At 41.6% G+C, this 51626-nt stretch overlaps 1 protein-coding gene across 1 annotated transcript; it reads left to right on the forward strand.

The window, feature by feature from the left end:
- The first annotated feature begins 2805 nt into the window (after positions 1-2805).
- On the forward strand, positions 2806-28912 carry BEND4 (BEN domain containing 4). Its single transcript, XM_060091408.1, has 5 exons — positions 2806-3289; positions 10696-11262; positions 19767-19858; positions 24839-25079; positions 28695-28912. The coding sequence occupies exons 1-5, from the start codon at positions 2806-2808 to the stop codon at positions 28910-28912; spliced, it is 1602 nt and encodes a 533-aa protein (XP_059947391.1).
- The last annotated feature ends 22714 nt before the right edge of the window (positions 28913-51626 follow it).

Below are 51626 nucleotides of genomic sequence, written 5' to 3' on the forward strand. Positions count from 1 at the left end.
ATTTACAGCAAGATGCTTACAAAGTGCCGCCAATGATTTTATAAACACTTCAATACACTACATTTATGTACAATACTCAACTAAGTACAACCCCAGCCAGGGTATAGTGGTCAGTTACAATTTTAAAATTGAGTTCAATTCCACACTTGGAGTAAATGCCCATTTTATTTTCTAAAGAGTGAATATTAAGCACTTCATTTTGCTATGGACCCAGACATAGGTGACTGCTAGCGTAAGGATCTAAAAGCTGGTCATTTAAAAAATTCTAATATTTTTCCTCTAGGACCTCTTTTTTTTTTTTTTAGCCAAATCACTAATTTTACCATTCTGTTTTATAGAAACATCCATCTTTGACATACAGGATGGCCAGGTCCTTTTCATTGGTAAAATATAAAACAGAAGTATTGTTCCAGGTCTCTTAAGGTGCTTAAGTGGTGAGGATGATACAAATTAAAAATACATAAGCAGAAGAGAAAGCTCCCAGGTATAGGAAATTACTTCTTCAGTAGAAGGACTGAAGAATTTCTCCCCTCTAACCCCTTCCCCCTCACCACACACACACACACACACTGCCACCACCCAATTTCTTTTCAAAAGCCAGGATTTATTGACAAATTATCTGGGAGTAAAGTGGGAGGGAAACATTTCAATGCAAAATTCAGAACTGCTTTATAGAAAGAAAAGTGTGGGGAGGTTTGTTATCATTTATTTCCTCCAGTATATCATTCAATTTCAGCTGTCTCAGGTCTCAGAAGCTTCCCCATTTCTCACCCATGTGCCTAAGAAACATCTCCCTGGCATCTCATTCTATCCCTGTCTCTCACCAGCATTTCATTATTTCTTAACTGTCCCTCTCATGCTTGTCTCCCTTTTTCTTAGTGATCCACGTGTCCTCATTTAGCAGTTTTCAGAAGCCAGGGAGAAACGTTGCAAATAATGTTAAATATGATTAATATCTTGAATTCCTTGAAATATGACATGCATGAGTTACAATGAAACCTCTTTTATTTCCCCATGAAATGTTTTTGCATAATGAGAAAGAAAATGTCCTCTATGCCCTAATCAGCCCTGACAGTTCCTGGACTCCCAAATACTTTTATTTATGGCATTATTTATTTCATCTCTAATAAATGGAGAGGGGGGGAAACCACAGCATGATCTGAGGAGGCTACAGAGAGGGAGACTATCTAGGGTGGAGAACACAGAAGCTGATCCTGCAAAGAGAGAGAAGGCTTCCAAAGGAAGGGAGATCTGGCAAATGAGAGGCCAAGGTCCTGAACCCTCAGAAGAAGAAAATAGGTCACCTTCCCAAGTCTAAAAGGAAAGCTCTGAAAAGGAACCTAACTTCAGAGTGGAGAGATGACGGTCACACATCCAGGAGGAGATGTACCCAGAATTCTAACCTCGAGAGTGAAGACTGAACGCTGAAAAGCAAACCAGGGAAGGGAGTATGCTGGTATTGGAGCTGACCTAGGGGAGGGGTGATTTGCTCCCAAAAGTGCCTGGGAGAAGCCACGACAGTCCTCTAGATCTGAAGACATCTCTAGCTCATGGGATCCTCCTCCAAACCACAGAGGCTCTTCCCTCATTCAAACAACTACTGAAATTGTGTGTCCTCCAGAAACCCTGGCCGTGTGACCCTAGGTGCAGTGAGGAGCTGCCTGGGCAACGCAGGGAGCAAGAGCTTTCGGCCCATCTTGATGCTACAAGCACTTACAAATATATATATACCAAATGACATTGTTGAGAGTATCTAATCACCATCCCAAAAGGAGGTATCAGGTCATATTTTTTTCCCTCAATTGCACAGAGTCTACGTGCTACAAGAAATGTGAATTTGAATATCTGAGTACATCTGTGCAACTCAGCCACACACTCTTGAGTGTCTGACTTTGGGTAATTTCCTCCAAGAGCCTTGGTTTTCTCATCTGTGGAATGGGGACACCGATTCTGTTACGCCCTCTCAGGGGCCTTGGAGGGAACTAACTGAAATAACGTGAAAGCCCGATGCTTTGTGCGCTCTTAGGACACCATAAGCTCGAAGGCCAGGAGCTGGGTATAGGCAGAAACCCCCGGGCGCGCAAACAACTCGCAGCGACCTAGGTCAAGACCTTCTGAAGATGTTCCTTTCAGAAGGCTAGGGGAGCAATTACCCATCGGCAGAAGAACGGGTTGTAATATCTTCCCAAGGCGCACACGCACTCTAGCTACCGCCCCGCCCCTACTACTACCAGCCCCTCAGGGCAACCCCGAGAGTTCGGGGTCAAGCAGGCGGCACCAAGAGCTCTTTCCTAAAACTGAACCCCGCCCACAGCAGCAGGAGCCTCAAGTGCAAGTCTGGGGCTCCGAGGTCTCGTCCCGGCCGGAACCTCGCGCTGTTACCAGGGGGCCCTCCGGGTCCCGGCTCATTCCTTCCCTTCTCCGTCGGAGGCGCACACCCGGCTGGGCGACCACGCGGGCGGCAGCGGCGGCGGCAGCGGCGGCGCCAGGCCCCGCCCCCGCCCCCATTATCATTAGCAGATATAACCCTAAACACTTGTTCTTTACCTCCTTTCTCCCTCCAGGCATTGGTGAGGCAGCCTGTCAATCAGCGCTCGGGCGGCAGCCCCCCGCGCAGGGGCTCGGCGATGCCAGCCTTCGCGACAGGCGGCAGTGGCGGCGGCGACGGCGGCCACGGCACAGACAGCCACCCTTCCACGCGCGCGCACTCGGGCAGAGCCGTTCGGCGGGCGGCAGAGGCACCCTCGGAGCCCGGCGCCGGGCGCGGAAGGGGCGTGCGACCCGGGACCTGCCCAGAGGCGCAGAATGGAGGAGGAGATGCAGCCGGCGGAAGAGGGGCCCAGCGTCCCCAAAATCTACAAGCAGCGCGGCCCCTACAGCGTCCTCAAGACATTCCCCAGCAAGAGACCGGCGCTGGCCAAGCGCTACGAGCGACCCACCCTGGTGGAGCTGCCGCACGTGCGGCCGCCCCCGCCGGCCTTCGCGCCGCAAGCCGCGGTCTCCATCAGCAGCAGCGAGCCGCCGCCGCCACCGCAGCAGTTCCAGGCGCAGAGCTCTTACCCACCCGGGCCCGGCCGGGCCGCCGCCGCCGCCTCGTCGTCGTCTCCGTCCTGCACTCCCGCCGCGTCCCAGGGCCACCTGAGGACCCCAGCGCCGCCGCCCGCGGCCCCCGCCGCGTCGTCGTCCTCATCTTTCGCCGCCGTCGTCAGGTACGGCTCGGGCCCGGCGGCAGCCGCCGCGGGCAGCAGCAGCGCGGGCGGCAACGGCGCCAGCCTGGAGCTCAGCGCAGGTACCAACTCTCGGGAGCAACTTTCCGTCCCGCCACGGGTTGGGGGAGGGGTGGGACCCGGGAAGGAGAAACCGGGGAACGAGGAGAGCCTCCCGCGCGCCCAGCCCAGCGGGGGGGTGGGTGGGAGGGGAGAGCGGGAGGCGCCCAGAGCCGGCTGAGGGAGCATCGGGACGTCCGAGCGCACCCCCGAGGCCTCTACGCGCCGGCAGCAACTTCTGGAGGGAGGTTCACCGCCGCCGCGTCCGGGGCTTCCGATGGAGCGCGCGCCTCTTAACAGGTGGCTCCGCCGCTCGCGTCCCGCTCGGCGCCTGGGGAGCGCGGCAGGGGCGATCGGCGGGGCGGGGGCGGCGCGCGGGCGGGGAGTGGGGGCGGGACACCGTGGGGTGACAGCGGCGGTGGCGCGGGGAGAAGCGGGCGCTACTCTGGCGGTTCTCGGGGACGCCCTCCCTTTCCCCTCCGCTGCTTCACTTTCTCCTTCTGCTTCTTCCCTTTATCTGCCTCTCTCCGTTTGTTCTTCCTTCCCTTCTCATTTGCCCTTTGGTCCTCTTCTTCTCGCTCACTCTGTCGCGGTCACGCGGCTGGCCCTAGGGCTGCTTTCCTGCTTTTTTCCGGGCGAGCGCGCGCTGTCTCTGCCTCTCCCTGCCCCCCTTCCCCCTGCCACCCCAGAGTCCCCGCCGGTGTGTGCAGGACGCGGGGCTCCTCTGCAGCAGCCACGCGGGTGGAACTGGCGCTCGCCCCGGCGGCCGCAACTTCAGGGACGGAGACCTCCCGCCCCTCCCCCCAGCCCCGAGAACCCCGGGCGCTCTGGGCCCCGCCGGGTGGGCGCTGCTGCACCGCGGGGTCCCGGGCCCCGCAGAAATGACTGCCTTTCGGGGAGCACCCACCCCAAGGTACGCGACTGCTGAGGAAAGCCGGCTCTCCAGCCCGGCGGCGGGGAGGGCGACGGGCTGGTGGAGAGGTCACAGCCTGGGGCCTGCGCCCAAGTGTGCTCTCTGCTACCCGAGGACGCGCAGCCCCGTGTATCCCGCCGCTCAGAACGAAAAGTTCCTGCTCAGGCCTTTACGGCACTTTGGAGCCCCCCAAATCCTGCATATCAGTGAATCCACGGCTTCCTTTTTTCCTAATGAAAATAGGAGCATTGTCTTGAAATGCGTTATAGATGCCTAAGCTCATGTTCTGTTGTTTGTCAATATTTTGACACAAGAAAGATTGGTTTTGAGAAAGAAAATCTAATTACAGGTTATAGTGAAGACTTGCTCTGTCACATCCCTCACTGGCTGGGAGATGTTGGCGAGGTTTTTATGTGGATATCCTTATTGTTTGTGAGGTGTGGTTTATTTCCTGTATTTTAATTCCGTTGTGCTTTATGTTCATTGTGAGGCTAGCCTAGTTTCACTTTCCTCGTTTTTCTTCTGTTTTCCCCCCTTCTTAGTGAGGTTTGTGTGCTTTCTGGGCTTGGGGTCTGGTTTTCTTATATACTACTTGTTGTTTACTCCTTGTTTATTTCCCGGCTCTGCTTTATCTTCCTTTATCTTTACATTGTTCAGAAGTTTGGGTCCTTTTTCCACATTCTATATTTTGCTTACTCCTTTGCACAGCCTCAGTGCCACCATGTTCATTGGGGTTTTCCCCCTCTTTATCTGCCCAGTTCAGTCTTTAATCTCATCCTGCTTTCTCCTTTCAGTCTTTGCTGACTGTCTTTCTTTCTGTCTTTTACTTTGATTAATACAGTATAAATCTGCCCCTTCTCATTTCCATTTTCATCCATAGTTTTAACCTTGCTTTTTCCCTACTATTTTTCCTGTATTTCTTTTTTCTGCACCAGTCACTTGCTATCCTTTCCATGGTGCCTTCTACTCTGGCAGTTTCCCCACTCTTTTATCCATAAGGAGTTTTTGTTGTTGTTTCCTTCTTACCTTGTTGTGAATGTCCTCTTTCAGTGTTTCTTCTAACATCCTGTTTAGTTTGTCTCTGTCCCCAGGTGCAAATCATATCACTGAATTTAAGGAGTGGAAAGGGGCTTTTTTTTTTTTTTTTTTTTTTTTTTTTTTTTTTGCTGTACGCGGGCCTCTCACTGCTGCGGCCTCTCCCGCTGCGGAGCACAGGCTCCGGACACACAGGCTCCGCGGCCATGGCTCGCGGGCCCAGCCGCTCCGCGGCATGTGGGACACTCCGGGATCGGGGCACGAACCCGCGTCCCCTGCATCGGCAGGCGGACTCCCAACCACTGCGCCACCAGGGAAGCCCGGAAAGGGGCTTTTTGATGTCCCTCCAACTCCCTATGTTTCTTATTTCCTTTTATTTTCAGTGCTGCTGCTGTTTTTGTTTTTTTTTTTTAAGAGAGGTCATAGAGAGGTAGGCTAGATAGCCCCAAGAACAGGATGCCATGTGCTTGTTGGAAAGATGGGAATTGAATGGTAGGTTTCTGCCATGCAGTGAGGAAAATGGTCAGGGGCAAAAAAAAAAGACCATAGTACTAGACATCATGAATTGTGGTCATACTATTAATCATTGGGGGACAAAGCCATCTCTTAACAGGCACAGTGATGTGAGTGGCCATCAGAGGGACAGTCACCTGAAGAGCTGATTGGCTCTTTGAGGAACTAGTGGTTCCACTTTGAACCAATAAGCATGTGTGTACAGTCATCCTAGCACACTGGGTGGGGTAGGGGTAGGGGTGGATTTGCTTGTTGCACCCTCACAACAGTGGTACTGCAGGGTCTCAGGCTACCTCATAAACTGAAAATAGTCAAAATGTCGATGAGATGAAATGAGTCAAGGATGGAAGAGAGATAACTGAGTGTCCAGAGAAAATGCAGTGAAAAGATGAAAGGGTTGAAGTGAACCTTATTTGCCATTAAGGACCATAAACCATTGAGAGGAGAAATACATGATTAAAATAGATTTTTCAACATTCTTATAAAATCTCCTGAAGAGTATAATTTTCCTTAAAAGCGGTAATATGCCATGGTTCTAAAAGCATATTTTTCCTCTGTGGGAGGCTTAGAGTTAAAACCCACGTAGATCTTGATATGCAGCCTAAATTTGGCATCAGGAAATGGGAAATTGCATCTTTAAGCAGAGTACAATCAAAAATGAATTACAATAAATCCTATATAATTGCATAGGTCATTCTCTTTAATGAGATTTTATTAACCTGACTGTCAAGCTTTTGAGTCAGGCAGATATTTTATCTTCTTCAACTGATAAAAGTGTCAGCTATAAACCACCATATAAATATTCATAAATCTACACATCTGTGGCAGCCTATCAGCATCATTCTTTTGGACATTAAAAGCATTCTAATTACTTTCTGTCTAGCAGAGCTGAAATGCTGCCTGTTATAGTATGTGCTTGGCAGGCATGATTGCTTTTGTTTGCCATCACAAATAGCAGCATCCTATTTTATATACCGATGGTCCAGAAAATATTCAGGGATTGACTGAGCAGGATGAATATTAGGAAGCACCATCTGGTTTTGATAGCACTGAGTATATTAACTCATCTGTTAATTTTTGACACATCATTGATTTATTTATTTAGAAAAATTGCATCCTGTTTTGCTGTGTTGATATTTGCCATTAGGAAAAAAATTGGATGGCATTTTTTTGAAAGACATACAGTAGTTCATTGATTTAAGACAGGGGTGATGCTTCCAAAGATGCTTTCATTTTCTAACTTCTATTTTCTATGCCACGAAGTCCTCTCATAAAAAGAAGTTATATTAATGTTTTAAGGAAATTATCTATTTTGAACTAGTTGCAAATCCTTTGATAGATGTAATATATGGATACATGGTAGTATAGGTCACAAAAAATTTTTTTCTGCTTCTGCATTTTTAATATTAATATATTTCACCCTTTGTGGGCTAAAATCAAAAGATTACCACTAATCTTGACTACTGTGATCTCCTTCATAGAAACAGAATACTCTTGGGGATCTGCTGTGATGGGCAAATTCCATTCAAGGCTTTACTTACAAAGAAGGATGTTAAAGTAGGGAGCCTGTGTTTCATTGCTGAGTTCCCATCCCTCTTCTTCACTTATCAGATTTAGGATGGATTAAACCACTTAAAATCTGAAGAAATTCTAGAAATGAATTTTTTAATTACAAAAATAACATGGGTTCGGATTCTGGAATCAGACTAGGCACAATTTGCAACATGATATTAGATCCCAACAGATTGCACAATAAAGCAAAATAAATTAGAGAGATGTGGTCATTTTAGAGTGCTTTGTGATTGTGATTTATTAACATTTTACGGTGTTTAATTTTAAAGAAGTTAGGAATAAACTAGGTCGTTTTAAAGCCTCTCTATAAACTGTTGACTTTGTACTTCCTTGCCATCACTTGACTGGAACATTCTGTGCCTAGCGGGGGAAGAGTTTAAAAATTTCAAAATACATGTTCACACTTTGCTCAGTTAAGAATCGTGGATCATTGGCCATTCAATCGTGTTCATATGAAAACAGAACTTTTCTCCATTTCTTAGCAATAATGGACATCACACAGTACTTGTGTTCTAATTATATTCTGTATGGAAAGCTGAAGCATTGCTGGCTGCAATATGTGTTAAGTGTAAAGATTTGCCATTTCCCACCAAGTATAATAGTAATATTTTTCATCATACTCTTCAGTGTATTGACATAAAATACTATTCAAATATAAGGTAGTGAAAAGAAGAGAATTCAGCTTTAGGGCTACAGTTGGCATTTTTACGTATATCAGTTCTGAGAACAAATTCAGAATGAAGCATTTGAAAAAACTGCAGGCAAGAACAGTTTTATGATTGTAACTATTCTCTGATATTCTGAGTGCACTTTAATACATTATCTTCATAATGTAGTATATTACATAATGATTTTTTTCTCAGCATGTTACGAGTTTATCCTTCAGTTAAGAAAACAAATCATGCTTGTCTCTACATCAGATTTTTTTTTCCCTTAAAATCTATACCCTAACGTGATTTATCAATATGATTAAAACAACTGAGCTCCTTAGGACATTGGACAAATACATTCGAGCAGTTCTTTCTAGGCAATTCTGTTTTAGCCTTTCCTTTCATATTTTGTTCCTTTCATCAAGGTTATGTTATAGGTGTATAGGCTGTAAATCAATTGGGACTATTCTGATTAAAATGCAAACAGTAAATACAACTTTAGATCTAGAATAGGATTATAGGATTAAATGAATGAAAACTGCTAGTGTGCTAGAATTGAGAATCCCCAATCAATATCATCCTTTGATTTTACTAATAAAAGAACAAAAAGCCAGGAGTAAAGAAATGAGAATGCAGCATCCTAAACCTCCCCACTTGTATGGTTCAACTGTTTATTTTCTTGTTTATTCGGTTTTGGTCATTGTAAGATATAATACCCAATTATTTGAAGTCTTTCTCTATTAAGTTTTGGTTCAAATCATGAGCTCAATTATTCCTTTCCACCTGGCTGGGGGCAGAGTCATCATCACTTCCAGTGTTCGGTGTGCGAAATATCCTTCCCATATCCACATCCCTTTTTCTCCAAGGCAGCAAGCCGACTTTATCTTGGCTGCTACTTCAGCCAAGTTTCCAGCCCATCAATCAGCTCTAGCCTAAAACTGTACCTGGCATCTTGTTCTTTCTTTAGTACTCAAAATAATCATGTAAAAAATAGGCCTGTGCCTAATACTTGTGGGATTCAGGGTAAGGGTACAAATGCTGTAAACTAAGATACTCTATTTATTTATAAGAGTCCCCACATGTATTCAGTAAATATTTCTTGAGATTCTGTGCTGGCCCTCAAACCCCTGTCCACTCATGGAATATACAGTCTATAAATCTCTCCTGAACTGAAAAGAACTGGCCTCTGTGTTCTGACTTGTCATTTTTCCTGAGAGATTTAGGAATGGGAGCATTTTATAGATTTGGGAGATATGAGAGGTGCTTCCTATATGCTCTGGGCTTTATGTATATTCTTATTAAATAAGTGAAATAGGAGACTTGTACCCCCTTCCCCTGATATCTTAGTTACTTCAGGAAGAATAGTAAGAAAAAACAAAGTAGAGGATGAAGTACCACCTGGAGGTTTCTGAAGGTTGGTTTCACTGGTCATCATCCTGGGTTTTCTAGAGAAATCAATTTCTTAATCACAGCTATTTAGTTTGTTGTCCCCATAGAAGCCCTCAAGCATCTCACCACTTTTCACTTTTCAAGGTTTTTTTTTTTCTCTCAGAAAAAAATACAGCTAGTCAACATTTCCAGAGACAGCAAGTGACTAGCTACATTTCTATCATAAACAACGGATATCGGCATCTAGAATCTACAATATTTTGTTTGTTTCCATTACTCCGCGTAGGGTGGGAGAGGAAATGAGAGGTACCCTGATAGCTCTATATAAGCCCTAAAAAAGTTATCTCTCTCTCTGTGGGTATTTATTGATATAAATAGCGCATTCTGGGTGGTGGTCCAGAAAGAAGACAATATTCTTGTGACGTTTACATTTAGGGTGAATTTTCAAGCCCCTTAGACTGACAACATTAAATCACATTTTCACGACATTGGATTTTTTCTTTCTTTCTTTTTGAAGTGAACTGATTGTTTTCTGTTTGCTTTTTGCTTTCCACTGATTGACAGTTAATGTGCTTTAGAATACATTTGTGGAAACTAACTGGCACTCTCGGCACATACCATTTAAAAGATTTGGTGGGAGAAGCCCTGAGAAGAGGCACTGTTGCTTTTCAGATGCTGCTGCTATAGATCAAGCTAAACACTGGCCTTGACAAGAAATCTAAGTTAGCAGATAAAGTAAAAGAATGGTGAACACAGATGTTGGATGACACAGTCTTGCTTCGGGGCTCCTCATCATTTGCCTTGTAGGCCCACTCTTTATTTTACCGTAGACGTTTAGTGAGCTCTTCAAAAAGACTTATCGTTCTTCTCCATTTTGCATCTGGGAGCAACGTACTCTCAGCAGGGATTGTATCAGCTGATTAATAGCAAGGGCATGAGGGCACTCCAGAAATAGACGTAATGATTGCTGTAAGCCCTCCTGTCAATGAGGAGTTGAGTCTGCAGGGCTGGCTCGATTCATTAGAGTGAGGATATTAATGAAGCCAAAGGTGTTAGTTCAGACCTGTGCAGGCCGGTTAATGCCACGGAGAGGGAGTCTCCATCCGGTGCCCCAGTCTCGCAGTCCAGCCATTTCCCAGAGTCAAGTTAGGGGTAGCTCATCAGGCACCCCACCAGTCACAGAGCAGCCGGAAGCTATGCATCCTATTAGAAGTGGATTCACCATGTCACCTGTGTGTGTAGCAGAGAGTAGAAGTCCATGTTTTTGACATTTTTTAATGTTAAACTCTAGATCGAGGACCTTACTTGTCCCTTGTCTTGGCTGTCAGTCTCTGATGTGTCTTCTCTTGTATTTCAGAGAGTCGTATGATCTTGGACGCCTTTGCTCAACAATGCAGCCGAGTCCTTAGCCTCTTAAATTGTGGAGGAAAGCTTCTGGACTCCAGCCATTCTCAGTCCATGATTTCTTGCGTAAAGCAGGAAGGCTCAAGTTACACTGAAAGACAGGAGCAGTGCCCTGTTGGCAAAGGGGTCCACAGTCAGACCTCAGACAATGTAGACATAGAGATGCAATATATGCAAAGGAAACAACAGACTTCTGCCTTCTTGAGGGTTTTCACTGACTCCCTACAAAATTACCTGCTCTCTGGGAGCTTTCCGACTGCAAACACCTCCTCAGTCAGTGAGTATGGCCACCTGGCGGATGTGGATCCTCTAGCAACGTCCCCCGTGCACACACTAGGTGGCTGGACCTCCCCGGCGACATCCGAATCCCACGGTCACCCATCCTCTTCTACACTGCCTGAGGAAGAAGAAGAGGAGGAAGAGGAGGGCTACTGTCCTCGATGCCAAGAGCTGGAGCAGGAGGTGGTTTCACTGCAACAAGAAAATGAAGAGCTCAGAAGAAAGTTAGAGAGCATCCCAGGTACCCTGCCCTGTTACTTGCAACCCACCTGTAACTCATTCCTTTCCAGTGTCCCATCTGCATGTATGTATTCATGCGTGCATGTATGTGTGGCTTTTTGTTGTTGTTTGGGCCGGCGATGTAGAAAAGTTAGAAAAACGGGCGTGCACAGTTTTAGCCTACCAGTGCCAAACAGAAATTTCAAGATGAGCCACTAGCCTTGTCCTGTGTTTAAGCCACAGTCTTCTGGGGTGTAGGCCTGAAAACTATGGTCCAATTAAAAGATGTCTCCACGGATACAAAAGTGATTCCTAGATGTAGTGCCATGAGATTGAAATAGGCCAGGTGCTGTGAGCTTGAATTTTCTGCAAAAAGTGACCCTGGTCCTTTAAAATGGCTTTTGTATTTTTAAAGACTTTGATATATGTGTTTTATTAGTCCATGATAGAAATTAAAATGAAATGATACCTACAGAGGCAGGGCTCAGAGAACAAATGGTCTCTTCTATTCCACTAATTTCTCCCGTCTTGTTAAGTTTCAACAGGCATGGTCTCTTTATAGCATGCAAACTCCCCCTTAAAGTTAATATGCAACTGTAAACTAAAAGGAATAGCTCAAAAACAGACCAGTTATTAAGCTTGTCACAAACTAGTTGTGCTCCTGGCTAAACACGAGGCATTTTACCGCCTCGCAGAGACACTAGATCTGCAGAGTAGTAAAGTCATCTTTATGGCAAGATCTTCTCTGGGTTGCAAAGCCATTTTTTTCCCTATTTGGAAAGCTCCTGATTTTGCCTATATCTTTGAGGTCATTCCTGCATGTCTGTGGCTTATAAAAGACATTAAGACCTTTATAATCATGCAGCCCCTTGATAAAAATTTTTGAGCATGTATCTACCAATGTACACATTCATTGGTTATTTACATACATATACTTACATACTAATATGTTCAAAATAAAGCATACATAACATATTTAAAAATTTTAAGGCTGATCCATAAATAGAAATAGAAATTATGTTCTTTTCCTAACTCAATGTCTTTGTACCACCCAATTTGGCAGCTGATGTAAAAAGAAGGAAGTGTTGAAGAAAGTTACCCATTTGCTTATTAGAATTGCCAAATCAGAAATTTATTTTCCTTCTGTCCTTTCATTTAAGAGAATTGCCCAAATAGAGCTGAGGTTTGGCTCAGAATGTTTTGGAATTAGATTGAGTGCAGTTGTGGGAGAGAAGCAGGAGGTGAAGTAAATCCATTCTCTGTTGTTACGTTTGAGCCCTGGGGTTAGATGCAGAGTCTTGGCATTTTCCCTGCCAGGCAGGATCTGACTGCAGCAGAGACTGGCAGGACCCAGAAGAATGCAGTGGAACCAGAGCACTACTGGTTTCTCCAAGTCAAAGAGATATGGGTGCAGCTAACACACTGGGATTTTACAACTTTCACAGTTTCATAAATCATGTTAACTATTGGTTTTACCCCCAAAAGGGTATGTTGCATCTTACTCCCCACTCCTCCTCTTTCATTAGGGGAGAACATAGTGTCCTGGAGATCAGCCAACTGCAGATCCTTACATCAGCCATTCAGAACTCTGGGGAAGAGTTTCAGAGTGCAAGGACAGGTGACACAAATGTCCAGAGTATTATTGCCTAATTCCTAACCGTAAATATTTGGTGAGCCGTCTGTCCTTGGTAAACTTACCAAGCGAATTTGGGGTTCACTCCACCTCTTGTTTCCTAAATCTGTACAGATGAAATGTCTGTGTCAGGGATAACTCATTGCTGGCCTGCCACTAATCATTGTCCTTCTCTGCTTCCCAGAAAGACGAAAATCCTGCAATTTCTTGAGTCCTCTTGATGGTCAGACATTGAATGACAGTTGTTGAAATTAAGCTAATGATCACCACTGTTACTGTAAACATTCCACCACTGTTACTGTAAAGAGTCCCCTCCATGAACTTGAACCAATTCTACGTGGAGAGTCATGATTGCTTTAAATAATTCATACTGAAATTCAACTATATAGAGGAAAATCAGTTTGTCAATTATGAATAGAAAAAAAATAGTGTGAAATGCAGGAAAGATTAGCTATTTGTGATTACTTAACTCATGGATTCATTACCTAGGAATACCTTAGTATTGGGTGTCAGGTTGAAAGTGCCCCTCGAGATGAAAAACTTGAATCAAAGAGAGACATAACTGCCCTCTTACCCTCCTCACCTCCCAACCTCCATCTTTGGCTAAACAACAAACCAGACTGTGGGTGATCACCCAAGAATCCACTTTGGCATTCTACAAGCTATGCCTTTGGTGTGGGCAGGGCCAGGGGGAATCTGTTACTTTTATCCATATGAAGAAAAGTACAGCAATAATACTCTAGTTTTGCACATAACAACAATATTTTGCAAGCAGTAACTTTCCTGTGAGATTTGGGATCGATTTTCCCTAAGCAGTATCCGTGCTTCCCAATGATCCCAGTAGGCCTCTGTTATCCTAGAGGCCGTACATTTCCATAGAAGGACCTGGGGCTTTCTTCCTGTAGAATCTGCCCGTATGTTGTACGATCACTCTTCTTACAGCCAAGCAGGATAGATGAGTACAAAGGGGAGAGGAGCGTGCAGCAGTTAGCAGAGGAAATAAGGTGAACAAGATGATGGGGGCACCTGCAGTGGGTCAATTCAGGGGCAGTGTTCCTCAGGCACTTTCCTCTCTCTCCAGAGTCAGGCTGTTGAACAACTCTGAGATTCCAGTTTCTTTCTTTTTCTTTTTTCCCCTGAAATAAAGCATTTATATCTGGGAGCAGTTCTTGAACTGAGAGTTCAAAAGAAATGAGCCTATTATATTAGTCTACAGAAAAAAATGCTTTCACTTGGGCAGCTGTAAAAGGGGGAAAAGAAAGGACAGCCCTCACCGAAAGGAGAGACTGGGGAGGGGTATTCTTTCTGGCACCACCCGAGAGGGCCCTTGTTTATTGTATTATTTGTGAAACATTCAACAAAGTCTTATTGATTATCAACTACATGCAAACAAGCCCCTTCTAGAAAATGCTGTCTAACTTACTTTCCAGAGTTACCTGCAGATATAGGCAATTAAATATTTTATCCCAGGAAATAGCATTAGCACATTTTCTTTTGCATTAGATTATCACACTAGAAAATAGAAAGTCTGTTTAAAAGTTTAAATTTTTTAAAAGAAAGTGAAAATAGGTTAAAAGAAAAAAAAGTCACAAAAGGAAGACATTTGGATCAGGAATACAAAGAACTGAGAGGTTATTAAAAGAAGAATGGTGGGGCTTCCCTGGTGGCACAGTGGTTGAGAGTCCGCCTGCCGATGCAGAGGACACGGGTTCGTGCCCCAGTCCAGGAAGATCCCACATGCCACGGAGGCCCGCGTACCGAAAAAAAAAAAAAGAATGGTGATGGGCAAACTTCTCTATGGAGAAGATGTCAGGTTAGAGTAGTCACATTTATTCAGAAAGCTTACAGTCAGCACTGGGTGAAGAGAACTCATAAGGGAGGGTGGATATAAAATACCATATTTCATCTAATTTAAGCCCCCATTGAATGTAAGACACACCAATACTTGATGTTCCACTAAGGAAGAAGAAAACACTGCAAATCGTAATTGCACATTATAATTATTCTTTGAACACCAAGTTCAGAGATTTAAAAATATGATAAAATGTGGATGTTAGGAATATAAAATACTGTATGGTAATTTTAAAAATCACTTCCACACTACTATATATAAAATAGATAATCAGCGAGGACCTACTGTGTAGCACAGGGAACTGTACTCAATATTTTGTAATAAGCTATAAGGGAAAAGAATCTGAAAAAAAAATATATATATATATATATAAACTGAATCACTGTGCTGTACACCTGAAACTAAGACAACATTGTAAATCAACTATACTTCAATAAAATTTTAAAAATAACTTCCAAAGTAAAATAATTATGACACATTAAAAATACCTTGAAGTTTTCTAAGTGCCAAATATAGAAAAGATATACTTATTGTTGATATTAGTAAAGAACTTTCTAAAAAGTACATTTATGGTCATCTCAATTTATCTTCATAACTCCAAACACAAATTAATATTCCCATTTTACAGACAAAGAGGTTGCAACCTGGACAGGTAAAGTCTGTGGCAGACCTCAGATTAGAATCGAAGCCTCTTGACTCCAGAGCTAGTTTATTACCCTCTTCCACCCACAAAATGTAGTCGATTCTCATTATTCGCAGTCGTTCTATTCTGTAAAGTCACTGTGAGCACTGAATCAGCAAGGCATTACTCTGAGGGGAAATACAGCCCTCGGTTCCCGAGAGCCTCTGGTTGCAACATTTTCATCAGCCAATCACAAAACCTCGTTTTAAGTATGTTTTTGTTTAACGAGCCCTTATTTAATATATAGTATTAGTTGGTTAACATTGAATTCACAGCCAGCAACGCTGTGACTCAAGCCTGAACAAAGCTTATCTAACACGCATTTTCCCCTTGAAGCACATCACACAGCCTTATGCTCAGGAACACTTAGACACCACTTCAACTCTCCGTTTGGGACTCCATTTTTTTATTTTTTTTTTTTTTGCGGTATGCGGGCCTCTCACTGCTGTGGCCTCTCCCGTTTCAGAGCACAGGCTCCAGACGCGCAGGCCCAGCGGCCATGGCTTAAGGGCCCAGCTGCTCCACGGCATGTGGGATCTTCCCAGACCGGGGCATGAACCCGTGTCCCCTGCATTGGCAGGTGGACTCTCAACCACTGCAGCACCAGGGAAGCCCTGGGGCTCCTTTTAAACAGTGAAATCACCAAGCAGAAAAAGCACAAAAATGCAAAAACCATGGCACTAAACAAGACATGAAAAGAACCCTTGTTATCGTATGAGGGCTGAAATGAGCAGGCCACGTGTTACCTTGTTCAACCTCAGCCGGGGGTGTGTGATTCCAGAAATTCAGATTTCTCAGTGACCACGAGAGCACCCCAAATACAGATTTGACCATTACAAATACATTTTAGCCAGTAGACAAATTCGCAGATCCAGAACCTGCAAGTAATGAGGATCAACTGTACTAACTCAGGAGGCTACAAACTAGAGAATTAACCTTAGATTACGTTCGAAGTGCTGATCCTAAGTAAGGATATTTTACGTAAGAAGATTTTAAAAAGATAAATCAGTGTCCGTTTTTGGATAACTAGTTTTGTAAGAACAAAAAGCCCTTGGAGTAAGTGCAGTGTCGTAGTGCTAGTGCTCACCCGTGCTCGTGCCGCCCTCCAGCCCACGTGCCCAGAAATGCCTGTGGGAGAAGGCTCAGGTCGACTTCTGGTCCCGAGAAACACATTGATCATACTTAATGTGCGCGTTCTAAGGAGAATGAATGTTCTGAGTAAAAAACTAGAGCAAGTGATAGGAACAGAGAGCAATAAAGGATTGAGTTCTTTCACGGGCTGGGCCCGTGAGCCATGGCCGCTGAGCCTGCGCGTCCAGAGCCTGTGCTCCGCAATGGGAGAGGCCACAACAGAGAGAGGCCCGCATACCGCAAAAAAAAAAAAAAGAAAATCTTGCAGCATAGGAAATAAACACACACATTTTTTAAAAAAATAAAAAATAAAAGCAATTATATAGCAAAGTAGATTAAATAATGCTTGAGGAACAAGAAGAGAAACTGATCAAGATGTTAGTGCAATGATCTGCCAGGAAAATTAGGTACTCGAGACCCAAGCACCCTTAATATGGGCAAAAACAGAATCAGAGCAGTTCTCCTTGGAAGGCCCTTACTTAAGTGTCTCTCAGACAGTACAGCTGCCAACTGTGCAGAGTCAATTCAGTAGCTAAATGTGAGCCTTGTCTTCGGTCTTCCTGGCCTTCAGCCTTGTGCCCACATACCACCCACAAGACCCACTTGCCTTCAGGAGAGCCTTACAGCCAGTAAAGTCACATGAAATTCCAATTTCTTCCAGCGCATGTGCATCAGCCGGCATCGCTCAGGGCTTAGCACTGCTGCCTAAACACTGGGGGTGTAGAGATGGGAGAGTCGTCCTCCAAACCCTTCCAGGGCTATACAGGCAACACTGAAGGTCATATATAGCAAAGGAAGGGGAGATAACAGTCATGTAGACATTCTTCAAACAACTTCTAAGTAGTTATAATCCATACCCACTGTAGAAATTTTTTTAAACTGGTTTTTACAAGGATGATAAAGGATAAAGGTAATAATAACTGCCCTAATTCTGTTACCAAAATATAATCATTTTTAATTATTAACACTTTGGTTTATTTATTTCCAATCTCTTCTCTGTGCACATAATTACTTTTATCATGGTTGAGGTCACACTGAATATTCAGTTTTGTAAGCGTTTTTGTGCTTCACTTAAACACTTTTTCCCTAAACATATGTAAAGTATGGATAAAGTATCAGAAGAAGTTTCATTCAAATCTTAGTCAGTGAGTATTTACAAATTTTACTAAAACTTCCTAACTAAATTCAGAGTAATACCTCTCACATGTCACTTGGAAAAGCAGTGACATATACACAGTTGCATTGCTGCTACCGAGATCCTTCTTTTCAGCAATGTGTAGGAGGGACTCACACACGAAGTTAAATGGAGTCCCAGAGGCCACACAGTTAATGAAAGGCCAGAACTCAACAGCAAACTTGTTTCCTGTCTCCGTTAGCTTCTCAAGTCTTCTGCTTTTTTCCTGTAATCGGTGCCCATTGCCAGAAGATTCATTCTCACTCACTGGCATCAGCAAAGTGGGTTAGACTGTTTGTTTGTGGAACTCTAGTAATGTGGGAAATTATTGTTTGTCACTCAGTTAACTTGCTCAAACTTTTTGGTGAACACTGCAAACCTTTGCAGAAATGGTGTGGTTTAGAAAGTGGATTTTCTAGCTCTCAGTGACTTAAAGTCTCTGCTCAGCCATACCCAGGGTGAAAGTGTCTGTCGGAACATAGAACTGTTGGCCAGTAAGTGCGCCCCTTAAAAGGAACTTGGGCAAGGTCTGGCAGAATTATAAATAAAACACAGGGTTTAGTTACATCAGGGTGGGCTCTAAAGTGGGTTAGTCTTTTAATAGGATGATGAAATTAGAGGTACTTGACAGGTTTTATTAAACTTTGGTTTAATAAAAGTCCTACTTGAAACTGATACACACGTGCCTTCTTTTTGTTGAAGGCACAATCTTGTGGTTGTCCCGAAAATGCTTCTTTAATTTGAAGAGTATATTCAAATGGGGCTTTCCTGGTGGCGCAGTGGTTGAGAGTCCACCTGCCCATGCAGGGGACACAGGTTCGTGCCCCGGTCCGGGAAGATCCCACATGCCGTGGAGCGGCTGGGCCCGTGAGCCATGGCCGCTGAGCCTGCGCGTCCGGAGCCTGTGCTCCACAGCGGGAGAGGCCACAGCAGTGAGAGGCCCGCGTACTGCAAAAAAATATATATATATGTGTATATATATATATATATATATATTCAAGTGACTATACAAGAGTGACCTATGACACAGGTCTGTAAGACACAAATCTATAAGGATGTTATTTAAGAAAAATTTTTTGGCAAGAAGAAAAATTTCCTAACCTACTTCTACTTCTTATCATTCAAATTCTTCAAAAGGATGTTGATGTAGTTTTTGATTTATGTTGCAATTTGATGTCACCTGAAAAACCCAGAGCTATTAGCAGGGGATAAAGATAATTTCAGTTTACTCTCTTAAAAAAAAAAGTGCTGAGAAAAACGAAGTGAAGAAAGCTCAGTGGTGATACTTTAAAATTAGGGTTTAGGTTAAATATTTATTATTTTCTTCAATGTGACAAAAACATCTTAAGAACACACACAGCCAAGACAGATGTCAAACTCTATGTTGAGTTAACATCTGTTCAGTTTTATTGTGATTATTCAGAGATTCTGTAAGACTGTGCCTCACAAAATATAGTGCAACAGTTAATGAAATACATAATAACCGAATCTGAATTGGACCAGATCAGGTGAGTTTCTGGAGAGGGGAGAAGTGAGACACTTACCGGAAAAACTACGTGGTCAGGTGTGTCTGTGTCAAGAAGCAGGTCTAAAGTGCATGGCTTACTACTTTGCTGAAGAACTAGGAATGAATGGCACTACAAATGAGCATTATATCATTGATCCAAAACCAGTGAAACATTAGTTTTCAGTACTTTAATTTAAAAAGTACCATCGGGTGCTAATGTTACAACTTGAGTCAAAGAAGACATGTCTCTTCTGTGAGTTGTTCAGTGTGATATCATTATTAACCCAAATTCATCTTAGAGTAGGTTTGACTTAAAAGTTTTCAGTGAGCTGTGCTGAGCCTAAAAATTCTCCCCGAACCGTAGCATCTGTTCTATATTTACAAACTGAAATAACTACAGATGTCAAATGAGAGAAGATTCTATTTCCTTTAGAAAATGAGTCTTTTTTTTAGAAGTTTGCATCAAAAATCTTTTTAAACCTTAAAGCTTTTTATTTTCCCGGCACAAAATAGCTAATGTGCAATTGTTGCAATTTCTTCTACCCAGTGCCCTGCCAGACGGTTTTAGACTACCTGAAGACGGTGCTTCAGCACTACAACCAGCTTGTGATCCCACAGCCAGCCGACCAGCCGGCCGAGGTAGGTCTCATTCCATTTGGAATTTCCTTAAGATGAAGCATCTTGGTAGTTTACCCATGTATATATATACCAGAACAGATTGGCTAGCAAAATACATGTTTGACTCTGAGGTTTATGGGTGAGTATATATCCTGTGGAGAAAGATCCTGCATCATGAAGATTTAACTCTGTACTCTGAGGGGGAGAAAAAGAAATAGTTTAAATCCTGTGGGCAAGTCTCCCCCCATTCTTTTGGCACAGAGAACCCACCTGTCGTTCCCTCAGGCAGAGCCAGTGTTTGTTCCAAGTCTTCCCACCCTGAAAATCAGCCCTCCTTCGATTCTCCCTCCATCCCTCAATGATTATCTTTTCTTTCTCCTTCCATCACCCGAAGCATCCTATCGGCACCTTCATCCTACACCACAACACATCCCGCTCCTTGCAGGTCGGGCCCAGGTCTCGTCCCCATTGGCATCCCCAGTGCATGTCATCGAAGGCATTTGCTGAATGGAGACCTCATTCTTCTCCGTGATTAAACACTTGAAAGACTGGTGTATATTCATTGCTCCACTCTCAGTTCTCCTTTGCCCTCCCCTGCCTCCGTAAGCCAGCTCCACCTCCATGACGCAGCAAATGGTCTGCAAGAGCCCCCCAGCCTGCTACTCTCCCAGTTGTCCAGTCCAGGGGCCCATTTTCCAGCCCCCGTCATCCACAGGGCCTCACCCCTCCTCCAGCTGCTCCCTTTCTCTGGGGCTTTGTGTCAGGACTCTCTTGTGGTTCCCCGTCCCTTTCTTATTAAGCTTTAAGGAGTTTTCCAATCACTGTTCTCTGGACTTTGATCTTTCATCTCTCCACTGCCTTTCTCTGCTCAGTTACACTCTCTGAACATCAACCATGTGTGGATTGACGAGTCCCAAACCTAGATCTAGACCCCAGTCCCCAGGACTCAACTCCAGACCATTGTGTCCTACTGCCTGACCAGTGGAACTCACGATGCCTCCTCTGAATACCCATCGTTACTCCTGTGTCCTCTTCAATAAAAGCAGCACCAGCCCTGGGCAGAAACTTTCAAGGCATCACAGACTCTTCCTCTTCCTCATTCCTCACAGTCACATTGAACAGTCTCTTCTCTCTAGTTCATTCGCAGTCACATGTCACCTGGGCTGTTGCAGTAGATTCTTTCTTCTCCGTGCTCCACACTGGAAAGTTGTTTTTCTAAAATACAGATCCAAGGGCTTCCCTGGTGGCGCAGTGGTTGAGAGTCCGCCTGCCGATTCAGGGGACACGGGTTCGTGCCCCGGTCCGGGAAGATCCCACATGCCGTGCAGCGGCTGGGCCTGTGAGCCATGGCCGCTGAGCCTGTGCGTCCGGAGCCTGTGCTCCGCAGCCGGAGAGGCCACGGCAGTGAGAGGCCCGCGTACCGCAGAAAGAAAGAAAGGAAGGGAGGGAGGGAGGGAGGGAGGAAGGAAAAGAAAGAAAGAAAAATACAGATCCAAAATAAATGTCACATGCTTAAAATCCTTAGCTCCCTAAAATAGGGTCCACATTTTTATTTATTTTTTTTTAACCGACCCCTCTTTTAAACCCAAAGTCTTTCCAATCAGTTCCTTTTCTTTTTTTAAATTTATTTATTTTATTTGGTTGTGCCGGGTCTTAGCTGCGGCAGGTAGGCTTCTTAGTTGTACCTTGTGGGCTCCTTAGTTGCAGCATGCATGTGGGATCTAGTTCCCTGACCAGGGATCGAACCCAGGCCCCCTGCATTGGGAGCTTGGAGTCCTACCCACTGCGCCACCAGGGAAGTCCCGGGTCCACATTTTTTAACTTGACATTTCTATTATACAAAAAGCACATCTGAAAAGCCCACTTCTTCCAGAAGCTCTTCCTGATTGCCACACCCCTCTGTGCTCAGAGAGCACATTGTTCATGAGACTAAATCAGAATTTACTTAAAAGTTAATATACACCTCCGTCTTCCATCTGGATATGACTCTATGAAGACATTAAATAAGTGCTGTTGAAATTGGTTTGCTCAAAGTGACTTGACAATAGGTCAGAGTTGGTATAGGTCACCAATACCCTTTTGGTGGCTAATATGAAGAGAATTCTATAAAAATATAAAAATAAGGGAAAAATCTACATTTCCTCCAGATAGGACTATTTAAACCTTTATTACCCATCATCATCGTTATTACTATATTATTTTTATTGTCATTTCAGGCAAATGAGCATCTTCTCAGTAGCATTATTTAATCACATTTGATTTCTGTTAGCTGTGCTGAAACAGCATGGGTAACCTCATCCACAACACAGAGCAGTCTGAGTTGTTTGGGGCTATAAATGACTTTCTCTCTTACTCCTTCCTTCCCTCCCTCTCCCTCCCTCCCTCCCTTCCCTCCTTCCTTCCTTCCTTCCTCTCTCCCTCCTTCCCTTTCTTTCTTTCTTTCTTTCTTGAAAATGACCTCCAAATGGTATTTCTACATTTTGGAAGAGCTGTTGAGCTCTTCTGTAGGAGTGGATGCTTTCAAGCTTGGAGAGGGCACCTTCCCTGGATTGCCAGCTCTCTCATCTCAAGTACCTCCCATCTTGAAGTAGCCTCAGCTCTTGTTTTAGGGGCAACTCTGAATATGGGGACAGGGTTCCCAGCTGTGCCTTCTGACTTGTGAGACTTTGGGAGAGGATTTAACCTTCTTGGCCAAACAGCCACGGGCATCCTGGCTTGCCAGATGAGCTCACACACCCAAGGGAAAGCTGTTTTTAAAACATACAGTGTTAGGTAAATAAAAGGTTTGAAAACTAGCTGCACAGTCTCCTTTTGTAAGGCTGACAAGCGTACTTACAGAGACAATGACCAAGAGGATGATTTCAAATTAACGATGGTGGAAGGCCTCTGTCCTCAGTAGCCCTTTTTAATGGCCTCTTGTCTTCGGTGCTCTCCTTAAAGTTCTTTAACTTTGCCAATTTATACACAGTAGAAGCTCTTCAATGTCCCAGTACCACAGAAGTTTAAAGAAAAGTAAGAGGGCTTCCCTGGTGGCGCAGTGGTAGAGAGTCTGCCTGCCGATGCAGGGGACACAGGTTCGTGCCCCGGTCTGGGAAGATCCCACATGCCGTGGAGCGGCTGGGCCCATGAGCCATGGCCGCTGAGCCTGCGCGTCCGGAGCCTGTGCTCCGCAATGGGAGAGGCCACAACAGTGAGAGGCCCGCGTACCGCAAAAAAAAAAAAAAAGAAAAGTAAACTCTTCATTGTAGCCACCGGTATTGAGTGTCTGCTCCGTGCCAGCAGCGGTAGTATTTACTGCATCAGTCACCCACCGGATGGATGTTCATTGCACCTAGTATATGTCAGGCACTGTTCTTCCTTGCTGTCTGCCTCCTCCTCCCCCCAGCCATAACCTTCTGTTCCTTGTCTTTGTGGAAGACACCCCCGTTGCACCTGGGAATCATCTTCACTCCTCAGTCCCCCGTACCCTGGCTCAGTGGATTGGTTGCCTGACCACCTTGGGTTTACATCTCTCATCCTCACTTCTCCATCGGCACAGCCCGTCACTCCAGTCGTCCGTCCATCTCTCCCCTCCTGCCGTGAAACAGCAGCCTGGGCTGAAGGACCCTTCGGAACCTCTGGGCTCCCGCCCATCTTCTGATCATATATAGTACACAGAGCCAAGGGTCGGTTTATGCTCCCGAGTACTCGTATTTTAAACCCATGATAATTTAGTTCTCCCCATGTTATAGATGGGGAAACTTTGGTCCAACAAGTTAAAGTAATTTGCTCAAGAAACAACAAATAAAACCCAGAACAAAGATTTAGTTCAAACCCAGGCTGACTCTAAATTCAAACCACAAACCACCTCCCTCAGCTGCTTCCCTTAAAAAGGACACAGAGTCACACTCAAGCTATTTCAAGGGAGTATGAATGCTGCGGTGATGAGTTTCCATGGGTATAATTCAGTCACAGTTTCATAACCATACCTGCCGCCTCTTTCTTTCCTATTGGCTCCTATACCATTTGCCCTTCTCAGAGCTTAACTGAACAGAGCACTATTTAAAATTAAAAGCTATCAGTTCCAAATAGTGCCAAATTTATAACCTGTAGTAAATTTGCAGAGTTGTAAAACTGAGTGAGTTTCCCTTCTTTATTTTGTACACCTTAATTACTGGGGAAGAAGTACATTAAAACTGAGATCATGGGTTAATTAATTTGTCCTGGACTGTAGAATTTTATGGACAACCAGAACTAAAATAATGGTTGTGTAGGTGCAATTGACTAAACATGGCTTATAAATGTTACAGAAATTCCTGTAATTAGTCCCACTGCAACTATTTAGCCTGGGAATTTTATAGCAGACATAAATTATGAAGGTGAAAAGTAAGAAAAATCTTGAGTTGACATAGTGGCATTTGCAGAAGCTATAATTTGAGGAAACTTGTTTTGCATTATTATTAGTGATTATTTTTTTCTGTTTCCACGATTCCCCCTCTTTAAAATTCACTTTTTAATGTTTCCACTGAAATACAATGGCTATCATATTAGGTGCATGAAACACAAAAAAATACCTTATGAAAGTAGCCCACCAGCATCATTTCTAAAAGTACTTAACCGCCAACCAAAGGATGAAGAGACCTGTTTGATCACACTCTTCAAAGTCATTTTTTGCATAGTTTAATAGACTGAAAAGGAAAGTTACAGGTTATATTTAAATAGTGTTCCCTGTCATTGGATCTTGACACATTTTAACCTACCTGTTAAAATGCAAGTTATAAATAGCTCCTCTTTCAAAGGTGTTCATTATACCTCATTGGCTCTTGTTATAGAAAATGCAAATGTAATTTGAAAAGTGCCCCGTTCTGAGTGTGAGCAATTACTTGTGCTCTTCAGTACCTGGTTCATTGTCAGTATAGCCACTTGGTTAAAAAGCATGTTTGCCTTTGAAATGGAGATCGCCTGTGCTGCTGGCTGGCTCGCCAGCTAAGTAGGTAATGAGAAAATATTTCGCTTTTCCAGGGAAGCAAGCAGCTGTTGAACAACTATCCTGTCTACATAACGAGCAAACAGTGGGACGAGGCTGTAAATTCTTCAAAGAAAGACGGGAGGCGGCTCCTTCGATACCTCATCAGATTTGTTTTCACAACCGATGAGCTTAAGTACTCATGCGGCCTTGGGAAAAGGAAAAGGTCAGTGCAGTCAGGAGAGACAGGTCCTGAAAGACGCCCTCTGGATCCAGTTAAAGTAACATGCCTCCGAGGTACTGCATCCTTCCACTCAGTGTCCATCTGTGATCTCATTTCACCGCATTGGCTGTGGCTCCCCCGTGCAAGTGTTCAGCCTTTACTGTATTTTGGTTTTTTTCCGCTGAGACGTTATAGGCTTCATGTGGCCCATCTCCTTGGTATCAAGAAGTTCTTTAAAAATTCTCCATTTGCTTTAGCACTTAATGGCACATAAGCACTGCATAGCACCTCATGTTTCACGCTTTAAGTTCAGATTTTCTTTGCTGCCCGGGAAGGCAACCTCCAGCAAAACTGGAGCACTGGGGAAAGCACAGAGGAAAAGAAGCCGAGGAACCTCAAAAATTATCCCAATTTCATTTGCAGCCTATGACGCCCTCCCCCAATCTAGCTACCTTCTCAAGAATACTTGCCCCAACTCCTTAAATTTATTTAGAATTAATTTTCCTTAGGCCTAAAGTATTTCTCGCCCACTCAGATTTTATTCTGTTCAGTTTTTTTAAAGTTTCTGTATTAAAAAATACTACTCAGATAATACCATTTCTGCAGCATTAACAGCTGATTACTTTGTAGCTGATCCACACTATGGATAGGCCAGGCAGAGGGTAAGGAGGTGTATACGGTTGATTCAGTGGGTGCAAATAAATAAACACAGACAAGTGGAAACATTATAGTGCCAACAAAAGCGCATTCACACCTGAAAAATCCATATCAAATAGCTCAAATATTAACCTATACAGTTCAAGAGTGATTTTATTGGTTGGAAAGACAATAATGATTTACTCTGGACAGGGATCGGAATATTTCCTGGTGAAGAAATCACAGTGAAAAACCTTATCACTGATAAGGCCTTAGTCATCAGAAGGGACACTCACTCCTACACCCCTCTGGGCCTGCCCACAGTGACTGTCCGCATGCCTAAGGTGCCTGTGTAGTATTTGTTAGTAGTGGAGATCCCCAGACCCACCCTGAACTTCTGATTCAGGGGGTCTGGCGTGAAGACAGAGGAGGCACACATTTACTGTACCTCACGACCACCCCAGGTGATTGATGCTGGTGGCCTAGACTTGAGAAAACCACCTAGAATGAAAACACCAGCATCAACTCAGCACAGGTGTGCTGGAGCACCCCCTGTTGGCCAGTCTGAAGATTCTACTTACTCAGAGTGACTGGGTGATGGAAATTTCCAGGGGCTGTCTTAGCAAACTAGCCATAGTTTCCTTTATTCCCCAGCATCATCAGGGCAGACGGAGGCAGCAGAGGCAGTGGTGAGCTCGGGTGTCCTGAGAGCCTGCTCCGCGAGCACTCGGGAAGTTGCCCTGAGGCTTACAAGGGGATCAGGATAAGGGGCCCCACTAAGGTATCCCTTTCCAGAAGTCCTTGTTAAACAATTGATATTTTAACAAGCAAGTCAGTGAAACTGAGGGATTAATATACGTCTCAAAGCACTAGTGTCAGTGCTGCGGGACCCACTGTGACACCGATGCAGCCCAGGCTGCCTGACCAGAATGTGCACTCCCCAGCAGGGAGAGCTGGGCAGGACCCACAGGCTTCCACCCGCCCATGGGTGGAGAATGCATAGGCAAGAACTGCTGATGGTGTCCGGGGCAGCTGGTTAGAGCATTTATGTCTGTCCCAAAGGCTGAAATCCTGGGGCCTTCCTGTGACCTAAATGGGATTCCCTTCCTGCAGGTTTATGCTTGCTGACTCCCAGGGTGGACATCCTTGTGGTCAGCGAGATTAGAATGGCCAAGGAAGCCTCAGACAGCTGGACACTTGAGGGATGGAAAGCATTTGGGGAATGAAATCAAATTCTAGGCTGGCCTGTCCCCAGGGTGGCTTGACCCCAGAAGGAAGGGGGGTCAATGATGTGAGGATGCTTCCTATCCGTGTAACGCAATGAGCTCTACTTTTAGCCTGTAGTAGTCTGGCACAACGTTAGGGGAAGTCCTGTTGCAGCAGCGGGCGCTGAGGAGGGGGAGGAGGTGGGAGGTGTCACAGAGCAGCACGTTCTTAGAGGGGCAGGGCTGCAGCAGCATCAGCAGTTAGCCTTGACTTCCTCTCCTGCATACTTGGAGTCTTTCATTTCTTTGTGTTCATATGAGAGTGGGGAATCTGGATAGAGATAAACTACTTAAACAGTCATTGAATACTTACTGAACACATGAGGTAGGGAACTTGAGGAAGACAGAGAGGAATAGAAAACAGAATGCCTGAATTCTGGAGTTGATAGCTTGGCTGGAGATGATTTGAGGACATAATGAATAGATGTGAATACAAGGAAAATAATAGGGAGAGAACTAGATATTTGAGCACTAGTGGTCCCAGAATACCTGCTTTCTCTCTGCTCAGCATTATAATGACCATGACCTAGGTTTGAAAAGCATCCTTCTGTGTTTCCTAGGCCTGTACCCCAGCATAAGCCATCTGGTTCCTGACAGTTTTCCAGGGCGAGGAACTGAATAAACACAGTTGTGTCCCCAGGGAGGGCCACTAGGGCTGGGACTTAGGTGGGGGTGAATGAGTCTCTCACCTCAGGCATGGAGTTGAAGGGGATGCTCCTGCGTCTCTGCTAAGATGGGCATAGTTCAGTTCATGGGATTTTTCTGGTCCAGGTACTTAAAAGCATCAGCTTCCATGGGCAAATAGGGTCGGGATTTCACAAATAAATTTCAGACAAATCCAGTCCTACAACCAGAACCACTGTCTTGTAGAGGAAGCAGTGCTGGCGAAGAAATGGTGTGTAAATGGCAGTCACCTTGAACTTTCAGTCAGCTGTGAAAAAAAACACAGTTTGACTTAGAACTTTTTCCAGAATGCTCATTTCAGTAGAACTTTTTCCAGAATGCTCATTTCAGTTTACAGATGTCCATATTACAATAGCTGTGTAGGAACTATACATGTCCCCTGACTCCCTGAGAAAATAGAGGAAGGGTTAATATGAGCTCAACCCAAGGGAGTTTGTTTCATTGGAGTCTGAGCTACTTGTTATATATTCTTTCTTCCAGGCACGCTAATTGCTTTCTGGTGATATTAAATATTTAGAGGAAAAGTCATCTAAAAAATATTTGTCAGTACACTTATAGATATCACAATTAGAGAAATAAAGTATAGCCTATAGTAACATTTTAAGAATGTGAAAACCTCTTCTGAACCAAAACTTAGGCAGTTTCTTACTCATTGAGATTTTATTTTTTTGCACTTAATCTACAAATCAGTAGCTGGTTAAAGAATACCATCTAATGATATTTGCTATGCTTCTGGAGATAGTTAACACTCTAAAAGTGTGAGCATGTTAACAACAGGGTTTTGAAATGTACTCTTAACTTTTCTTACCAAGCATGGTGCATACCACGCCTTGCAAATCAAATTTACCTTTCATAGCAATCGTGCCTTAGAGGGATCACTCTCACTTATGTAATTTTTACTTTTGCACCTGAGTAGAAAATGTGTATGGCGTAAGTTGGGTCTAATAAGTGACATCATCATGGCATTACATTGGATGTCCCATAAAGCCTTCCTTATAGAGCTTTTGTTAAAGTTTAAGCAGCCTTCCTGTCATTCGCTGCAAAAACCAGCTGTTTTTCTCTCTCTTTTTTTTTTTTTTTTTACTGTTGTGTGTATTCCCACAGAATTCATTAGGATGCACTGTACCTCCAACCCCGACTGGTGGATGCCCTCGGAGGAGCAGATAAACAAAGTGTTCAGTGACGCTGTGGGTCACGCTCGGCAGGGGCGGGCAGTGGGGACTTTCCTGCACAACGGAGGCTCATTTTATGAAGGGATCGATCACCAGGCTTCCCAGGATGAAGTCTTCAGTAAAAATTCCCAGGATGGGTCTGGTGATTAGTGGACAAAACCTTTCCACACTAGCAGCCGGTCCTCTCAAGAGTTCCAGTTGTGAATGTTCTGTTACCATCACTTTAGAATCCAAAGCATGTCACTCTGTCACATCCTAACAGACTTAAGGTTTACACATCCTAAACCTTAACTCTTGACCTACTGCCACAGTTCCTAGTACAAACCCATTTTAGGGTGGTTTGGGAAGTCTATGGAGCCTACAGAGATTTTCAGAATATTTCAGAATATTACATTATACAAAGAAAGTTGATTTTAAATGATGACTAGTTAGACGGTGAGGGTGAAAAAAGAGAGGTGAGCTCCTGGTCACCTGTCTGGAATCTTCAAGTAAGCTCTGTTTCCTGAGCAGAGCTGGTCCCCACACAGATTGGGTTAGTGTTCCTGCCCATGGGAGAAGGTAGAGACATGGCGTTATCCTAAGGGACAAGGAACAAGCATTCTCTTAATTTAATTCAAATAAGTTGTCTTTATGTTTTCCAAAGACTTGAATTTATACTTCTCAGCAAAGACATAGGATAGGTGACATTGCATGCTGTGTCTGCATTGACAGAGCCTGTTATTAAAAAGAAACCAGAGGTCAGAAGCCACCTGTAGACAATGATTAATTGGAAGTCAGCTGTTACTTTTACCACACAAAAAAATTTCTACTGTGTTGATCAGGAAGGCACTATGTGATCTCTGAAGTTAACAAACAGTAATAGTTTCCACTGTATCAGTCAAGAAACATCCAAAGATTCAAAACCATTTTCAGATGCTCGATTTTGTAAGTTCACAGATCCACAGTTTCCATAGCCTTAAATCGGGCTTTGTTGACACAGTGCCAAAGTGATGGGTTGAACAATGAGAATTTCGGTTAGCTAGTTGTTTGGTGCACTGAGGACCAAACAAGTGATGTGACTGATGGTATTCACTGAATTGACCAGATGTTCTGGAATTGTACACACACAGCTTCAAGGCCATTCTGACAACTATGCAATGGGCTTGTCTGTAATTTCTCAGAAATTTGAGGGTCTTTTTGTGCTGAGTTGATCTTTAGAATTTGCATAAATCTCGTTTCTTGTTGTCACCGATGGAAATGTTTCATCCCAACTGTTGTGTGCCCCCTTCCCGCCAGTATTCCCCTGAACTACTGGCTCTGGCTGAGTTAGCAGTGACCACTCCCACCCACTTTCCCTGGTTTAATTTGTTGAGCTTCATCTGTGAAGTTAGTAGTAATGTCTTTGGAACCATTTCTTATCCACAGATGCTTTCTGAGAATCTTTCTGAGTGCTTCAGGTTTGGGTGGGAGGGGAGGCTTCCTTCATCACCCTAATCCAGATGTCTGCATTCTTTGTAGAGTTGAGGGCTAAATGGGCAACTGTTAGTGAAGGCTGCTAATGTCATCTACAAACATGACTAAGGGTTTTGAAAATGGTTTGGAAATTCATTTAAAGTTTATGAGCATCCATGCATAAAGAGGGTTTTTTGCCACTTTTTGACAAAGTAAAATAATAAATTACCCTTTATCTTCTATAATTAGCATCAGCTCTGTGCATGACCCTAGCAATAGGTCCTTCTTTAGCTTTTGTTATGATTATTAGTTTCCCCCACTGAAAAGTTTGTTTATAGAGATGGTCATTTGTCAGATCTATTAAATGGTATGGGGAGAACTAATATTTCAATCCTGTTTTGGAGCAACTTTGCTAAAATTTGCAGGTAAAGGAAAAGATAAGGGCAAATGCAGTGCTTCTGGGAACGATGAGACTAGTATCTTTGGCTATCCGAGGAAGAAGGATACTCCCTGAGGAGTTTTCAAGGTCTAGAAGTCAATATCTTATAAGAATCTTTGGTGACATGAAATCTTAGCCAGGAGAAAAATACCACCATAATCTCACCTGTCTCTCCATCTTACTTTTCCTTTCTTTGCATTGGACTTTAGTTATCCTTACTGCTGATTTCACTGTCCTTTTTTTTTTCTATAGCAGCAGTATTTGACCACTGCCTTAAAAAAAACCAAAAGAACTTCCAATTCTTATTGTTTCCCTGAAAGCTTGCGAATTCCACAGATCTCCACATCTACGCGTCATCATGGAGCCGTGTGTCGTGCTGATCTTCGCTGAAGGTGGCGATGGAGCATTTCTGCATTCACTCTCCATAGCCTTACAGGTTGTCATGCTTACGACAAGTGCTTGCTCCACTCCTGTTATCATCCCCTGAGAAGGCTCCTGGGGTCAGGAGGCTCTGCCCCTCAAGACCCGTGGTTGCACCAGCCTTTGCTCGAAGGTACACCTGGTCTCTTCCTCCCACCCCTATTTTCAGGTGAATTATCTCTCTATCAGCTGCTTTCCAATACTTCACAAATTCTAAAATGTTAAGAGCTGCACACTGGTCATCTCTTATGCACATGAGCAATCAAGGTCCAGCAAGATGACTGACTTAGCATCACACAGCCAGTTCCACCGCCTCTCCTGGGTCTAGGACCTACGATCCCCTGTCCCCAGTCAGACGTTCCATTCCACTCTTCACCGTTGATGTAGTTGCTGTGTTCCTTTAGCCGAACCCACCGCCTGACCCGGGCACTAATGGCCCTTGGGCTGTGACACAGTATCTGCTTGGCTGTTCTGCTTTGTCCTCTCCTTAGTCCATGTCACATGCTGCTATTTGCACTTCCCCTTTAAGGCTGGTATATTACCTGGCTCTTGCTGGTTGCCTGCATGGTCACCTGATTTTCAAATCAGGGTTTGCAAGGATCGTTCACTTATTTTTTTGGTAAGGCCATTGCAGCCTCTGTAGCAAGGTTAAAAGCTCACCAGTGAGAAGATTGGATGCTGTCACTGCTCTGTCAGCCTTTCCGTTGATCTCTTTGGAGACCTGGAGACCTGTATATTTTCTTGATTTGATCTTCTACATCTTTGGCAGTTGGATAAATTGCTCTCTTGAGGAGACACTCATGTCAGCTTTTAGCAGCTTCCTTGAGTCAGTTTAGCATTGGAATAACATAGATTGAATTAAAACAGCTCAGGATGCCGCTTTGCTCCACCTCATTGGTGAGAGAAAAGGTCATAGGTCTGGCCTGACACCACAGACCAAATTTGGTATTTTGTCAGTGACTGGGCATGGTTCATAATCCCATCTATCAAGGGAACCATACCTACTCTCAGTGACAATGTCTTGATGTGTCCTGAGTTTTCCCAAATTAAAGTCACATCACAAAGAGCATGCCTGCTTTCCCAGTGAATGGAACGCCAAGTGCAGTTCCGCTTGGCCCAGCATAACCCTTCAGTGATCTGTTTGGAGGATGTAGGCCAGGAACCGGGAGATGGGGTAGGGGGATGCGTCATACTCTGCAAGCAGTTACTAAGCTCCCATTTCTCATGGTCTCTTTTGAAGGTCCACCATTCACAATCTCATGGTTTAACCTCAGTATTAAATGCTTTGGAGAAAATCTGTCAATTGAAAATATTCAGCCCCGAACCCAGGCACCACTCTCTTGGTTGAGAATTTCCACCACAGCACTGAGGCTACTGTCACCATTTACGTTTCATAAGGCTTCACTAGGAACGGAGAGGATAGTATGAGAGCATTTGCTGGAAATGGTCATCATCTCCTTTGGTAGGGGAATTGGGAAATACGTTATACACCTGGCTACTTCGTAGCTGTAGGACAAGTGGGTCATTTTATATTCTGGATCTTTGTTAGCCCTTCATCAGTCATAAACACATTGACCTGAGAGATTTGTTCACCAGGATTATAAGGTGATATAAATTACTCAATATCTTATTTGATCCAGCTCCTCCATGTGTCAGCGATAGAATGGTTAAGTCCAGTATATTCTTGTAGTATCAGATGTTTTCCAAAAATCTAGACAATAATACAAACTTGGGAATCTACAAGTTCGTGATGGCTACATTTTCCTGCCACCTTTAATGGCTTGACCTCCTGTTGCTATCAGAAAATGGACGGAACCTCGAGTAGGATGAAGCATGCACTATTTTCAGGAAAGCAAACATACGTTGCCCTCATTTGAATTCTGTCATTCAGCGTGTACTCTAGAACCTAAACCTAATACCCACTGACTACCTCCTTAGTTTTTCTTAGATTTCTATCATTTTAAAAAGTCTCATTCTTGGATAACTTCGTTCTAAAAAATATTTAAACTTTTCTCATTTCACAGTACAGATGTTTGTAATTTTTGACAGCTCTTATATACCAGTTTTTAGAAATGTAATAGAAAGTGATTTTGCACATATGGTGCAAGCCTTGCTGGTGCGTGTTTAATGTGGTGACACTTGCCAAAACTGCTTGGCAAAACATGTCAAATAGGATGCTTGAGTCAGAACTCTAGTGTAAATGTGTCTAAACAGCAGTATGTATCATTATGATATATTTTTGTAAACATAGTGATGGCTTCTTTCAGTCGTGTAAGTACTGGATAAAAATAACCACTTCACTTGAATAATGTAGAAAAATGTCACCCAGTTGCTGGCCCTCCGCAGTTACTTACATTTTATCAGCCAGTGGCATCACTTCTTCTATTTATGTTATTATTTAGAGGAGAGTGAAGAATTGATACCAGACAACATGGAGTGAAAAAATAACTCACCAATATTTGCCTCCTAATTAAAATTCAAAACTATAACGGATATGTTTACACGTTAGAGACCACTTTTACCCTCCACAGTATATTCAATTGCAAGAAACATTGAGAGGTCTGGACTTCACTCATCTAATGACCAGCTCAGTAAGCTTGGCTCTTGAAAGCACTAAATTACCAAATCATTGTGGTAAAAGTGACCAGATTAAATTTCCTCATGACCATCCATAGCTGGCTAATATACAGGCTAGGTTTTCACTGAATCACAATTCCCCAAATTACAGTGAAAATTCATCTGCTAAGATGACTTATTCAGAAGACTCTTCATTCTCAGAATAATTGCCCCACTACAAGTAGCCTGATGGGTCTTGTGCACATTGGAAAACTATTTAGGCCCATTCAAAACCACTAACAATAACAGTAGCTATAGCTTATATACATTGAGCCCTTGTGCACCAGGTACTTTGGTAAGCACTTTAATGCATCATCTCATTTTGATCCTCACAACCACCCTCTAGGGTGTTATTGTTACCACCCCATTTTATTGATAAGGGCACTGCCCAAGGTACTCAGCTAATAAGAGGAAATCTTTGGGTTTAGTAAGCAGAATGACTAGTTTTCCCTAGTAGTTAAGGTTCTCAACCCCCTTAAACACTTTGGAATGGATTTGTTGTTTAATTGAAGTAGTGGATAAATTAAAATTTGTTCACATTTCTGTCATAGGTTCCCAGTACAAAAACGCAGGGATATAAAAGCAAAACTTTGAACTCAGTGAAGTGATGGTCTTTGGGAACGGCTAGATGGTAGAAATGGCACTGGACATCAGTTAGTCAATGTCCATTCACTTTTCACATTTGTTGTATTCATAGCCTTAGAATTGATGAGTCTGGTTTGGAAGAGAGGGTTTCAATCTATGATGTCACTGTGAGAACTGTCGTGAAGTTTTTGTAGGAAAATACAGTAATCTGTTCTTTCCTGTAGTTGTGGCTTTAACATCTCTGGCTGTGTTTAAGTTCAAGAGCTTGCCATGGCCATCAGGGCCTGGCTTTGTTTCTAAGGAATAAGGGCATGTCCATGAGAGGGGTCCTGAAACCTTCAAGGTCACTGGTCTAGTCCGACCCTGCCCCATTTAAGCATTGCCCTTGTGTGTCTCTCCTCTCTGGAACTTTATGTAGCAGCCTAACACTGGGGCCAACTTGCCTTTACTCTATTTTCTATGATGAACACTTGTGGAGAAACTGTGACAAATCCATTGATCCTAATATTTTTATTGTTGAAGTCTTGTTGATTCTCTATGAATAATTTCTATTTGATTGTACTGTGTAGAGTTAAAACCCACCAGAGGTATGTTAATAAAACTATAAATGCGTAGTGTAATATAGAATAGCAAGATTTTTTGTGAACAATTTATATAGAAGAGTAAGTTGTTTTTTAAGTGTTAGGCACTTTTCTTTTAGGAACTTAAAATGTTATAAGAGTTTTTTAAACATTCAATATTTTTAATTATAAGAAACATTTGTTACTAGAGCCAATTATTTCAGGTGTTCTAACTGGAGTATTGATTTTATTACCTCATATACCTCTAGAATGCCACATGTTCTGTTGGAGATAAAATTGCACAATAAATGTCAAGTCTCTGTTAAGTGTTTTAACTTGCTTTTTGCATCTTTCTCCAATTCAAGATGCTTTTCTGGTTTGTTTGTTTTTTTGTTTTTAAACAGAAAAGATGGTTATGTCAGGGAACTGACCAGAACTCATCCAAAAATTCACTTGATCTAGTGAATGAATGGGACAACCAATGATGATCCAGGAGTGACATGTAATCCAATGTTTCTGTACAGTATTTTGTACATTCACATTTTAAACGTACATGCTTCTATAGTTCCATTCTATCAGGGAGAGGAGGAACCCTACAGCTGCTACTCTTGACTTTTAACAATAAACAGATGCTGCTTGTTTATGGTTTTTGAACAGTGACCTGACTACCAAAGTAAAGTAGCTATGGCTAAATAAGGTGGTGTAGTGGTGGCTTCCCACTTTTAGTTATTATGTAAAATATAAATCTGATGTATCAACCATTACTGAACAGCGAAACTGCATAAGTGTCATTCATAAGTTAGACTAAGTAAAAACTAGGACAAAACACATTTTTCATTTTAGGGAAAAGATGTTTTATTTTTGCACTACAAGATGCAATGTTCTGAACAGTAGTTTTGGATGAAAAAATAATAATTTAGTCCAAATAATTTGAGTTTGAATTGGGATATCAATTAAAATGAAATTTAAATTATTTTATTATTCTAAAGCATTAAAAGAGGATTATTAAGTAACTTCGGTTTTTAATATTTTATAGCAGGTCACACAGAGTAAAAGCTACAGATCAAAAAAGTATTAGGAACAAATTCAGCAAGGTTGCAGTATACAAGATCGATATACGAAAATCAACTGTATTTCTATACACTAACAATAAACACTCTGAAAATGAAACTTAAAAAACAATTTTATTTTCAATAACATCAGAAAGAACAAAATACTTAGGAATAAATTTTAAATAAATTTTAAAATTTAAATAAAATTTAAACTGCAAACTAAACACATTATTGGAAGAAATTTTAAAAGATCTAAATAACGGGAAGACATCCCATGATAATGGAGTGGAAGAATCGATATTGTTAAGATGGCAGTACTCCCCAAATTGATCTACTGGTCCATTGCAATTTCTATCCAAATCTCAGGTGACTTTTCTGCAGAAATTGACAAGCTTATCCTAAAGTTCTGATGGAAATGCAAGGAATCCAGATAGCCAACAAAACTTAACATTTGTGGTCAATTGGTTTTTAACAAGGGTGCCAAGATAATTCAATGGGGAAAGAATAGTCATTTCAACAAATGATCCTGAGACAACAGGATATCCACATCCCAAAGAATGAAGTTGGACCCCTACTTTTATACCATGTGCAAAAAGTAATTGAAAATAGGTCATAGACCTAAATGGAAGAGCTAAAATTGTAAAACTCTTGGAAGAAAACACAGGAGTGAATCTTCTTGGGTTAAGCCACGGTTTTTTCAATATGACACTGGAAAGCATAAGTGACAAAAAAAAGAAAAGATAAATTGTACTTCAAAATGAAAAACTTGTACTTCCAAGAACAACATGAAGAACAAAAAGATAACCCACAGAATGGGAGAAAATATTTGCAGATTATATATCTGATAAGAAACTTTAGCCAGAATATATAGATCTCTTACAATTCAACAATAAACACAAATAGCCTAATTAAAAGTGGGCAAGGGTTCTGAATATACATTCTCCAAGGAAGATACAAATGGCCAATAGGCACATGAAAAGATGCACAACATCACCAGTTATTAGGGAAATGCAAATTAAACCACAGTGAAATACCAATGAAAAAGATACACAATAACAAATACTAGCTAGGATATGGACAGATTGAAACCTTCATACATTGCTGGTAGGAATGTAAAATGGTGCAGTCACTTTGAAAAACAGTTTGGCAATTCCTTAAAAAGTTATATATAGGTTATCATTTGACCCAGCAATTCCACTCATGGGTATATACCCAAGAGAATTGGAGACATGTCTACACAAAAACTTGTACACAAATGTTCACAGGAGCCCTATGATACCAAAAAATGGAATCAATCCAAATGTCCATTAATTGATGAATGGACAAACAAAATGTGGTATATCCACACAATGGTGTGTTGTTCAGTCATAAAAAAGGAATGAAATACTAATACATACTACAACATGGATGAACCCTTTAAAGTTGACTACACATTCATGCAGTATATTTACTGAGAGCCTGATGTGCTTGGCCCTGTATCAGGTACCATGTCCCAAGAACCAAATAAATACAGCCAGCGGCTGAATAACTAGTTGGAGAAAAATGACCAAGACCTATTATGAATTATGAGAAAATCCCAAGTTCCAGTAGGCAACTTGTTCCCCCAATAAAGCTGTATTTACAAAGCTGAGTCAGGCATAGAATGAGAGAAAATAAAGGTCATTGAGTCTGTCTCTATCATACCAATATAGTTCAATTTGACCATATCAGCCAAAGTACATGCCAATTCAGGGAAAGAATTATTCATATATAATTTGGTGTGCTCCCAAATCCTGGTTGAATCATTCTATTTTCTCTTTTCCTTTTTCCCCCTCCCCTTAAAGTTGTTGCTCAGGCCTCACATAGACACCGTCCTAGTGGTACATACCTGGTGTTTCAACCAGTCTGTCAGGAAACAGATGGCACGGTTGATTTGAGAAGAGCTGGATAAAAACACTTAGTCCAGGGCCTCCCTGGTGGCGCAGTGGTTGAGAGTCCGCCTGCCGATGCAGGGGATACGGGTTCGTGCCCCGGTCTGGGAGGATCCCATATGCCGCGGAGCGGCTGGGCCCGTGAGCCATGGCCGCTGAGCCTGCGCGTCCGGAGCCTGTGCTCCGCAACGGGAGAGGCCACAACAGTGAGAGGCCCGCATACCGCAAAAAAAAAAAAAAAAAAACAAAAAAAAAAAACACTTAGTCCAAAGGTGTGAGCAGGGTAGCCTGAAACTACAATGGGGAGCGTAGTGTCCAGACCTTGCACTGGCAGGGCACTGTCATCGGCCTGAAGAGGTGAGGTGAGCCAGTGGGTGTACTGGAATGAGGGCTCCCTGCTAGGAAATGTGATCTCCATGTGAGGAAACATGGTTAGACTCGGCAGAGCCTGCAGGGAGGGAGCCAGGAGAATCAGTACCCTTACTTCTCAACTCACTTCTGTCTCCTTATGATGCTCCCCTCTAGCTGAGAGCAACTGGAAACCAGAGGGCAGGAGAGCACCTTGATGTCCACACAGGTCAGCCCCCTGGGACGTAGAGCAAGGTGGAGACAGAGTAAAGGGAAGAAGTTAATCACAATTGATCATGGGGATGAGTTAGTTCAAAGATCTCTTTGGTTCCCCTTCACTGAAATCTTGAGAGTCGACATCTTTACATAAATGACCTTTTAATTTTTAATAATTTGAATAGTTAACATTTTTTAAGTCAGTAGTTGAGTGCTTTACTATCGTTATCGCAGTGAATCTTCCTACAGCCTACGAGGTAAACTCTAATATTATCCCCGCTCTACAGATGAGTAAACTGATGCTTAGAGACATGTGCCCAAGGTCACAGAGCTAGTGGTGGTGAAGCACTAAAGGCCAGATGCTGATCCAGGCGGCCCGCTCCAGGTGAGAAGCCCGTATTTCACTGACTCCAATAAAACCGATCAAAAGATTTGCAAGGCTGAGGAAAAAAGTTGCAACAATGAGGCTGATAAAACAGTAACTACTTCTTAAGTCTACCCAGCTTTGGCTGATCCAACTATAATTCATTTCTCAATGTGGCCCAAGAAGACTGATGCTCAAAATCCTGAAAAAAATCCCAGATGAATGTCGGTGCAGTTTCTGGGTCCCAGGTGAGTCTTGGTTCTGATTCAGTCCTAAAGATCCATAGAGACACAGTCTCAAAGCCTCTCTCAGTAGTCCTCTGTATTCATTGATCCTGATGTTTAAGAAATATGCTTGCTTCTATGAATGAATGGAGAGATAGATAGATGATAGATGATAGATAAGGGGGGATGAGTTACATCAAAATAAAATATCTTGTGGACCTTGTACTTATGCATTGTCAAATTTTAATAAATGAGGTTAAAACATGGTTTTGAAATACAGCTTTAAGATGTTTATCTTTATTCTCATCTAACAAAAATGTTATGGACTACAGTGGTTAGAATTCCAGGCTTTCACTCTCGGGGGCCTGTGTTCAATCCCTGGTCGGGGAACTAAGATCCCACAAGTTGCACAGCCCAGCCGAAAAAAAAATGTTATGGACCAGATTAATCCTGATTTTTTTTTTTTACCTTCTTTACTCCTGAAAAATAAAAATTCATCAAGCCACATGAATACTTAAGAATACCACTAATGAAAATGAAATATAATGAACAGTAAGCTGTGTGGTTGGATAGAAGCAGAGAAATCAGAAAACATATAAATATAGACAATTTTTAAAAGCTAAGGTCCACTTCCCACCAATAAGTGAGATTTAAAACATTCTTCACTCTCTGCCAGATTCTAGGAAGAAATTCAGGCCCTGTCAAGATGTGAGGAACAGGGGTATGGAAATGTCTTCTAGTCTTTCTCTTTTTTGGTACCAACGACTATGATTCTTTCTCTTTTCTGGCAACATAGAAGCATTTTCAGTTCCATTTTAAAAACATAATTTTTTGTGTTTTTGTGTTTTGTGTGTTTGTGGCTTGTGTTGTGTTTTCTATTAACACTCTGTACTAAATAATTACGCTTTCATTTCTGGTGTATTTTTGAATATGCTGTTTTTTCTGTGACTGCAGAAGAATATCAAAGTCAAAACTAGGCATGTGGGCTTCCCTGGTGGCGCAGTGGTTGAGAGTCCGCCTGCCAATGCAGGGGACACAGGTTCGTGACCCAGTCCGGGAAGATCCCACATGCCGTGGAGCAGCTAGGCCCGTGAGCCATAGCCGCTGAGCCTGCACGTCCGCAGCCTGTGCTCCGCAACGGGAGAGGCCACAGCAGTGAGAGGCCCGCGTACTGCAAAAAAAAAAAAAAAAAAAACTAGGCATGTGACATGTGAAATATATGTTAGCTTTAAAATTAGTAAAGATTAGGGAATTCTGTCACGTTTCTCTTTAAGGATACTAAAAAGGGAAAATCTTCATGAATCTACAGAGAACTATAAACACGTGTTTAATGAAGAAGTGTATAATCCTGATGAAAAGTATAAAGGAAGACATTTCTTTGAAGTGTCAATAACTGAGAAGTTACGGGTAAAGGAAATTTAGGTATCTAATTCAGCAGGCAGTTACTGTCACTTATAGGAAAGTAAGGCCTAGAACACTCTAGTAACTTGTTCAAGTTCATGCAGCTATTTACTAGCAGTGCCTAAATGAATATCAAAACAGTACAGTCCCCTAGAACCGTAAGATTTTTACAGCTACTTGTCCAAATTTCTTGTTGGTGTTTCCCTTTTTTCTTTGGCTGCCAGGAAGCCCGATGTTCAGTTATATCTCAACTGCAGCTTCTCTTAGCTCAGCTTTTCTGTCTGCTTGTTCTCTACCACCACCAACCATCTTTTTCTGTTCTTGATTTTGCATTTATCTTTGAGAGTTTACTGTAACAGCGTGTATTATGATGTGCTATTTTTACCTGGAAATGGATGAAATATGGATAATAAGTTTATTCGAGTGCTTCCTAGAACGTAAGTTGTCATGTTGAAACGCTAAGTCCAGAAATAAGAAATCTCCTTCACACCTCCTACCACCTACTTCACCCACCTCTCCCCAGGACTGACAAAAACATTTCAAACTATTTGTTCCAACTTATCTATCTATCTCGAATTTATTTTTTCCACCTGCAGTCACTTCCCTTCCAGGGTTCTATCCCCTCTTTGCAATGAGGATAAGAATCTGGCAGGTGACAGTAAAAGACAAATATCATATGATATCACTTGTATGTGAAATCTAAAAAAAAATTGTACAGATAAACTTATTTACAAAACAGAAGTGGAGTCACAGATGTAGAAAACAAACTTATGGTTGGGGGGGAAGGGGGAGGGAGAGAGGTAACTTGGGAGATTGGGATTGACATATACACATGACTATATATAAAATAGATAACGAATAAGGACCGTATAGCACAGGGAACTCTACTCAATACTCTGTAATGACCTATATGGGAAAAGAATCTAAAAAAGAGTGGATATATGTATACGTATAACTGATTCACTTTGCTGTACAGCAGAAACTAACAACTTTTTAAATCAACTATACTCCAATAAAAATTTAAATAAAGAAAACATCTGGTGGGTAAGGAAAAGTGAGGAACTTGTCCAGAGGTGAAGACATGTAACGTCCAGGGGACCTGATCCCTCTCTCTCTGGGGCCCTAGTTAGGAGCCTTTGAGCAGAATTAGCTCTGAACAAATATCTGTTGTCTGAGCTGAGTTGGAGGGGAAGTAATTTTAGGTAGTGAGAAACCACGGTGGATTTAAGCTACCAAGGTCTCAAGGTTATTTTGTTACTGCAGCATAACTTAGGTTATCTTGACTCACACTCACACTACAAGATTCTAACTCTTTTGGGTCAATACCACTCTGAAAATCTTATAAAAACACAGGACTCTCTCCCTAGATACACTCAGGATTTTCCAGGAAATTCCAAGGGATTCTTGAATCCCCTAAATTTTACCCATGGTCCCATGATAAGAACTCCTAATCTAGAACCTTCTCTCAGCTCAGAATCACTTTTTCCCTGAAAGCTTACCTTACAGGTTTTTTTTTGTTTGTTTGTTTCTTCTTATAGTACTTGTTGGCTATATAGGAAGGCTTTGGAGTAAAATATGTTGCTCTAAAATATTTAAATGAAATGCCCAAATTATTAGTCTAGAAAGAGGGTATCAGAAAGACATATGGATGAACCTGTTCCAAAAATGAAATACCGCTATTAAAAAAGGATTGTGCTACAATTATTATCGAAACAAATCAGCTTTGCTCCCCAAAATACCCTAAAAACTAATGCATATACCTTCTCAAAATTATGCCAAGCCTTAATCTGGTGGGTTCTTTAATACTAAAAGCTTTAAGGTATACTAATAAAAATATTTATAAGGAAACACTTTTTAAGGACAATTATTCTGTGCTAGAAACAATCCTTCCCATTTTGTCGAGCAGACAAGCCTGCCCATTTATACTGCAGGCAGGCACACACTACAAGTACAGCCACCCACATCATTCCCTCCATGTTCCTGCCTCCCCTCCCTCCCCTTCGCTCTAATCAGAAGAGCAAATGCAATTGTTTGAGTGTCTTTACTCTGCAATGATACCTGTTCAGCAAGCAGATGTTTCTATCGCCTAGGTACTCAGTGTCTAACCAGGAAAATACTTGCAGAATGTTTAAAATCCGGTCACTTAAATTTGTTCCTAAAATAAAGCAACTTTTACAAGCAAGTCATCAGATAATGATTCAGTGTTTTTGTAAAGTACCTTTAAAATCATTGTTTCTTGTCTCTTCCTGCTCGATTCTTATCTAACAAACTGATTTTATTTCCATCTCCCTTTTGAGCTATCTGTAATCAAACACCCAATTTTATATTTCTTCTTCTTTCTTTTTTTTTTTTTTTTAAGCATTTATTGAGTCTTTAGTGTGTGCTAGGCACAATGCAAGTGGTCGTTCCTGGGCCTGCCCTTGGGTCTTCGGTTCCCTGTCACCAGGAAAAGATGGGATGCAGAGGAAAGAGTATTGTGGTCTTTTCAGAGTGACACTGGGCGGCGGCTTTCATACCTGCTGCAGCTGGTCACTGGGCTCCAACCAGTGGGCTCTGTTTGGAGAGAATCAGAAATAGCCCCTGCAAGATCTGGTCTTGTTGAGACAGGGAAGCAGGCTCTTTCCAGAACCATGCCTGGCTCAGCTTCTCCCAGGACACAGCTCAGGATGAATGCAGAAGGATCTGGGTGAGCCCCTTACACGCTATAGGTTACATTGGTTACAACTTATTTTACTGCTCTTTTAAAATCATCCACAGCCATTTTTTAAATGGACTGCTGGAAGTGAAGAGTTTTCTTCTCAAGTCCTATGATTAAAGCCTGTACTGTAAAGAAAAATTCCTAGTTAAATCTTTACTCTTAAAAAGCCATCATTCTGGGACTTCCCTGGTGGTCCAGTGGCTAAGACTCCATGCTCCCAATACAGGGGGCCCAGGTTCGATCCCTGGTCAGGGAATTAGATCCCACATGCTGCAACTAAGAGTTCGCATGGCGCAACTAAGACCCAGCGCAGCCAAATAAATAAATAATTTTTTTAAAAAATCATTCTTTTCACAAATTGGAAAGAAAAGGATGAATAACTTTCAAGATAATTGCCGGTGACAGCCCTTCATACTCAAGAGACTGTTAGAAATATATCACGTGGCTCCAAGCGTGCTAAAGTTGAAAGAATTGTTTTATTACTAACTTACCTTACTTATAGTCAACTTCTAGCTTGGTGGCTTTGTAATAGTTTCAAAGTCTTCAATATGTTTGTATAAGAAGAAAATGACTGTAAAGCAATTATACTCCAATAAAAATGTTTAAAAAAAAAGAAAATGACTTTTTCCATTGAGGACCTGCAAATAGGTCATCCTGTTAAACTATCATGGTATCCTGCTGCTTTCATAGCATTTATGACAGTATTATATATATTTGTATGATTCTTTGTATAAAGTTTGTATGCCTCATGAGACTTTTAACTCTATGATATCAGGGGACATAATTAATTCTTTCACCTTTTTATATCTTTTGCCTACGACAGAACCTGGCATATTGTATGGAGTGTCAAAATATTTTAACGTGTTAGTGTACTGTGCTCATGTATGTGTATATACATAGATAATGAACACAACAAGAAGCTTTTAAAAGATTTGAAGAGGTTTGTGGGAAATGACTTCGTTTGTCCTCACTGTGGCAGTGCCAGCACCATTTCATCCCACTGCCTCAACTGCAGAGAATCCAGGCACATCCTGACCTGTGATGGAGAGTGAAGACAGATGGGAAACCCCTCAAGAAATAATTCTATATAGCTTCATTGTAATTCGAAAAGCAAGAATTTATTTTAGTTATACAGGCATGCGGAAATGTACATGTCAATCATATTCACAACTCTTAGAAGACATAGGGGTTTAGTTCTCCAAATTATTCTACACACAGGTAGCTAGAATGCATACACACACACACTACTACAGTAACTTGGCATTAGATAGAGTGCAGAGACCTTGGAAGACAGGGGACCTAAATTGAAATCCCAGCCCCAATACATACTGGCTGTGTCACCTGAGGCAAATTACTTAAATCTCTCCAAGTCTCAGTTTCCTTATCTGTAAAATATCTAACTCTTTGAGTTAACATAAGAATTGAAGCTAACATCTTGCTATTTGTTTTCTATTTGTCTCATCTTTTCTTTGTTCCTTGTTTCTTGACTTGTTTTGGGTTTATTATTTATTATGTTTCCATTTTATCTCCACTGTTGGCTTATTAGCTATACCTCTTTGTGTGTGTGTGTGTGTGTATGCACGCGCGTGCACGCGCACTCGTGTGTTTTAGCGGTTGCTCCATGACTACAATATACATCTTTAACATCGCAGGCTGCCTTGAAATAAAGACATACCACTTCATTAACAGTGTAAGAATCTTACAACAATGCATTTCCTTTGCGCTATTGCTGTCATATATTTTAATTCTACATTTTATGGGTTTTTAAACTCAATTCCATTTTGGTCAAAGAACATACTTTGTATGATTTAAATCCTTTTAACTTTATTGACACATGTTTTATGGTGAAGCACATGGTCTTTATTGGTAAATATTCCAAGTGACCTTCAAAAGAATGTTCATTTCTGTTTTGGAATGGAATGTACTATAAATATCAAATAGGTCAAGTTAGTTGATAGTGTCGTTCACATCTGTATGCTCACTGATTTTTCAGTCTACTTTTATTGATTATTGTGAAAGGGGCGTTGTGTGGATTTATCTATTTCTCTTTCACTTCTATCAGTTTTGCCTCACGTATTTTGAAACTCTGATAATGAGACTGATTTCTTTAACCAAGAAACCAGAATTTATATGTTCAGATAAGTATTATTCTTCAAATTAGTAATTGCCTTGAAAGGACATGAACTCATTAAAACAATATTCATGTTTGTAGGGCTCCTCCTACAGAATGAAATGATAAGCTGCAAACACAAAATAGATTTCATTACAGTGTTCCTTATTTTTAACCCCAAATAATAATAACAAGCATACCCATCCACCATATTCATCAGTTTTGGATCCAGCTAGTTTTGACTGCTTCCCAAGACATTCCATTTATCCTCAAAAGATGAAGATATCTGTCACTTCATCAGACCTATTTTTACAAATGAGTTACAAATACTATAGTTAAATCCCAAGCAGGTGTTCCAAACATATCCTAAAGATGACAGCATTGTTAGACTAAGGCAATAGCTTACACAAGGGATTATTTTTAAAGGAACACTTAGTTGAGCTTTAATGTTTATTAAAAATACTCTTGACATAATTTTATGATCATACTTTGGATACAATTCAGGATTTACTCCCAATAATTAATTATGTAAGAATGCATCCTTTATGAGAATTCATAGTGATCTCTCTTTAAAAAGTGTTTCAGGGCTTCCCTGGTGGCGCAGTGGTTGAGAGTCCGCCTGCCGATGCAGGGCACACGGGTTCGTGCCCCAGTCTGGGAAGATCCCACATGCCGCGGAGCGGCTGGGCCCGTGAGCCATGGCCGCTGAGCCTGCGCGTCCGGAGCCTGTGCTCCGCAACGGGAGAGGCCACAACAGTGAGAGGCCCGTGTATCGCAAAAAAAAAAAAAAAAAAAAAAAAAAATAGTGTTTCAATTTTACAACCACAGTTGTAAATGTCTTTAGACATCAAATGTCTTTAGAGATAGATTTATTGTAAAAGATGAGATATTACTGTGCCAGCAGGCTTAATATACAACATCTGAAAATAATCTTAGCCTTTGATAGTCAAAGTGTGGTCCATGGGCCAGCAGCTTTAGCATTAATTACTTTAGAATTAACTGATACCTACTGAATCAAAAAATCTGCATTTTAACAAAATTCCCAGGTGATTTGTATACAGGTTAAAATTTGAGAAACAGAGCTCTAGCTGATCCTATGAAGAGACAACAAAATTTACAATGCCAATGAAAATAACTAATGAAGATAAGGAAACTTTTCTGATAGAATAGTCAGTGATGACTATCTTTATTAAGGAGAAAATTAATTCTACAGTTAAGTTTTAGGAATGTAAATCTTCAAGAGGAATTCAGCTGAATTTAGTGGACCACAGACGAATTTCAAAAAAATTAAGTAAGTAAACCATAAAACTCCTAGAAGAAAACATAGGCAGTAAGCTCCTTGACTTCAGTCTTGGCAATGATTTTTTTGGATTTGACACCAAAAGCAAAGACAACAAAAGCAAAAATAAACAAGTGAGACTACATCGAACTAAAAGGCTTCTGCATAACAAAGGAAACCATGAACAAAATGGAAAGACAACCTACCAAATGGGAGAAATATTTGCAAATCACGTATCTGATAAGGGGTTAATATCCAGAATATATATAAAGAACACATACAATTCAGTAGCAAAAGAAAAAAATCTTGATAAAAAATGAGCAGAGGATCTAAATAGACATTTTTCCAAAGAAGACATACAAATGGTCAACAGGGAACATAAAAAAGTGCTCAACATCACTAATCATCAGGGAAATGCAACTCAAAACCACGAGATGCCACCTCACACCTGTTAGAATTGGTATTGTCAAAAAGGTAAGAAATAATAGGCATTGGTGAGGATGTGGAGAAGAAGGAACCCTTGTGCACTGCTGGTGGGAATGTAAATTGGTGCAGCCACTGTGGAAAACAGTATGGAGGTTCCTCAAAAATTAAAAGTAGACCTATGATATGATCCTGCAATTCCACTTCTGGGTATTTATTTGAAGAAAACAAAAACACTAATGATGCTCATTGCATCATTATTTACAATAGATATGGAAACAACCTAAGCATTCATCAGTGGATAAATGGATAAAGAAAATGTGGTATACAAACCAAACAAAAACAAACACGTAGATGCAGAGAACAGAGTAGCGGCTACCAGAGAAGAAGGGTGTGGAGGGTGAAATCGGTAAAGGGGATCAACTGTATGGATGGAAAATAAATTTTTGGTGGTGAGCGTGTTGTAGAAATATACACATGAAACTTACATAATGATAAATGTTACCTCAATAAGAAAAAAAAAGAAAAGAAAATGTGTGTGTGTGTGTGTATATATATATATATATGTGTATGTATATACACACACAATGGAATGTTATTCTGCCATAAAGAAGGAAATCTTGCCATTTGCAGCAACATGGATGGACCTGGAGGGTGTTATGAGCAGTGAAATAAGTCAGACAGAGAAAGACAAATATGATATATGATATCATTTATATGTGGAATCTAAAAAACAAAACAAACAAAATCCAAACTTACAGGGCTTCCCTGGTGGTGCAGTGGTTAAGAATCCGCCTGCCAATGCAGGAGACACAGGTTCGAGCCCTGGTCCGGGAAGATCCCACATGCCACTGAGTAATGAAGCCCGTGCCCCACAACTACTGAACCCGCGTGCCTAGAGCCCGTGCTCCACAACAAGAGAAGCCACCGCAATGAGAAGCCCGCACACCACAATGAAGAGTAGCCCCCGCTTGCCGCAACTAGAGAAAGCCTGCGCACAGCAACAAAGACCCAACACAGCCAAAAATTTTTTAAAAAATTTAAAAGACAAGTTCATCATAGGAAATCTCTAAATGACAAAAAAAAAATCATGTATGAGCATTGTTACTATTTAGTGTGTATATTTCCTTTTAGGCCTTTTTCTATGTACATAAAATTGAAATTATTCTTAATATACTCGGGTCCTATTTTTATTTTTCCACTAAAAAATTAGTCTTAAGCATTTCTAAAGTTGGCAAAACTAATTCTTGATCATAACATATTTTTGTATCAATAATGAAAAGTAAAGGACGTCTCCCACCCCAATCCCAACCTTTAACAGTAACAACTTAAAGTGATAGGTATGTATTCTTAGGTTTTTCTTTATCATAAGCATTTTGTCATCTTATTAAGTATTCTGCCAAAAATGATTCCAAAGACTGCATTATGGTCTGTCTATCTTACAAATACGCGATACTTTGTTTAACCATTTACCTAATTTTTTTCAAATTTTTTTATACTAGAGCAATGCCGTTTCCTTAGATTGCATTCCTACAAGTGAAATGACTGGGTCAAAAGGTATGAACATTTTCCACTCTTGATACCTACTAGAAAAGTACCCTCCAGAGAGGAGGCCCCATTTCACACTCCCATGAGCAACATATCAGCATGCCTATCTCACAAACCTAGTTTTGATGAAGATTAATATTACTCCACTTAACTGTTTTTGGATAAGCACATTATTACACTGTATTGTAATTATTTGTATGGGCTTCTTCTTTGTCAATTAACTAGAGTGTGAGTGTCTATGTCTTTTTTTTTTTTTGTCCCTGCCATGTGGTGTGCAGGACCTTAGTTCCCCAACCAGGGTTCGAACCCACGCCCTTGGCAGTGAAAGCACGGAGTCCTCACCACTGGACCGCCCAAGTCTAGGTCTTTTTTATCTTTATACTTCTAGAGACAGCATCATACATAAACATTCACTTATCAACATATATTTATTGGATGCTTACTATGTGTCAGATGCCATTCTAGTTTCTGGAGATCCAGCTCTAATGGATGTTACATTCTAGTGGAGATAAGACAATAAACAAGAATAAAATTATAGTATGCAGGTAATAAATGCTATAGTCAAAAACAAAGCAATGAAATATTAGAGGGGTAAGGAGAGAAATGGAGAGGGTTTGCTATTTTATAAAGGGTGGTGAGGAAAGAGCTCACTGATAAGGTGTCATTTAAACAGATATTTGAAGAAGTAAAGCAGCATGCTGTGCAGGTATGTGGCGGGAAGAGTGTTTCAGACAGTACAAAGCCTGTGGGTTGAGAGCATGCTTAGGATGTATGAAAAGCAGAAAGGAGGCCAGTCTGGCTGAAACAGTGAGGGAGAGAATAGTAGAAAATGGGGTCCAAGAGATAGTGGAGAAACTCATCATGGAGAACTTGTAAGCTTCCTCAGAACAGATGATGTTATTCTGTATGAGATGAGAAACCACAGGGAGGGCTTTGAGAAGAGAAGGGACATGATCTGACATGTTTTCAAAAAATCACAAGCTGCTGTGTTGAAATAGAATGTGTGAGCTATTAGGGGGAAATCACTTAAGAGGTTCTTTTGAAAATTCAAGCATGATATGATGATAGCTAACGTTAAGATAATAGCTGAGATGAGGAGAAATGGATTCCAAATATATTTTGGAGGTAGAGCCAGTAGTTCTTGCTAAGGGGTTGAATGTCCATTGTATACAAAATGGAGAGGGTTTGCTATTTTATAAGGGTGGTGAGGAACACTTTTTTAGGTTTTTCTTCCCTAATGTTCAGAATGTTGACTGTGTATTTGAATAAGAGATGAAGTTCAAACTATTCTGAAGATGAGAAATTTACTTGTTCAAAGTAATACTAACTAGTTGGTAGCCTTAAGTTATAGCCCAATAACTAATTATATCTCAATATATCTTTAGTACTGTCTGAAAGAACCTTTTGTGATAATGGAAATGGTCTATATCTGCATTGTACAACATGGTAGCCACTAACCACATGTAGCTATTGAACACATGAAAATGTGGCTAATGCACTGGGGAACTGAATTTTTTATTTTATTTAATTAATTTAAACATAAATAGTCACAAATGTCCACCATATGGTAAAGCACAGCACTATATTGTGTTACATCCTCTTGATACAATAATTTTCAGTGAACACAAAACTTTGAAAATTGGCTGCTTACTTTTTTTCTTTATCACATGATTTTAACTTTTTAAAAAATATTTATTTATTTGGCTGCACTGGGTCTTAGTTGTGGCACTTGTGATCTTCATTGTCGCATGCAGGCTCTTAGTTTCAGCACTCAGGATCTAGTTCACTGACCAGGGATGGAACCCAGGCCCCCTGCATTGGGAGTGCAGAGTCTTAACCACTGGACCACCAGGGAAGTCCCACTGGCTGCATACTTTTTAAATTATAAGATTCATTAACGTTAAAGTATTTTACCATCTGTGTAGAAGAGGAAATATATACTATAAACTTGTATATATGTGTGTGTGTGCATATATACATCAAGTATCAATAAGGATACATCACAGTACTTGTAACATTAGCTGCCTCTGGGAAAAGAATGGGTAACTAGGGATCAGACTTGGGAAAGAGAATATTCCCTATATATCTGTTTTTTGGTTTGTTTTTTTTTTAATTTAATTTTATTTTTTATACAGCAGTTTCTTATTAGTCATCCATTTTATACACATCAGTGTATACATGTCAATCCCAATCTCCCAATTCATCACACCACCACCACTCCCTGCTTCTTTCCCCCCTTGGTGTCCATACGTTTGTTCTCTACATCTGTGTCTCAATTTCTGTCTTGCAAACTGGTTCATCTGTACCATTTTTCTAGGTTCCACATATATGCATTAATATACGATCTTTGTTCTTCTCTTTCTGACTTACTTCACTCTGTATGACAGTCTCTAGATCCATCCACGTCTCAACAAATGACCCAATTTCGTTCATTTTTATGGCTGAGTAATATTCCACTGTATATATGTACCACGACTTCTTTATCCATTCGTCCATTGATGGGCATTTAGGTTGCTTCCATGACCTGGTGATTGTAAATAGTGCTGCAATGAACACTGAGGTGCATGTGTCTTTTTGAATTATGGCTTTCTCTGGGTCTATGCCCAGTAGTGGGATTGCTGGATCTTACGGTAGTTCTATTTTTAGGTTTTTAAGGAACCTCCATACTGTTCTCCATAGTGGCTGTATCAATTTACATTCCCACCAACAGTGCAAGAGGGTTCCCTTTTCTCCACACCCTCTCCAGCATTTGTTGTTTGTAGATTTTCTGATGATGCCCATTCTAACTGGTATGAGGTGATACCTCATTGTAGTTTTGATTTGCATTTCTCTAATAATTAGTGATGTTGAGCAGCTTTTCATGTGCTTCTTGGCCATCTGTATGTCTTCTTTGGAGAAATGTCTATTTAGGTCTTCTGCCCATTTTTGGATTGGGTTGTTTGTTTTTTTAATATTGAGCTGCATGAGCTGTTTACATATTTTGGAGATTAATCCTTTGTTGATTCGTTTGCAAATATTTTCTTCCATTTCAAGGGTTGTCTTTTCGTCTTGTTTATGGTTTCCTTTGCTGTGCAATAGCTTTTAAGTTTCATGAGGTCCCATTTGGTTATTTTTGTTCTTTTTTCCATTACTCTAGGAGGTGGATCAAAAAAGATCTTGCTGTGATTTATGTCAAAGTGTGCTCTTCCTGTTTTCCTCTAAGAGTTTTATGGTGTCTGGTCTTACATTTAAGTCTCTAAT

Source organism: Mesoplodon densirostris, chromosome 1 (assembly GCF_025265405.1).
Source record: "Mesoplodon densirostris isolate mMesDen1 chromosome 1, mMesDen1 primary haplotype, whole genome shotgun sequence".
Taxonomy (NCBI): domain Eukaryota; kingdom Metazoa; phylum Chordata; class Mammalia; order Artiodactyla; family Ziphiidae; genus Mesoplodon; species Mesoplodon densirostris.

What these genes read in the sequence shown, in the direction of transcription:
- BEND4 (XM_060091408.1), top strand. Translation starts at nt 2,806, where the DNA reads ATGGAGGAGGAGATGCAGCCGGCGGAAGAGGGGCCCAGCGTCCCCAAA. An exon ending in AAAGTTAGAGAGCATCCCAG is followed by an intron (nt 11,263 to 19,766) that starts GTACCCTGCCCT and finishes TCTTCTACCCAG; the next exon opens with TGCCCTGCCAGACGGTTTTA. An exon ending in TAAAGTAACATGCCTCCGAG is followed by an intron (nt 25,080 to 28,694) that starts GTACTGCATCCT and finishes GTATTCCCACAG; the next exon opens with AATTCATTAGGATGCACTGT.